At 39.4% G+C, this 70616-nt stretch overlaps 6 protein-coding genes, 1 long non-coding RNA gene and 1 other non-coding gene across 11 annotated transcripts in view; 2 read left to right on the plus strand and 6 right to left on the minus strand.

Moving 5' to 3' along the window:
- Positions 1 to 1536, minus strand: part of LOC140952923 (uncharacterized) — a 6029-nt gene extending 4493 nt beyond the window's left edge. The window contains exon 1 of the mRNA XM_073402377.1: positions 1390 to 1536. Coding sequence (XP_073258478.1) covers positions 1390 to 1536 — 147 coding nt within the window. The remainder of the gene's footprint in view (positions 1 to 1389) is intronic.
- A 3885-nt stretch (positions 1537 to 5421) lies between these two features.
- LOC140951790 (uncharacterized) lies at positions 5422 to 16574 on the minus strand. The gene is made up of 5 exons (XM_073401139.1): positions 16300 to 16574; positions 11184 to 11240; positions 9056 to 9230; positions 7577 to 7710; positions 5422 to 6672 (listed from the first exon to the last, which is right to left on the minus strand). The coding sequence occupies exons 1-5, from the start codon at positions 16447 to 16449 to the stop codon at positions 6457 to 6459; spliced, it is 732 nt and encodes a 243-aa protein (XP_073257240.1). The 5' UTR covers positions 16450 to 16574; the 3' UTR covers positions 5422 to 6456.
- Positions 16575 to 22058: 5484 nt separating this feature from the next.
- LOC140952221 (septin-2-like) lies at positions 22059 to 34841 on the plus strand. 4 transcript variants are annotated; one of them, XM_073401647.1, is made up of 12 exons: positions 22059 to 22191; positions 27007 to 27109; positions 27789 to 27875; positions 28634 to 28757; positions 29098 to 29232; positions 30313 to 30430; positions 30565 to 30666; positions 30845 to 30941; positions 31468 to 31516; positions 32261 to 32383; positions 32919 to 32982; positions 34148 to 34841. In XM_073401647.1, the coding sequence occupies exons 2-12, from the start codon at positions 27019 to 27021 to the stop codon at positions 34205 to 34207; spliced, it is 1050 nt and encodes a 349-aa protein (XP_073257748.1). In that variant the 5' UTR covers positions 22059 to 22191; positions 27007 to 27018; the 3' UTR covers positions 34208 to 34841. The 4 variants fall into 4 exon arrangements, with proteins under 4 accessions (XP_073257748.1, XP_073257746.1, XP_073257747.1 ...); XM_073401645.1 differs by lacking the exon at positions 22059 to 22191 and adding an exon at positions 23323 to 23413; XM_073401646.1 differs by lacking the exon at positions 22059 to 22191 and adding an exon at positions 23358 to 23409.
- Positions 34842 to 35943: 1102 nt separating this feature from the next.
- On the minus strand, positions 35944 to 39637 carry LOC140952222 (uncharacterized). The gene is made up of 3 exons (XR_012167340.1): positions 39324 to 39637; positions 36649 to 38739; positions 35944 to 36083 (listed from the first exon to the last, which is right to left on the minus strand). It is a non-coding gene; the product is annotated as an uncharacterized lncRNA (long non-coding RNA).
- Positions 39638 to 42041: 2404 nt separating this feature from the next.
- On the plus strand, positions 42042 to 45768 carry LOC140952219 (isocitrate lyase-like). Its single transcript, XM_073401642.1, has 3 exons — positions 42042 to 42276; positions 43574 to 43866; positions 44317 to 45768. The coding sequence occupies exons 1-3, from the start codon at positions 42057 to 42059 to the stop codon at positions 45151 to 45153; spliced, it is 1350 nt and encodes a 449-aa protein (XP_073257743.1). The 5' UTR covers positions 42042 to 42056; the 3' UTR covers positions 45154 to 45768.
- Positions 45769 to 48853: 3085 nt separating this feature from the next.
- On the minus strand, positions 48854 to 51934 carry LOC140952220 (isocitrate lyase-like). The gene is made up of 3 exons (XM_073401643.1): positions 51634 to 51934; positions 50497 to 50789; positions 48854 to 49987 (listed from the first exon to the last, which is right to left on the minus strand). The coding sequence occupies exons 1-3, from the start codon at positions 51848 to 51850 to the stop codon at positions 49172 to 49174; spliced, it is 1326 nt and encodes a 441-aa protein (XP_073257744.1). The 5' UTR covers positions 51851 to 51934; the 3' UTR covers positions 48854 to 49171.
- A 10728-nt stretch (positions 51935 to 62662) lies between these two features.
- Positions 62663 to 70616, minus strand: part of LOC140952479 (uncharacterized) — an 11661-nt gene continuing 3707 nt past the window's right edge. Inside the window, exons 2-7 of the mRNA XM_073401905.1 lie at positions 69541 to 69648; positions 68858 to 68948; positions 68155 to 68324; positions 65352 to 65958; positions 63655 to 65009; positions 62663 to 63201 (exon numbers count right to left, since the gene is read on the minus strand). Of these exons, the coding sequence (XP_073258006.1) occupies positions 62818 to 63201; positions 63655 to 65009; positions 65352 to 65958; positions 68155 to 68324; positions 68858 to 68948; positions 69541 to 69648 (2715 nt within the window). The 3' untranslated portion in view covers positions 62663 to 62817. The remainder of the gene's footprint in view (positions 63202 to 63654; positions 65010 to 65351; positions 65959 to 68154; positions 68325 to 68857; positions 68949 to 69540; positions 69649 to 70616) is intronic.
- Trnar-acg (transfer RNA arginine (anticodon ACG)) lies at positions 67561 to 67633 on the minus strand. Its single transcript has one exon. It is a non-coding gene; the product is annotated as a tRNA-Arg (tRNA).

Raw genomic sequence — 70616 nt, forward strand, 5'->3', positions numbered from 1 at the left:
AAGGATTCGTAACAGTCTTGTGCTTTCGACGGGATTCGATCAAACCTAGGTTTCAACCCTCATACCTCTTAATTTGTTTAACGTAATCTGCTTTTTAAGATCTGTATTAAATGAGATGACTTAATATAACGCGAAATTACGATCTTTACTTTCTTTAAATTTCGTTTAACCGATTTCTAAATAAATACAAACTGTTAGTGCGTAATAAACGAAAAAGTGTTTTCTTGCCATCATTTGTCGTTAAGCAATAGGTTTCTCCATTCACAGCTTTGACAAATTTTCCGGAGATGTTGCTTTGAGATCAAAAAGAGAAACTGTCTTTGCGTCAATGCAAAACCCTTCCAAAACAACCAAAGATAGACAAAGACGAGCTGGAAAATTGTTTCTTTTTTATTGAATTAGGATCCGTGACCTATAAAGCTTTAAAATAGCTATATAGCATTCGGACTCCCCGTGCTTACACTGGGGATTCAGCAAATAATTAGCAAAAAATTGAATAAGCGATTTCACCCTTAGTAACAGATTGTTGTGGATTAAGTTATCTTGGGCGGCTAGTTACTGAGGTCCCGTAGCAACTAGCTCTGAAGAAAACTTAACCAAGACCTTCTTTATCGCTAAGTTTTCGCTTTTTTTTGTTATTCGACAGTCGCAAAATTTAATCTTGTCCAATAAACCTCAGTCGCCGATAAAAGTTTCTGTACTCCCAGTCCGAGGATAATAGATGTACTTTGATACCACCCGTGGCTCCCGCACAGTTTGAACTTGATAATCAGACAAAAGTTTCTTCGATTATGTAACATCTTTTTGAAGAATCGGGTATTTTTGGATCTTGATAATATATAAACAAGCAAAAAAATGACCCTAACGAAAGACTATTTGCCCTTGAAGTCCTTAAATGACTATTTTTTCTGTTTGATGAATTATGAAAATGGAAAAAACGATTACAATAGTTTCCATAAGCGGGAAAACCACAATTATATTGTAGATTTTTGGAACATATTCAAATTTAAACAAACGTATTTTACTGGAAAAAATGATAACATGTCCTGATTGGAAGCTAGTTCATGAGACCTAAAAATAGTATGCACCAAACATTTTAAAAATTCGGGACGTTGTATTTACCAGGTACATAGCTTTCGACTTGCTTAATTACGAGCAAAAGGAGTCGATCAGAAAAATCAGTAAAATCGTTCATATATAGCCAATAGAGGAAAGTAATTTAGAAGCCCTTTAGCACACAAACAAATGCGTTAGAAGCGAACCGAAGCAAGCGAACTGGTCTTTGCGGGTGCTACGTATTCGGGTTTGAGTCCTCACTCCCTCGTGTGCCTCTACGCCGTCGAGCTCTGGTACTATAGTACGCTCGACAAAAACATAAAGTGCACTTACCCCAAAACCGGACCAAAGACCAGAACCATCTTTGGCACCCATACCAGCATATATGCAGCCACAGATAATATTGACAAGGGCTGTGATGAGGATTAGAATACCCACGATCCCTGCAGCCTTAGCTTTTCCTGGTTCGACGTTCGACATCTTTATGGCAGTAAAAGTAAGCACAAGTTCTTTCAGGAGCTATTGATGCAGAGTAAGGCGTTCACTTGCAATCGAACGGACAAGGACGTGCGCGAAGACTATTCTTTTACAAGAAGGGCTTGCCTCTTTTATCCCAAGAGAGTATATTATTTTCTTGTGGTCATAGCGACATAAGTAAACACTCTCTTTTATACAAAAGGGCGCGAACCAATGGCAAAACAGCTTTGATCCAAATGTTTTAAAATCCGCATTTGAATGCCCAATGCAATTTAGATAAAATAGCAAATCTATTGTTTGCCAACATCATTAGCACTTGCTGGACAAGTATTGTTTGGCGTTGCGAAGAAACCGGCTTGTGCAAAACACCAAAATCAACTGTTTTTAAAGTTCTCTCCACTTTATTCAATACTTGAATGAAATTCCTAGGTAAGATGCGTAATTTTTAAGCAAACGCAAACAATTAAATTATCTGGCCATTTTTTGAGATTTTGCCTTGTATATAGTTGTATTTAGTTATATATAGTTATAGTTGAATATGTATAGTTCAATTTAAAATTTATCTATTTATTTACTTATTACTACTATAATTTGATTATTGGTCAGGTCCACATCAGCTGTATGTATGTATGTATGTATACCTGGAAATGTTTAGCTAATGCTTTGACCATATTAAGCTCGGTGTCGATCCGGTCGGAATACAGGAATACAATTATCGATTAAGGTCGACGGGCAAAATTGGGATTAATTTAATTTAGTTCATACGAAGGGTGGGCTAAATTTTTGCACAAAAGCGGATGATAACTCTTAGTGTTTTTTAGTTCAATAATAAATGCGCTTAGTTCTTTAATGTATTTAGACGTCAGCAATATCAAAAAAAAAATTACTGTAAGCTTTCTGAACAATGACGTTGGTACAAGTGCATTTAATGCATTATATTACTAAAACGCCAATTATTCCAGAGATTTTTCTCTTCTGATTGATTAGAGTTTTCGTCAACACTTTTGATTCCCGCTTGGCTATACTTTGTTCCTCTTTTTAATCTGTGTCGATTCATCCCTTTTTCGCTCCAGAATGTGAATATCGATTAACACCAGGAACGTATCCGAAAGCGCTTTGTCAAGTTGAGTCTTTCGGGAGTAAACCAAATCAAAGTAATTGTTGATTAATAGGCTCAGTTTGAAAAGATTTGCATAACAAGTTTCCCACTCATGATTTTTTTTTTTCTTCCACGGTTAGATTTCAATTCCAGGACCTAGGGTGCAGTGTTTTTGTTTACCTTCCTCAATGATGGTATCTGTTTACTCAGTTAAAGCTCAGTCAAGAGGGAATAGCGAGGAAAAGTAAATGTTACTAGCCCCGCGGCTGAACAGAGCGCTGTTCTTTTTGCGTTTTTCAGCGGCAGGAGGTGAGCAAAGCCTAGCCTCCCACGCTGGCGTTTTTAGGGGAGCTCGTTTTTCTGTGCAGGGATGAAAAACAAGCTCCCCTAAAAACGCCTGCGTGGGAGGCTAAGCAAAGCCAAGCTTGAGGAGGGAGTGGAGCACGAGATACGCGCGACGGACGCGCTTGCTTTCTCTCTTTTGCAGTTTAAAAGGCGAAAAATATCGTCAGTTGTACAGGCTGCATTGCAGATAAATAAAGCGTTTTTGGAGACCGGGAAAACTGCTTCATACTTTCGGTTAGACTATCATTTGCTTTAGTCATTGCCAACTTGTGATCAGGCGGTCCTTCTTCCCTTTCCCCCTCCACCGACTTTCGCGCCTTCCCCGAAAAAAACCGCCTGATTGCTGATTATAGTCCTTATAAAACAATGATTCAGCCAATGAACTAGTCAGCAAAAATGTCGCGAACAATATCCAGCAGACAGTCACAGAGCCGCAAGCCGAGATCACTCACTGCGCGAATGAATTAAATAACGCAGAATGCATGAAAAACGAAACATAAAACTGGAAAACAGCTTGAAAAGACAAAAAAAAATTCTCATTTTCTCTGCCCACCTGCGACAACTCATAATCAATTTTACTGATTAAATACCTGTTTATTCAGTTTAATCTTAAAGTAAGAAGCAAAGCTATTTAAAGAAAATAAATAACAATTTGCAAGACATTGTGCAACATGCGTCACATTTGCGCTGTATCAGGCTATCACTTGCTTCAAGTTCGTACTCCAGGGAAAAGAAAAGAAAAGGAAATAAGAAAAAAACAGAACAAAACAAAAAACCAAAAAGAACAAGACAGGTTATGAACCTGGCGCATTCTTTAGTTTTTCGAAGATGATGCACGTTTTCCAGCGCGAGTGAACAAATACTTTCCAAGGGCCTTCTCATTAGGAGGAAGTGTACCCCACAAACAGCGAGTGTCACTGACTTCAAAATCTTGTAAAAGAATTTTGATTTGGTGCATTATATTTTTATAAATTTTTTCTAAATCTGCTTTGTTTTCGGCTTTTTAAAAAGACCATTGCGCCGCAAGAGGCCATTTAAGCCTCGCTGGAGGCGGCGGGAGGCGGCGAACCGGCTCGCCGCATGGTCATTAATCCGTTGGCCTTTATTTTGATAGCCTGTGCCAGGCTCTCAGATAGTATAGTGGGAACGTATTAAAACGTGCAAAGCGAAAATAAGACGGGCACGACGTCTCTCCCCAGCCCCCTCGCGTTTTTCGCATTTCTTATTACTGAACGACTTTCCACTTTCCACCACCATCTCAGAGCCTGGAACAGGCTATTATTTTGATGAAGCGAGCTTTTGCGGCGAATATTTATCATCTGCGAGTCGGATCTTTGCAAGAAACCGCGCCCTCAAAGGGTCGGTTCATGATGTCTTGGAGCTATAACTAACAGTGGGTCGGTGTTGTCTCGGGTACTCAAGAAAGAGTTAGCTAACCTGACGTTTTTTTTCTTTTTGCAACAGTTTATCCCTGAACAGCCACAGCCGGACGCGTCAGCCCGAAAAAACCATATTGAAAACTGGGGACCGTGTTCGCCCAACCAATGCTCTGTTGCCTTTGGGGTTATAAGACCAATCTATGTACAATGAAGCTGTATAACATGACCGGTCTGGTAATTTAGGTCGGTCGGACCGAAATGTCCCTTTCCATTTGACAAAATTGTTGTTCCCGGTACCGCTCTTTTGTATCCTGCTTACAAGAACAATAACCAAACACGCGGTGGCTTTGGTCGGGTCTGTACAACGGGAATGTAACGTTCCACTGGGCACGTGGAATTTCCGAAATTTCAAACCGGAATTCTTGTTGAATGGAAAGCGTCCGTGATTTCCACAGGGTCCAGAGGAGATGTGTTTGTCGTTAGAACATCAAAACCCGTCGAAAACCTCTGAAAAAATGGGTTATTTTGATCGCGTTAAGGTTTCGTTACACATTCTATAGACCGCAAACCAAGAGACTGAAGGCTCGCAAGATCGGGCGACGTACCGTGCGCCAGCGAGGATATGGCTTGCGGTTAATGATTTTCAAAAGTCAATCTAGGTCAGATAAGAAGCGAAGAAATCGTTTACAGTAGATTTATAAAGATCCCATTGGGCTAATTAATCGTGCTAAGCGACAGGTACAGACATTTTTCAAGGTAAGTAATTCATTTATTCACACGAAACTCCTCTGGACCCTGTGTGATTTCCAACCACGTTTGGATGGTCAAGCATTTGTTCAGTGATTGGTCAATGGTATCCAAGGCAACCATTAACCAATCAGAAGTTACGCTTGTCCGCCCAAATGATCCTACAAATCGTTGCGCCGAAAGCTTGTACCCATTCCTTTTTGGAGTGGGGACTCTCTTGTATGAAGAAATGTCTTCACCAATTTCTTGCAGATACTATCGCCTGGCCTTTATCGAAACTTCTTAACATATATAATGACACATTAACTCGTCCAAACATTTTCCTCAGTATGATAAGTGGCTTTATTTGGCTTGAAGGTGTCTCAAGAGTTCGATTCGTACTGAGTTATTTATCTAAATATACCGGTTGCAAGATTTAAAAAGGAAGACCAATCTGTCCACACAACATCCTGATCGATTGATCAAGCTTAATAATGGGTACGGTTTCCTTTACGGCCAAAATATAAACGGCCGAAATGTATTACGTTATACCCAATTATTCCAAAGCAAATTTGAAGCATTCTTTTAAAATGAAAGTTTGAAAAAGTCTTAAGCTTACCTTGAACCTATTTCTAAGCTACAGTGACCAACGGAGATCTGCTTTAAGCCAATAACAAACAGATTTAAACATGATTAATTTTGTTCAGGCTGTTCTTGTTGGTGAGACCAACAGAGAACTATTCCATATAGACCTAGCTGAACACGGAGGCCTCTTGAAGTTAACATTGATTTTTCTATGTCCCGCTTTAGTTGAGTGCCAGCTCAGTTCAAATTTTGGAAATAGCTTTTCAGGTAGAAATTTGCAAAAAAATCTGCTCTCATAACGAAACACTAGTCTCCCAAACAAACACACATATAAAAGAAAAAGAAACCAAAAAGTTTGACGAAAGGTAGCGGCTTGCCAGCGCATGGTACAAACTCGTTCCCAGGCGCTTTGCGTCTTCGCTTTTGCTAGGTTTCTACGTGCTTAAATTAAAATGAGATTGACTTTGAAGCTGATTAAGGCGCTGAAAAATTCTTTTAAAGTGGGCACCAGGTCGATGTGTGCACACCGTTTTTGGCCCTTCAGGGCAGTCGCTGCTATGCTCATGTTTCAAATGGCGTCTGACAGGGCGAAATGGAGTATTTATGCACAGAAGTCGGGTACTAAAGGTGTGAACGCACCACCATTTTGTGCCGGGAACCAGTGTGCACCAATCGCGCGTGGACAGATCTGCACGCACACTACCAAGAGAGACGAGACGAGAAAGCTTTTTAAACTAAAATAATCAGATTTCATATTAGATCAAGGTGAGCTGAAACACTACATATTTGCTACTGCGGCTTTTCTGGAAGCCCGTATTCTGGAGGGGGGCCATCTGCAGGTTGCTGATGCTGCATAGGATAAGCTCCCACGGCCTGTGGACCCGGGTATGGCTGCTGGGATGGATAGCCCTGTTGAGGTGGATAGCCCTGCTGCGTAGTCATTATAGTCTGTTGCATTGTCATCGGGTATCCCGTGGGCTGATGTACCACAACAACGTTGGCTGGCTGAGAGGATGAAAAAAAAACGCACATGATCAACGCGCATGTTGGTAAAATGTTTAATTGATGGTAACTTGAGTGAAAATCACTCTTTCTCCATAAAATATCTCCAGTTTCGTTTTATTAAAGCCAAGCTGCATTATCAGCCAGTTTATCTCCCTCTTTTGAAATCCTTATCAAATTCTTAGAAAGTTCTCAGTGAAGAAACGGCTTGCAGAGGAAGCGCAGAGAGCATATTTCCTTTGTTTCTAAACTCATTATCACGTCGCATAATCATACTCAAAATCAACGAGAAATAAAATGCAAAACAAGAATAAAATACGACCAAAACAGCTTATATTATACAATAAACGGCAATTACGATTAAATCTAGGCTAAGATATCTCTGGTTTGAAACTGACTTTTTCGAGGCTCCTTAATATACTTAAAATGCCCTATATACCTTCCTTATGATATAAGCTGTATCAACATACAAGCGTCAAAGGATATAGTTTCATGAGCTCTTTTGTTCCAGTATTGGGTACTGATGTTACCGTTTGGGTGAGAGATAGGGTAATGTTTGTGTTCTCTGGAGCCAAGGTAAAGAATTGGGTACTTTTTGAATCATTCTTCTCTTCAGAGCGATATTAGCCCTGACATAGGGTAGGGAAAATCACGTATTTTGGTCTGAGATAGGGTAAGAGCTTCAAGAAGTTGGCCACTCATCATCCCCACCTAAAAAAGGAGTGCGTTTAACTAACCAGAATTTTCTTACCCCTAACTAAATCCCGAAAATGTGCGACCCCATTCTAGTGACTTCCGTTTAAAATGCAGCCTCATTATAGTCAATCCATTCGAGTAAATACGACCCCATCCAGAGGTACATTCCCATTAGCCTATCACTAGGAAGTACCTCCCCGGGCATGATTACCTGAGTTCTTGCGCAGCATGTTCCCATGCAGCCAATGATGGAACCGGCCAGTGTGAAAATGGCAGCAAAACCTGACACGATTAGAATGGCCAAAAAGCAGGATTCAATCACCCTGATGTCATCACAGTTGTGCACTAAGAGGTGAAAACATATTTTGAGATTGAAAATGTCCTATAATCATTCCAACCGTCAGTATCAAAACCCCAAAGAGAGGGCCTGTTCACAGGCTATATCAAAATCCAAATTCATTGTGCAACAATTTTAATCACACGTCGATCACATTTGACGTCAAAGCTTATCTGATCGTCCGCAGCATGAACGTGTCAGTGATAAGCTCAATTGGAAAGGCAAGCACGTTACCCAGCCACCGTCCCGCGTGAGGCTATTGACTTAGTTATGACGTCATTCGCTACTTTGTGTACTTGTTATCAAATCTGACGCAATAAACTTGATATCCAAACCTCTCGTTGTCTGATCTTAAAGAACACATGATTTTGATTTTTCTTTGCGAGGAAATACACGTATTTCTAGACCTAAGAGAGCAGACAATGGAAAATTGTAGCCGCGTTGATAAATAGTCTATAATTGCTGTTGATGTGCAGAGTGCTTTTGTACGGTGCTTGCGCTTTCATTTGCATTTTACACGAATGAAGCGGGACTACGCAAACGGAACCGCGATAGCAAGTACAGTATGTCTACCCCAATCAATCTCGACCCCAGTGCTTACGCTTCTGACTCCCTGGCCGTTATGCGCATAAGAGCTCTGGGGTCGAGATTGCACCCTGATGGGATGTATGCAGGATGTTCATTACGCATACGTATCTTACTGTGCTGGCGCTTGCGTACGACGTGTAAAAAATTTCTTTTGGGGTTGTGTTTGTGTCACTCGAGTGATCATAACCCTTAGTAAAACAGTGGCAATAGTCACCTGAAATACGCGGATTTTATAGGATTAGGGCTCGAAAGAACAATACGAGAGTTATGTTATAAAAGTCAGTTTGAATACTTTTAGAACCAAGAAGTCTTGACTATCGATAAATAAGTCTACTAGATCTGAATTTTTCCAAGCGCAAACCCGTCACTTACTCACAATGAACACTTCCTTTTTCCCGCGTTTACAACAAAGATTAGTTTAAGAAGTGGTTATTTTGATTAATGAATTTAAATCAGATGTGTTTAAAAATTCCAGTATAGGAACTACGATTTTGAAGAATCAAAGTAGTGCATGTATACTGGATCCCCGATGGTTCCTACTCAGCAGTTCTAACGGGGTGTACCTGTTAGCACACTGCACCCTTTATGGTGCGTTTAGGATCCTGTCGGATCCTGGAGGTCTCTAACCAAGATTCATCTGGTAGCTTAGCACCCTTTGGAACCATTTTTGAAGAGTCCAAATGGTGCACGTAGGATCCTGTAGGATCCACGAGGTCCCTTATTAAGGTTTTCCTGGTAGCACAACATGCGTTGCTCTTATCTCACCTGTTACTGGAGCCCTCTCATCTGTGCCATCACAAACGCAAGTGTCTCCAACTTCATGACATGTATCCACCACCCTTCGGATAATTGTCCAGATGAGCCATGCGATAAGGGCAATGATGACTTGAACAATCATTATAATGAACCAGAGGATGCACATCACCAGGTAAAAGACCATCTAAATTATGCGTGCAAGCGATTAATCTTCTGCATAAGATAATTTACTATACAGTAAAAACTCGCCAGTAACAATCTTGTTTTTAGGAACTTGTCAGGCTAAATTTGCCACTTACACCCCCTCCTTATGAATCAAACATTAAGTTTTGGCAAGTGGCAAATAAACCATAAACATTTTCTTCCCAATTTGAACATTTCTCTAACCACGGGGGCGTAGCTACCTGTACACACGCTACGCACGTGCGTACCCGAAAAAGTTGAGGAGAAAAAATAAAATGAAATAAATATAATTTAAAACGTCGGTTTTTAGAGAAGCGACGACATTAATTGGTGAACCGAATCATGGATGATATATATATATCTATATAGCAAGCTCACGCCTATGAGGTAAAGCGTGAACGCGTTGTTTTCTCCTTGACCTGTCTTCGCAGTAGAAGTGTGGTGCTTTTGTCGGTCAAAAAGCAGTAAAAAACAGTCATTTGTAAACTTAAGTCGGAGGTACTACGAGCCTGATTTTTAATAGCTGAATTAATGATTAAAGGCTGACATCCATCAAACGAATAAACCGACAGAATTAAGGAATTTTAGAGGTTGCGTCATTTCATAAACAGCAAAAATGCTTAGGCTTACAACCGTTAACCCTACTCTAAAGGCACCTTAAAAAGATAGAGATTTGGGTTGGGGGCGGGGGGGGGGGGGGGGGGGGAAGGGGGAAGAGACGATGTAGAAAAAGTTGGGCGTACCCCTGGAAAAATCCTAGCTACTTCCCTGAACCATCTTAGCCAACTTAAAGGAAAAGCTGTGTATCGCTATGCAGGAAACCGGATTTCTTACTTAGACACATTTTCACAGCTCAATCTATCAAACGATCGTCATCACTCATCACTCTTTTTTGTTCAGCATGATGATAATTCGGCAACGACCCTGTCTCCAATCCGTTTAATTTGAAAACTGGGGGCGAAAAAACACACCGCAGGCAACTGTCTACGCCACTGTAAACCACAGTTCGAGTCGTTTAACCCCGCAGAAACTCCAATATAAAAGTGACGGGGATGGCTCGTCGTCTTGCTTTGGGCTGTAAATTGCAGATTTTGGTCTGGTGTTTGGGATGGAAAGTCACTATGTTTGCCCATTCAGGTATCGCTTAGTACTGTGCATAAAGAAATTTACAAAAAAAGCCCTGACACTGACCACACAGAAATCTCCCTTAGGGGTCAAATTAAGCTTGAGTCACACCCACATTGGTCTCCCTTGGGGGTTTAATTTGAATCTTCCGAAGAGCACCCCCGTCACTTTTATATGGGAGTCCCCCCCCCCGAGCATTAACCCTTTAAACCCCAATATTTACATACGCAAAATTAATCTCCTGACTGGTCTTCATAAATTCCTGGAACAGTTTGTTGAGGGAATTTACAAAAAGATCAAAGCATTGGCTCTAATAACCTATTCTCTTCATTTGATTTGGTATTTTTAGGAGAACATTGACGTTGGTCACTCTTGGAACTGAAAGGCCCAGGGGGTACTCCCTCATATAAGCCATATAGGGTATGTGCCGTCCTAAAGGGTAGGTTTTCCGCCGTTTTGGTCTGAAAACGGGTATAGATTTTGGTCATTTCGGTCTGGAATCGGGTATGGTTTTCGAGGGAACTACGGTAGTGTCTGAATGTATTCCAAATGAATAAGAAAGAAAGGGGAATGTGCGAATTCGAAATAGGGTTTAAGAAATTTTTTGTTGGTGTTCCAGTCTCAGCATTCATTGGTATATGTTGCTTTTTGTGAGTTCCTTCAGGTCTGAAAACGGGTGCGGAAAATTACATTTTTGGCCTGAAACAGGGTCAGTATTTAGAGAAACCGGCGGTACACCCTCACCAAGAATTCCCAGGAGTACCCCCGGACTTAAAGGATCAATTATAGTTCTTAATGGGCAACATAAAGTTTTCCGTCTACAACTTACCACAGTTTTGTTTTTCTTCAACCAGACCATGATTCCCAGGACACCTATCACGGCCAGCTGACAGAGAAAGAAGTACACACTGACTAAGATGTTACTCAGAAAATTGACAAAAATAACATTATTTCATTGTTAACACGCGTCGTTTTTGTAGTTCCAAAGTTTAGAGGGCGTGGGGATGCGGAATTAGTGAATATGGTCATAAGTTTCAGCCTTAGGGCAGAGTTATGGTAGAAATATGCTCAAACGAATATTGTATAAGGGCTTGAGGTCAATATGGTCTTTATCAATAAATTGATAAATGTCTGTTTATTTTTAAAAAGTCAGTGATGTTTTTATATACTAATAACGATGCTAAATGGACAATACGGCAAAGGCATGGTAATAAACAACTGGAAAGTCATTGGCGAATCCGGGATGGGGGCCCTGGGAGGGTCCGGGGCCTTCGGACCCCCTAAGTATGACGATCAGACTGAAACGTTAACGGAGCCTTAATAGAGTGTTTTCACTCACGTGGCCAGCATCTATGCAAATTTATTGGAACAAAAGAAAGCGTTTGCATAACATAGGAGTCTACTCCCACAGGACTGGTTTGGGACACCAACATGGCCGCCGTTTCATTGTTTTGAGACACCAATATGGCCGCCGTGACGTCATGTGAAAACACTCTAGCACTGAAATTGAGGGTTGCACGTTTGCTAGCTAGAAAATGGCTTGTAACTGATGGAAATTAGAAGCTTCACCCCAGGGAATCCAAGACAGCGTTGGATTCAGGTTTCCGGGTAATGGATTCCAGATTCCTTAAGCTGAGCAACGGATTCCAAAGCCCAATGCCCGGATTTCACAAGAAAAAATTTCCCAGATTGCGAATCCCATAAGCAAACATTTCCCGGATTCCGGAATCAGGATAACCTTGCTTGGGGCGATAGAGCGGTTTTCACTTGACTGTCGAATTGGGATTGGTTTTGGTTTTGGTTTTGGTTTTACTACGCCCTTTGGTTGGCTAGTGTATTTACTTTGGTTTTGGTTTTACGACAGTCGAGTGAAAACCGCTCTAAGTAGTAAACAGGCTGTAAAAAAGGTTTAAGGGTGTGCAAAAGCTTAAACCCATACAAAAAATTCCTGCAAGGAATCCGTCCATGAAAGTGGATTCAGTATGACAAGGACAAGTCTTGTTTTAATGGGAAAAACAGTCATGGACTACGAAAAAACTTGGATCATATTAGAAGTAGTTTCCTCTTTCTGTGGCATAAAATGGAACCTAGCCGACTTGCAATATGCAATAACTTGTAAAACGTGTTTTACGAAAATATTAGCGAGATGTAGAGTCATTTTTACGGCAAACACTAAACGTCATATTGAGTACAGCTGTGAGTAGTAGACATTTTAAATTCTGCAAGCAGAATACTGCAATGCTGATCGTTCTACGTGAAAATTAACTCTGCAAGACATCATCACGACACCGAAAGAACTCAAAACAGAGCGGGATTGTAGCCATAGAAGGCTGGTGTAACAACCAGAGAAAGCTCTGATGAAAAATATCTGCGCACTCTGATTTAAGCCCTAACCTAGAACTCTCAACACCCACAGAATCACGCCATGCCACGTGTCTTCTGGGGGGAAAGAGTCCAAGTGTCAAGTTGATGTAAAGGGTTGACGAAAAGTAGACATATTAAATTCTGCAAGCAGAATACTGCAATACTGATGGCTACAATCCCGCTCTGTTTTGAGTTCTTTCGGTGTCGTGTTGATGTCTTGCAGAGTTAATTTTCACGTAGTACATCAGCATTGCAGTATTCTGCTTGCAGAATTTGATATGTCTACTTTTCATTTTTGCTGATCAGGTCTTTATAGATCCTACGTTCTTCGGCATATTCGTTTGCAGTCCTTTGTGGCTAATGTTTGCACGTCATATTGAAGTTCGTTTGCATTAACTCAAATTAGAAAATCAACAGATAAAACTCTCCAAAATAAACTACAAATAGTTGGTACTAGTCGTGATGATATAATGATAAGTAAGACAAGTAACAGGGAAAACTTGGTCACTTGGTACAAATTGCCTTGACGTTTTCCGTAAATAAACGTGTCGGCTTCATATTACATGGTCTTTCTCTTCAACTAAGCGGAAGCCGTGAAGCATAAAACCGATAACGACTTCCTGATAATTAAGTCCTTTTGCGCGCACGCCGCGAAGCCCAAACAAGTGAATGAAGTGCCCCCGCGCATGAGGTGACGAATGTGCAATGACTTTCCACCGATTGGATACAGTACATTTTACAATGACAGATGTAGAAACCTGATTGTAGAGTATACAAGTTTATGAAAGCAAAATATTTTAATATTCCTCTTCCGCCAGCCTGGGAGAAAACAGCCCACATTTCGCGCGGCCACCAATTCGCACGGAAACCAGTGGTGGCGTAGCCTCCCCTGCAGACCATTATTCTTAGGCGTGCGTTAACACGCCTAAGAATGTCTGCGCGGGAGTGGTGGCGTCGCGAAATGTTGGCTGTTTTTTCCCGGGCTTACGTTCTGCATGCATAATTCGAAAAGATTTTACTAGAATGAAGTTTTTTGGTTAAATTTGTTACGTTCTACTTGTCCTTCCCAAGGCTGGTTTTGTATATTGTGAGCATCATGATTAAGCTGTTTATACTACTACATGAGAAATTTCTGCAATTTGATTGGCTTCGGGCAGTGTTATTTCAGCTTAATTTGAAATACCTACATGTGAAAATTACAAACCTTTTGCTGGTACTAGTATAAACAAATAATAGCATGATTTTTACGTGATATTTGGCATAAATACCACTCGTGATATTTCAAAATTGTTATTCAAAATTGTTTATAACAATTTTGAAATATCACTAATGGTATTTATGCCAATTATCACTACAAATCGTGCTATTACCTATTCTGATTTTCCGGTTTCTTTAATCTTTTTTTCTTTGTCTGGTTTAATGTATTAATAGAACGGCTAAATCGAACTGTATTCCCACATGAACTATTCGTCGATTTTCAAGTTCTGAAAATCGATAAGAGCTTCAGGGAAATTAAATTGTATTCTATCATATCTCAATTAAAACGTTTTTCTTATGGAGTAATTCAACACTTGGATTTCGAAGGAGCGCGCATTTTCAAGTACTTATATTTGACTTATTTCCTCGTCATAATTTCTTTCTGCCCACCCTACAGTGTTCTTGAAATGTAAACTGAATATAATCACCACACGGGAGGAAAAATAAATGGCAGCGCTTTTTTACTATCTTTTACTACTGCGGGTTTGCCATGGCAACGTTAACTCATTTTGCCAAAATACAACTTTTCCTCAGTAAATGCCGAAAATTTCCCAGATGTTGTTTGAACAAACCAGTCAAGTTAAAAAACATCAACACTATATTCCTTTTTTGAAAGTTACCGTGCCTTGAACACTTTCATTTTCAAGAAGACCACACAGGTCACCGCTTTTCAGTATTTAAGGTATTGACATGCAAATTTTTTCGTATTCGGAAAAACAAATTATGCCTTTACACAAAAGGGTATAAAACTGAATGGACTCGATTAGAGTCTGAAGTCAGAGGAAGGCAAAATAACCCGGGGAAAAATCGTACACTGTATTGACCGACTCAGTTATCCGGTCTTTTAATCCCACAAACGGCCTTTTACACTGTTTAGAGAAAGCAACCAACCTGCTCTAATAGAAACAGCAAGGAATCAAGGAACAATAATTGCTCTAGAATAACATCACTTTTCCACTCTGTTTAAAGTCAAGAATTTTATATAATGATGTCCGCGACGCAACAAATTTTTTTTTTTTGATCAAGAGCGAAAAACTATAACAGAGCCTTATGGAGTCTGATTGTCAGACTTCCATTTCGCTCGTGAGAATTTATGCAGCGGTATACTGATCAGTGAAGCAGTGACTATGACTTAAAGCGCTTTGCGAGACATTCAAAACAGTCATGTTTCAATATTTTGCAAACCAGAGAGAATGAAATTCAGACTCTGAACCAAGTGAATAAATCTAAACGATCTACGTTATGCGTGAAACATCGCTTATCCTTTTAAAGTTCAAAATTTTGAGACGGCTGAACTACCAATAAAATGAATACTGTATTTTGTTTTATTTTTTAAAAGTTATCTTTTCGCCTAGAATTAATTTAACACACTGTACATGTGCTTTAATTCGTTTTCGGAACCAAGATGCTATACCAGTATATTCATCTACCTTTAAACTTAAACTCAGTCTGTGGGCTTGGCCGTGGTGTCATTTGTTTTTCAGTTGAAAGAAAAGTTTTTTTCTTGAATTTTGTCTCTAACCACGAACGTCTTCGAATAAAAAAGTGCACGCCATTTTGAAAAATTGGTACCTGCGTCACAAACCAAATCGAATGCTGTTCAATGCTTCACTAACAGTCATTTACTCAATGCTACCAGAAATTTAATGTGTCTTGAGAATAGATGCGAGTGGCAGCTGTTTCAGTGGATATAATGAATTCGTGTCAAGTTCGCCTCTATTACATGCAGGGTTACCAGTGAGAGAAAGTGTTAAAAAAGAATGGGCATCACTGACATAAATTTTCTACGGAAACTGATAAAGTTGGTGTAAAGATGAGCGATTTTGCATTTGTTCTAGTTTTATTGACTTTGGATTTGATTTTTCGCGAGTCGATTACAATGCATAAAAGGTAATAAACATTAAAACAACGTTGCAAGTTTCTCAGTTGTACTGCTTTCTAAAATTTATTCCTAGTGATATAATCTAAATTACTAATGACGATGTTGTACTCTGGCAAAACGATAACGTTCTTTTTATGGATTTGCCACTATTCACCAGTAGTTTAAAATCTTTCGTCAGGGAAAATTAATACAAATATAGAATAAAATGAAATAATAAGAACACAGGACGTCGAGAAAAAACACTTGTTCAAGACGTATGCGAAAATGATTGCCTGGCTCGAAACTTAGTGGAACACAGATACTGACGACAACAGAAGCTTTTCACACCAACTCTGAACGATTTCCGTTAAAACTTTTATTTAATGAATATTATATCTCTAACTAATGCCGCCATATAAAGTCAGAAATTACAAGAAGTACAGACAATATTTAAGATATTTACCCCAAATCCGGACCATAAGCCAGAACCTTCAGGGCCTCCTTTGCTGAGGTAGATAAATCCACATACCAATTCGATAAACGCGCATACACTGATCAAAACGGAGATCACTCCAGCTGCCTTGGCTTTCCCGTCTTCTACTAGATCCGTCATTACGCTTTAAAATAAGACTGTCAGACCAGAGTTTAATCGAGAAGAACAGTTTTTTTTTGCCAAGCTCTAATCGGCACTTGTCGGCGCTGTGTTCGCGGTATGAATTGCAATTAGGTGAGGCATTTGTTTTCTTTTGTTATGCAGCTAAGGCGACTGGCCGAAACTACCTAAAGCTTTGAATTCTGTGTCCAATGAAAGTAAAGTTTATTTTTGGCATATCCGTACATATGTTTTAACGAGCAAAAACAATAGCGACGAGCTTCGAAAGTTGCGAGGATGTCATGCAAGCTATCCAGGAAATAAAAAAGCCTAATGAGAGCTCATATAGATTTCATGATAAACCTCGAATGTGCCCTGGCTGGAAAACGGTTTTTCTGGGATACTGATGTGTCATGTGCATGCATTTCATCTGTTTGTTGATTTAGTCCGTGGGCGTGCGCGTTCAAACAAAAGGCGTCTAACTGTGAAATAGCAACGATGATAATACTGAATAATAATTATAATAAGAAAAAAAAGATGAAGAGGAACAACATCGCGATAAAGATAATTATTAAAAACTGAATCATTGGATAATGCAATTCTAGAGCTCTGATTGGCTCAGCCATCATGGTATATGAGCCATTAGTAAAATCCAAGCAGAGGTCAAGTATCAATGCTGCGTTCTGATTGGTTGAGCTTCTACTAGGCTATATGTTGTAGCCCACTAGTAGCGAAAAGCGCCGGCTTTGAAAACAAAAACAATGGCGGCTGAATCGCGTTTTTCTAGCTAAAGTTGTTTTGTCTCGAAATTTTTGACCAACTAGTTGGATTTTACTAAAACAATGATTCCTTCAGAACCAGCTGGCGTTGATCAAATTTGGAAGATGCGAGCAATATACCAACTATTCGATGGCATATTTAAGCAATAGACCACACTTTCTATATGGGTTTACCGGCGTGATAACCCACGCGGCTTGTTTCGGCTCGTGATCAGTACAAGCTTCTCGAGTGTTCTCCCAACATCCCAAGTGGGTTCTCACGCCGGTAAACCCATAGAAAGTGTGGTCTGTTGCTGTTTATAAAATAACTTTAAGTTTTCTGTGAGTTTACCGGCACAATAAACCATAGGTTTTTAACCAATCAGAACTTGCGTACTATCTTAGTTATTTTATAATGACTTGGAAACGAGGTTAATCGATGGTGTATTGATTCGGAAACGAGGTTACATGGGCAGTAGACTAACCTCGCGCCAGGCGCGGCGGCCCAGCTGACCAAAACATAAAATGGCGGCTATCCGAACAAGAAGTACCTGAATTTCTGACTAAAACTGAGAGGAAAGCAACATTGCTCGATAGGTGTTATTTACTTTTTGAGGAGTATCTGCAAGAAAAAACCTGTGTTTATATCTAAAACTGTGCCAAAAATAGGCCAAAATTTAGAACTTCAATTGTAGTCTTCGAGGAGGTAAGCTCGGTTAAGAACTTAAAAAAATTGCTGAAATTTTGAATGAATAATAAAACAATTGATAAATTGGTCTTTCGTATGATGAGGCCTTCAGCCAGTGGATAACATCCTCCTCGATCTGCACATCCATCTCAGTCTCTTTCAATAATTGCTAAATATAAAGGATTTGTTAGAAATACTCCATTCAATTTCAATATCTACTTGGTGTGTTCTTGCTCCCTGTGTAGTTATTTTCCCGATCTTCTGCGAAGATCTCGGCTTTCTGTGTTTTCTTTAGAAAAAACTGTAATTTAATTCAAAAGGACATATCCGAAAGTAACGACCCTCGTTACTTTCGAATTTAGCAGCCTTCCGGCCTATCGCTTCTTTCGAAGGGTCGCTACTTTCGGGTAGCTAAAACTTGGACTCCGCACGGGCCGTTTTTACGAGATAAAAAGGTTTACACGTAACGGGTATTCAGAGACGAAAGGAATACTTTTTGAGAGAAAAGTGTAATTTACATCATGTACTTTAAGAGTGGTATGTGTTTTCCTTTGAACAGGAATGTCAAAGATCATCATTATAATCACTAATAACAAACCTCGGACAAGTTTAACGTACCCTCCATTGCTGTAGGAAATGGAAACCTATTGATGCCAGAAAATTTCGTTATGACGTCAGCCTTTACCTGTCCGTACAACTGGCAGGGAGAGGACGGGGAATCTTGGGGCGCTTTCCATTTCTCAGAGCTGACCGGCCAGACCATTCCCGTAGTAAGGAGAATTTCACTTTTAATCAAAACTATCCAATCAGATCCGTCAAATCCTAAATACTATGCACAAAGGAGATCGTTATTCAGCAAAAACTCTTTGGAAAAGCCTATTTCATCGTTAAAATGACTGCTCCAGCCACTGGCAGGGTCTGGCCTGTCAGTTCTGACAAATGAAAAGCACCCTAAGAATGCAGCTTGAGTTTTTTTTGGCGAAACGTTAACGGGTCCACCTAGAGGCAGCCCTAGTGAAGATCTTGAATTTCGTCTATTTGACGTACGGCAAACAAACTTTAAGGATTTGCCTCTTATGCTTGGTCACGCTTTTTGTCACACTCCCGGACCAATCTAGGCAAAAAAACGTTTGCAATACCATCAAGTTCTTGTTTAAACGTTGTGTTTTTGGAAACAGTTCAGACGCACTAATCGCCTTTCTTGAAAGAATTAAACTGACTGAACTGTTGTTCTTGTACATTTTCTATTGAATATTGGCTCTTTTCAATAATTCGCACCCTGAGAATAGCTTGAATGAGATGCGTCTGTTTGCAGTTTCTTTATCATCTGAATATGAAGAGTTCTCGCGGTTTCGTTCCGGACAGACTCGTAGCTTTTCGGGCCAGAGTTAGCCTTTTTGAAAATAGTTTTATTTTGTTGTATTAAATGTTAATTATTTGTATTCTTGACTCTAGAAATAGTAACCTGTAAATTGGCTGCTACCAAAGGGTTGTCGTACATTACATGTAAAAATATTTTTTTGCAGGTTCCTGGCGACAAGAGGAGCCCGCAACCCTAATCTCCAGGTTGTTATTACGCATGCGTCGCACGTATGTAGCCAGCATTCGTTTGGACTTCTCTAAGAATGAATGGAATGCACAGAACGCAATGTGATCACGCACGTTTGGACCTTTAAACACTCGTAATCTGACCACGCGTAGACTGTTCACAGTCCTCTATTTTTCCGTAAGATCGTCGAGATCGAGCGCTTTGCGTTACGGGCTACCATCTTGCATGAGTGTCAAAACTACTTAGGGGGCGGGGGCGGTTTGGGAGGAAGCGAGAAAAATAGAGGGACTGTAATAACATCACTGCAGCTCGCGTTCACGGAGCGCGTTGTACCAGCAACGCAGGCGGTTGATTGGTCATTAAACAATAGATGTTAATTTGCGTTGACAACAGCTTTAGTTTCAGTTGCCGACACTGACCAAGTCGTTGACAAGTCGACGTTTCCATAAAACGTACGCTTTCATACCATAAGGCACATCTTGCGCAAACACACGAAGGATTTTTGGTATTTTGGTTGGGAAAATGTTTTCTAGTGCATGTTTGCCGATTTCATTTCGACGAATAGCCCAGAAACATTATAAAATCACCGTTTGGAAAGGAGATATTCGTAAACACGCGAAATAGATGCTAAATGTGTCTGGCATGTTTTTCATCACCAGCGGAGTTTCTTAATGAATGAATGGTAAAAGGCGTGAAATTCCTGTCACGCTTCCTCCCAAACCGCCCCCGCCCCCTAAGTAGTTTTGACACTCATGCAAGATGGTAGCCCGTAACGCAAAGCGCTCGATCTCGACGATCTTAGGGAAAAATAGAGGACTGTGAACAGTCTATCCCCCCCCCCCCTCACCTACAGTTATAATCCCCGACGCCCGCACCCTCGGTGCTTTTGAAAATCAAGATAGCCGTGGCGGTAAGACGCGGTATATCCAAACGATCTCACGAAAAAATAGGGGACTGTGAACAGTCTAGACCACGCGTGTTTTGACCACTAACGCAAACCACATTAGCACAGTGATAGACCAAAAACGTTTTGACTTTCGATCGTTGTCGCCCGCACCCCGTACCTTTGGTTATTACTAGTATGTAAACATAAGACTTTTAGCTTGATGGGAGGAGTTTTCGTTTCAGGGTGTGTTTGAGGGATATTTTTTCTTAATCACCCAGCCCCGCTCTCAAAAGGAGGATTCTTCTTATGGGCTTCGAGTTTATTATATTTACGTTAATTGCTTTCCTTATTATAAGCATATAAACAGAGGCTTCGCTTTTAGCTCTGGCTAATTTTATATATTATGAGATGGAGGGCAAAACTGGAAATTCAAACAGGGTATCTACAAACTCGGTTGTAAACTTAAACCTACAATTTATTCCAAAATCGTAGTCGAACTTCAGTTGTGCTCGTAATCAAGTTCTAAGATCGCTATTCTCAGCACCGAAAGTCAAGTACAATCAAGACTTCACTGTAAATCATAAGATTAGGTTCAGCCAAAAAACCTGGGCCTTGGAGCCATGAGCGTAACCTACGATAAGGCATTCTTCTCTTTTTCGGGGATGCGCGAACGTTGGCGGACGAGCAAAGGGGACAAGAGCAGAGAAGTGATGACGTCACAAAAACTAAATTAATGCAGGAGCCCATGTTAATGAAATTACTGGATTGGGTAGGATGATCAGAAAGAAAATGAAAAATGCCCACTTGCATGAAAATCAGTAGGTTGTGCCGGCTCTTGGTTGTGCAAATTGGTGCTGAGACTGTGACGTTTATGCTCTGTTGATTCCATACAAATCCTTCTAAAATTGGCTTAGATCTTAATAAGTCAACCGAGTTCCAAAGACTCTCACTTTGAACGAGGCTGAGTGCAAAACCTTTCAGTTCATGTGAAAATGAGTTTTATTTGCATGCGAATAAAAATCATTTCCATACCAATGGCTTCGCACTTCGCCTCGCTTTGAAACAGAGACAAGACGCAACTGAAAAATGGCCAATTACCGCGTCAGGAGCCTCCTGACCGCGTGCGATCCAGGTTTTAATAAATTTAGAAGGATCAGCTAAAGGATTTGTATGGAGTCATCACCAATTTGCACCGGCACGCTGATTTTTGACATGTGAACACTTTTCTTTTCATAGGCTCCTTGAGCATTCCAAGCAATCCCATAATTTCGCAAATTCGAATTTTGCTGACGTCACCCCTCGTTAATCTATTTAAGCACAGCTTGAATCAGATCGCCCCATGTAAGGGAACCCAAACTGGAGGAAAAACTGGATTCCTCCCCGTGGATTACTGGATACTGGATTCCGGATTCTTTGTCAGTGAAACTTGGACTCAGGATTCCAATCGTTAATGGGATTTTGGATTCCTTGAGCTGTTTTCCGGATTCCAAAGCCCAGGATTCCGGTTTCCTGCACTCAAATTTTTCGGATTCACAGATTTTACAAGCAAAAATAGTCCCAGATTCCGGAATCCGAATTCCCTTAATGGCGCGAACCAGAGCAGCCCCCATATCAGAATATCAGTCTAAAACTCATTTCAGCGGGGGGTCTAAATAAGCACCGTAGAAAATTGGACTGTTTAAACGGGCGTTAATAAGATAGCCAAATTAGACCCTTATATATGCTGGCGTACCGTATTTTACTCACCAAAGAGCCCCAAATTCGGGATAAAAAAACCTTTTGAGTTGACAGTGTGGACAATTAGACGCTGATCAATCGAATTCGAAGCACTATCTTCCATACTTCAATCAGAGGGAGTCGAGGAAATATCAAGTAGAAAAACGTATGTATTATAAATTAAGACACGACTGTATTTCGGCCGGCATATCTGACTACCGAACCTGCATATTTAATAGTTCACGAATTGAGTCTTAGGCTTTGCTCAATAATGTCCATATATTCAGTCAGAGGAAATATCAAGTAGAAACTATAAATATACAATATATTTTATGTTATATCTCTGCCGGCATATCAGGTGACTAGTAGCTTGAATCACACGAGTTTAATTTTAGGCGGTGATCAATCCAATTAGGAGCTTGAAGCAATGTCTGCCAGATACCAGTATTAGCGGAAATATCAAGTAGCAATAGTATGTATTTAGATGATATAATATTTTTGTCTTAATCTGACTACTGAAATTGCATGCTGAAATATTTTAGGGTTTGGTCTGAACTTGGGTATGGATTTCAGAAGACACTTCTTTACTTTTATTCATCTTCTTGAGAGGTGTGTTGGCTTCGATCGATTAAGTAGGTTGCTGGGTGGCTGAGAGCATGTATCAAGGAATGTGTGTGCCAGCGACGTAGTGGTCAGAGATAAGGTGTCGAATTTTGGGCGAGAAATAGGATAGGGAAAATGTGAAGTAGGGTAGGGGCTGTAAAAGCATTCCGGACCTTTCCGCCCAAATTTTCGCGGAAAACTAGTTCAATTCAGCATTCTGTTTTGCATTGAATTCATGTTAATTTTGCAACCCGTCTCGCCCGTCTCACAAAAACTGGATATTGCAAATTAAACAGCTGTTTCGAGCCATAAGGGTCAAATGCAAAATGGAAGAGGAAAGATTTTTCTCGAATTTGCGAATAATTTTCCTTTGGCTTGTGATCAGGTGGAAAACGAGGAGACTCTCAACCTCGTCAGTCGAGTCTCCTGTCCGTCCCTAAGACTTCCAAGGGAAAAGCCCTGGGACGAGGTTGACTAGATCGAATAGAATCGAACACTTTCCCAGCAGATGGTAAATACTGTGGGATCAATGAAAATGTTTTCTTCATTGCTGAAGTAGTTGTGGTTGTGATTAGAACCTTCAGTCCCCAACATTTTCTGATCTTGCCCTCCGCGAACTTCTCCCCTTCCACGCGCGGATAACATGAAGCACTTCGCTAGTGGTCATGTGATTTTCTCGTTGACTGGGAACGGAAACCACTTATGAAGTCATCGGTTTGAGACCGCCTCACTCGACACAAAAACGTAGGGTGAAAATCTCCTGTTCTGTCTTGCGGATCTGGTTGGTAAGAAGTAGTTATTCTGTTTTGAGTGTTTTGGAAATATGGGCTTAACTGGAAGTACATGTAGGAGGGTTACGCGGAGGACATTTACGAATGAGTACTCATGCATTGTACGCGCGCGGGAAATCTGAACTCGGAATAGTTTCAAATTAAATTCTGCTGCCGATGCAGGAGTTTGTTTAAGTACTAGCTGGGCCAGGATTTGTAAGTGTTCTCTTCTTGATGAATCCGATTTTTCCACAATTTTGTTATAACTTAATTACGATGCAAATCGTGTTGATACAAAGCTTCGCGCTTCTTTGGACATGTATGAGCTAATGATCGATATGATGCGACGATGTCTTCGAAATACTGTAGTGTTGATCGTTCTGTAATCATGTGTAATTGATACATCCTGGAATGTAGTTGTACTAATTTTCGATCGAGCTGACGATTTGTAACAGTGATTGTCTTCAAGTAATTTTAATGGGTCGTCTTGTCAACAGCTGAATGCTTGAGTTAATTACAAAAGACAAAATCAAACTTCAACACAAACATGAATGTCCCCCTGCAAGGTTTCAGAAACGTCAGTTATATGTATTTTATAAAATCCTCAACTTTGCCTTTACTTGATTTCATAATTACATGGTCACACTGGTGGTTATATGTACTAAAGGCAGACTATCACATTTTAAAATATCACATTCGAAGGCTTCATTTTGGCTACATTATTTGTTAATAATTTATTATGCATGATTGAGGGCTTAGTAATATTAATCGCTAAATGTTCAGATAGTCAATCAGCCTCATAAACAATTCTGTAGAATTTTTGTTTTCACTGTTGAAATAGTCATTTTTAGCTCATACAGGGGATACAATACTGATTATACATACTGAACAATCTATTAATATTATCAAACTTTTTTTTAAAAAAGCTAAATAAATATATATGATGCACTAATAAATTATTCAAGTTATGCTTTGGGCAATGACCACAGATGTGAAATGCCATACCTGATTTGTGGCAGCCAATTTTATTGCTTAAGTCTATAGAGTGGAGGTGCAAGCTCTCTTGAGCAGACACCCTCAGATTGCGAAAAAGGTGTCTGTTACTGGAGCTGGCCACGTACGGGAATGTAAAAGTATAGAGTTTTTATGGGAGTTGAGAAAGATGGGGTTTTGTGAAGGTGGCCGTAAGTAGAGCTGTCCGCTTACGAGAGTCTCCGTTAGGAGAGCTTCCACTGCATTTACAAGGAAAAAATATAAAAATTCATCCTAAAGAAGTTGTGAAGTTCCGTGAGATGGCTTTGCCTTTTCGATGGAGCAGTTTGTTATGGTTTTTCAAACAGTCAATGGCAAATAATCTCTGTTAGTAGCTGAAGTTCTACATGGTACTACTTGAATGTACATGTATGCTGTATTTACAGTGAAACAGAGCTGCTGTTTATCATGCATTCTCCTCAAAGAGTCCTATTCAACTCTGATTGTAGCAATATTATTCCTGAAAGCTCTGCAATGTTGTTGTTTGTGGGAAGGGGTGGGGGGTGGGCGGGGAGCTCACCGAGGCCTTCAAACCCTGTTTGGGACAAAATCCATACATCTTGCTACCCTATTTGAGACAGGAGTCTAACCTGTTTTCATGAGCCTGTCAAGAGTACAGCCCATGAAGGTTGTTTGTTCTTGTGCCTTTTGTCTGCTTTGTTTTTTACTTCACATACCTTTTTTTATAGCCAACAAAATAAATTAGATTTTTTTACAAAAAAATGTTGGTACCACATGACAATCATAGACCATGCAGCACTAACAAAATGATAGTTTTTTACCCTGAAAGACACCTTTTTCACGACACAGTTAATGGTCTCGAGACCTTGAAAAACGTACCCTGCTCAGCAGCACATACCTGTTTAGACCAAATAAGGAAGTGCCCCCTCCCCCCCTGGAAGATGTTTCCTATAAAACTTTCATGTAATGATTTTGATTTTACTGCTAGGCTTTATCCTGATTTTTTTTCCTGACTGACATGTGTTACCACTGACTATTTCTGAGGGCTCTATTTAAATTCAGAATATTTGATTTGCAAGTTTACAACACTGATAAACAGATAGCCTGTGTTCAGATGCCCTCTCCCTGAAAGAAAAATTTTTAGGATAGGGGGACCAGAAGAAGAAGAATTAGAATTCTGTTTTTTTTTTTCAAACATGCTATTTATTCAAGCCAATTTATTGATTAACTTTTTTCATTCTATTTTTTTCATATATAATTTTTTTATTTTATCCCTAAATTTCCTTTACTATAATATTGTACTATATTTTTCAAACTAAGTGCTGAGTTCTCAAACATAAGGGTTACAGACCAGTGTAATTTAAAGTATTTCAAAACTTTAACTTAATGTTTGTGGTAAGAGTGTGTAATTTGATCAGTTGAACTTGACTTTAATCATTATTTTATTTTATTTATTTTTTTTAAGTATGGTCTTTGACTTCTTATATTAATCCTGATTTAAGTCAGTTGAATAGCTGAAATTAATTAAATTATAGTTGTGTTTAATTGTCTTTCAGTAATCACAAATATAAACACAAAATCTATTAATAACATTTTCTACATGTAGACCTTGAATGTCTTGTTACCATCAAAGTGCTGTACTGTAAACCCTTTAAATATAAAAGTTATGATGTGAGACCGCCATGTTGTAACTCTGTTTACATTTATTATTATCAAGAATGAAATACATGATCCTTCTTACAAGTGCATGTATAAAAATGATACTGGCCTTCCGGCTTTAAGACTAAGAGCAAGGTCATTAATATTTCGAATTGCTCCCTGGGAAAAGAGGTCATATTAAGATGTTTTAAAGGTGTCATGTATCATACCTGTCTGTCAACAGTAGCTGTATACAGTTGTGTTATGATAAAGAAGGGGTTTCACAGTCCACATAAAGTGAATCATTATGGTATGTGCAGCTGTAGTTTGATTCCAAGAAAGAAGGGGTTAAGATAAGAATTTAAAGGAATCCAGAATCCAATGTTTCATTTTCCATAATAATGTGAGAATTTAAATAAGGGGGTATGTTTACAATATGTTCTAACTTGAGATTCTGTGAATAGATCAAATTCATGGGGAAGCTAGTACATGTATTTTACAGAAGTAACTGCATTGTACTCAAATTTGTTTTCTGTGTGTTAGATCAAGATGTGGTTTTTCTTAATTCATGTGACAGTAATAGTAACTACAATATTTTCATGTACTGAAGATTAGCCTCCATCCAATTTAAGACTTTGTCATAGCTGATTCCTTGATTTATTTGTTGTGTTTGAAGTACAGTGTATGCATGAGTTCATATAAAATGATTAATGCATGAATACTGTTATATCAAGTAGATATATTATCACATACATGTTGTTAACTTAATGACAGTATTGATTAAGAAGTGTCCTTTCTAACAGGATGTATTTTGATAGAGCAGATGAATTATAATATCCTCTAATTGAATTAACTAATCCATTCATGCATTTCATGTTAGAATATTGCATTAATTTAAGTGATTTAATTTCAGCTGTTCAGATTGTTTTCCCAGAGAAACTATAATTAGAAGACATTCTGATTTCCATTTCTTTAAGGATCAGAAAACCATGGCCAGTTATGTAGGCTTTGCAAATCTGCCTAATCAAGTTCACCGCAAGTCAGTGAAGAAGGGATTTGAGTTCACTTTAATGGTTGTTGGTGAGTTCTCTGGGTTATTCCTTTCAACAAATGGCTTTATATTTAATTAGCATAGCTGTAATGATGACATGTATGAATTATTGGAACATGTTAACAGTTATATAATATTACCAGCTTTAAATGTATAGTTTTGTGATTACGTGCAGTGAATGCTCTCAACTAGATGCTGCAAATTATTGGCTGAAAAATTGTTGAGTGTAACGCAATTCCATCTGTCTACATATGGTTTAATGCGGAGATGTCTGACTGGAGATGTAAAATTATGATGATAATGATCCCCTTGCAACTCAGTATCTGCATTACTGAGGAGTTATTTGCTAAATATCTGTATTGTTATCCTGACACTCATGGCAATCAAATAACTTGTCAACTCTCACAGTCGAAGATGTACTGCAAGTGATACGTAGATTGGGACATGCATTCATATGATATTTGTTGACAATGTAGTGGTCTATCTACTTCCTTGCCTTGAAATTTTGATCAATATTATTATTTGTCTATTTTTGTTCATTTCCCTTGTTGATTTGGTATTTGTTGTATTTGGTAGAATTAATGGACTGTTTTGTTAAAGTTCTCTTTTAAATTACTGACACCTACAACACTAGTGGTTTGTGTGACAGGTTATTTTTGTAAACGAGAAGCTGTAACTGTTTCTTCCTTTTTTATTTCCCCACTACAGGTGAATCAGGACTTGGAAAGTCTACTCTTATCAACAGTTTGTTTCTGACTGATCTTTATACCGACAGGAAAATACCTCGGGCTGCTGGTGAGATCCTCATGCAGATCTAACATCAAAATTAGTGCTACAGTTAATGTTCATGTACAATTTAACTTCTCAATAATTTTTCACATTTACTAATATTATATAATCAGAAAACATTTCGTCATCTTGTAAACTTTAGTATTGATGTGGCGATGTTTAAAAATTCATCTCCATGAAAATGTAAATCCCAAGATAAGGAAATTAATGCAAAAAATTATGGGCCCACCATGCATGGACTCACACCAGTATCCACCATTTTATGGAAAATCGTCAGATTTTTCATAATAAATATTTACTATATTTTTAATAGTAGTAAAAAAAAAACTTTCCAGGTTGAAATCTGGGAAATGGTTTGGACAAATGCTTCATCCAAAGAGAATGGAACTGGTCAATATCCTGTCTGAATGACTCAGAAACCCAGGAAATGGGACTTTAGGGAGTTAAAATCCCACAAATTTCTCGAGGGAGCAATGCCACTGGACCTCCCTAGAAGCTTGCACCTCGTTTAGGAAACCAGTCAGTATTTATTCAAATTTTTCCTAGATCTGTGTCTGCACACTAACCTTTTCACCCTATATGAATAACAAATATTAAAAAAATTCACCTCTGTCGACAAATGTCTGAAACAGGGGATGAATCAAATGTAGAGAACTCCATGCCAATTTCTTGATCATTATACAAGGAGTTCAGATCTATTAAATTTAATAAAAAATGCAAAAGCTTTTCACCTGAGAGTTTAAAAGGTTTATGGTGTTTTGTAGATGGCGTGAAAAGGACAGTCAAGATTGAAACTTCAACAGTTGAAATAGAAGAACGAGGAGTAAAGCTACGCCTGACTGTTGTTGATACCCCAGGATATGGTGATGGTATGGACAATAAGGACAGGTTAGAATTTTTTCTTTAAATATTAACACTAACTATATTCCTTTTATTATTATTTTCTTCCTATTATCAGAGAAAATGCCTTTCAAAAGAAAAAGATGCTTAGATTAAAACTTAACCTCGGATTAGTGCTAATCAGCCTTCAAACAACCGGGTCCATGAGGTCAAATCCATGGCAACTCTGCTCTGGTCAGTAGACCAATACTCAAGTACCCACTGAACAATTTGGCCAGTGTCACAGTTAATATGAAATTAAACTTTGACTGTCAGTTACTAAATAAGAAGACATCTATTTGCCTTGTAAAATATCATAACTAAATGTCAACATTATTTTTGTTTGTAGTTTTCAACCAATTTTGGATTATGTGAATGAGCAGTTTGAGAGCTACCTCAGAGATGAGTCAGGCCTCAATCGGCGACACATCATTGACACCAGAGTACACTGCTGTTTTTACTTTGTAGCTCCAACTGGACATGGGTAAAGTTTGTTTGGATATATTATTTTCCCACTTTCCCAGAGACTGAGAGGGTTTTAGTTTAACAAAAATTTTTCGTGCCAGCATGTTTTCCTTTACCAAATTGTATATCCAAATCAAACTGGAATTTAGAAATGTTGAATTAAGGTTTTTAGGACAAGGGAAAGTATAAAAATTATGTATAGCCATAAATTTTCTATTTATTGTGGTTGGTAGCACAGTTGGTGCTTGCTTCTAATGTGCTCATGAGAGGTTAGGTACATGTGTATGTTTATTAATCCAAGGGGAGAGTGCGGCATACATTGTATTCATTGAATTTAAGGTGCTTAATTTGCCTAATCTGAAAACAAGGGGGAGCCTTTTCCTTTTTTAAAGAAGATACTAGCATGAGAGAAGGCATACATGTACAATTGAAGAGGGGGTGTTGCATTTTTCATTTGGTGTACAAAAGGGCACTTATTTATTGCTTATCAGGGTGGAAAGAAAGTCAGTTTTACAGCTTGCCCAAATGGGCAAGCTTTAGTTAGCCCAAAGGTCATTTAAACAGTCCAGGAAAATTTTTTAATGAGCAGGATTGATTACAGTAACTTCTTTAATTTGAATTCCCCAAATAACTTCACCCTCCTGTGGGGCAAGTTAACCCTTTAAGCCCCAATATCCACATACAAATTCTCCAAACTGATCTCTATACATTTCCTTTAAGAATTAGTTAGAAGAATTTGATAAAAGATCAAAGTATTTTCTTTTAGGTGATCATTTTATTAATTCTCATAACCTCATCTCTTGAGAAAGTATAGATATTGTTTGAGAAAATTGCTGTTGGTCACTATTGGGACTTAAACAGTTAAAAACAGAATCCTCTAGCCCAATAGCAGAGTACAATGTACACTGTGCTAGCCCTGGTCTATCAGACACACCTTTCTGTGCATGTTGATTATATGTAACAAAATTATGTATGATTTTAGATCTGCTTTTTTTAATGGAGATTTTGTTTCTAACCTAATACTAGGGGCGATTAAAATAATGAAGGGAAAGTGCTCAATTACAGGCATTTAACTTGATATTGCTGTTGCTGTTTGCAGACTAAAGCCTCTTGATATTGAGTTTATGAAGCAGCTTCATGATAAAGTAAACATTGTTCCTGTGATTGGCAAGGCCGACACCCTCACGCCAGCTGAACTTCAACATATGAAAAGAAGGGTAATAATATATGTACCTTTGTTGTTAGTAATATTAACTTGATGATCTTGTATTTATATTTGTTTTGATTTACAAGTTGCTGTGCTGTTTATTTATGTATATATTTTTAAAAGCCTTCTTTCTTTGTTGTTTAGATCATGGATGAAATTGATGAACAAGGAATCAAGATTTATGAACTCCCTGACTGTGAAAGCGACGAGGATGAAGATTATGTGGAACAAACAAAACAGTTAAAGGTGAAATATTCAGTGTGGTGGTAATAAATATGTTGCATCATGCTCCTTGTATCATGGGTAACACCTAGTATCAGCCTAAAGTGAAAGATTATGTATGATTGCCAAACGTCGAGTGGTAATTTTACTTTGATTAATGCGAGTTTATTTCATGTTTATTGTATTTACATGATATTTTCAGGCGGGTATGCCATTTGCTGTTGTAGGAAGTAACACCCTCATAGAAATATGTGGGAAGAAAGTCAGAGGTCGACTGTATCCCTGGGGAGTGGTAGAAGGTAAGATATTTTAAATGAAGGAAATAAAGTCAACCCTCTCTACAACTGCTACCGTGGGGGATAGGGGTTAGTGGAAGTTGTAAGGAGATGGCTGTTATGGTATGGTTGAAATTAGATGACCACATTTTTTTTTGGAAAGGGAAGAACACTTCTATTTTGTAAAATGCTTATTGTAGCATGTTAAAACGGAAAACTCAACTGGCCAAATGTTCAAAACAATTTAAGCAAGCATACAGGTACACTGAGTATAAAAAAGTTGCATTTTAGAATGTGGCTAATGTTAGATGATGTAATGGAAAGAAAATAACATTATCGTTCGGAACGTAAAGATTTTAAAATCGGAACCATAAGAAAGCTGATCACCTTGTGGTACATATTGTGGGTATGGGTTTGCGGTGTCGCAAATTAGTGCATAACAGTGCAGAAAAGCAAAGAACTGTATTGGGAATGGTATGAAGTAAATTGTGCTGTGTGAATTCTACTGTATATTTGACTTAACACACCTATCCTTACTATGTCTTTTCAGTTGAAAACCCAAAGCACTGTGACTTTGTGAAGCTGCGCACTATGCTTATGTAAGTTTCTGTTCGTCAAATCAGTCAGTTATGACTGAGGCACTTTATAAGTACCGTAAGTGACCTAATAAATGCCTCTTATCCAGTAAACGCCCCCTCTACGCTTTTAAAATAGACGCCCCTGCCTTGTAAACGCCCCCTGTCTAATAGACGCCCCCTCTGAAAAAAAAACTCCAAAATCATTCAATTCTTTCAGTTTCTTGCTTGATTAACAAGGCTTTTCGTACTTCATCTTGCTCAATGTCAAGTTCAAATTAAGTATAGACTAACGATGTCAACACAATAACCTTGCTTGTGACTTAGCGATTAAATTAATAAAGGATTTTCAGCTCTTATCCATGGTTACTAGGTTTAAGTCAGCACATCATTTTTGGATATTGAACTCGTAAGAAAATACCGACTAGAGAGATTAAGTTTCACGTTTACGGCAAACGGCATACGTCAGATTTAAGTTGAGAATTTCTTAGAATAGAAAATAAGCAGTGGCCACTCGTTTTCCCCGCATACGATTAAACTCGTCCACCATCTGAACTCCGCGCTCTACTCTCTGAACGCCGGGGCCGGGAACAGGCTATTCGCTGGGTGCCCCTGATGCTTTCCTGAGAAGTGAGAAAAGTTACAAACAAAAGTTATAATGCCGAAAGAGAAAAACTGCACACATTTCTATATACCGTACTTGCGACTTCGGTATGGTAGTGTCCATACAAAATTGCTTCTGCTTCTTCTTCTTCTGATTCACTGCAGCACTCATATGCAGGATCTGAAAGAAGTGACCCAGGAGGTACATTATGAAAACTTCCGGGCGGCCCAGCTGTCAAATGAAAATTCTGAGGATTTGATTGACGCTTCTCCGGTGAATGAAACGAGGTACGTACCAGAGAAAACACACGAATTCTATGTCAGGTATCCGGTCACCTCGGCACCAAACCATTTCGCCAGCTAATGAAATTGCCTCCAAGAATAGAACTTAGTTTTATTATCTTAAAAAGTCTTATTAGTATACGAAACAAATGAAAAGGACTTTGGTCAAAGTTTCAGACGCTGCACCTATTACTGATGTATTTCAGAGTTATTTGTTGGTGCTGAGTCAACTTCCTGGTGGCGAGATGACCGTACATGTAAACCCGGCTATGTCATGGAAGATATTATTCATCGTGGTATATTTATGTGTATAAAGAATTTCGTTTATCGTTGGTCTTACGAAAGTCGCTTAGATATTGATCGTGGCGTTTCAACAGCGCACTGCAGGTCTTCATTAGGTGATAATGTCGAATTACTGAGTGGGACTATTAGTACAACCGTGGTTGTTAGTGACTGGTGTATCACGAACCTGGCTTGCATACGAATCTTATCAACACCTGGATTGTGGTTCTTTACTGATGTGTATCTTTGTTTTTCTAAGAACTCGCCCAGTCCAGAAGGTGATGACGGATAAAGATCGCGCATTAATGGAAAAGGAGGAAGAGGTTAGTATGATGCGTAAATAACAGCACCCTGATTGTGTACATGTGCTACCAAATTAAATTAAATTCTCCGCTCCAAAAATCTGGGAGACTGTACCGGCTGGTCTCAAGTGTCTGCCATATCATAAGTTTAAGAAAGAATGGAAGTCCTGTCTTCTAACCAACCAAATCTGAACTAGCTTATATGTTCTATCACTGATATTATTTGAGATTTTATTCCTCTCTTTACTGCTGCCAATTATTTCAACATGACGGTGTCCAACAAGAAAGCTCTTGCTACTTTGGACACCGTACACAAATGAACTTAATGTCTTTTAGTTAATTATTATTTGTCAGCTACTTTATTTTCCTACTACGTACACTTATGTAAATATCCTATACAGTGTGAATAAGGAATTGAATTGAATTGAATTGTAGTAATACATGTGCAGCAATCTTGTTCCCAGAGGCTGTGTTCTTGTTGGTCAGCCTCAAGGAACTTCGCTTAAATAATGAACCAACTGAGGAGTAAGTGCCGCCTTGTAGTCTTCTCAAATAAGAACCATAAGTCCTGTGTCACAATCCTTGCTCACACACTGTACAGAAATAAACAAGAGTATGGGACGCCTTAGTCTCCGTTGTCGTGGTCTATCTCTGTTAGCATTTGGTCGCCTCGGCTGGGTTAAGCTTGAAGGGCTTCTGAGTGAATGCCACAGCAACATACATACAGCCAAACAGAGGTCAGGCTATTTGCTGGGTGCTGGAACCCTTCCTCAGAATGCAGAAATTAGGTGGAAAATGGGAAACTTGCGAGCAGGATCCCTTTAATCGGTCACCCCTTCTGAGGGGTTTTTAAAAGCTGGTACTAGCCCACGAAAGAGTGCATAGTGTTTGAAACGGCCTTATTAAGAGCACTGTTATCGAACTAGCCGGGAAAAGTCAAATTAAAATACGTTGAATTAAGTTTTAAAGAAGGATTTTTATTTTAAATAAACGGATTATGAAATTTAAAACGGAATTGTTTGTTTTCCTGGAGATCGCTACAAGTACATTGAATTTAGTTATCTTTGGTCGTTAGTCGCATTAATCTCTGTCAACGCGGGCAGCAATTGCGTGGGAGATACAATTGAAAATAACTGGCAGTGGAATCCGAAACTGCAGCTATTTAAATATTTTGTTTTATCTACAGCTTCGTCGTATGCAAGAAATGATTGCTCAGATGCAAGCACAGATGAAGAGTCAAAGCTAGAAGCTGGGTCGAATGAGGTTTGGGTACAATTCCACCACACCCCCACCCCTGATATAAGCAAGATTAGCGAAAAAAAGTGAAGTAATTGAATATGGAATATACAGCTGTATCTTACGAAGCTCTAGTATCAACGTCTGTGATATCCACACTGGCTTCGCTCCCTGTTTTTTAATGCCTGTAGAAATATAACCATCAGAGACAGAAACAGCAAATTGGGCAGCGTTATTAATGGCCAGCAATTATTTAATACAGTAAAAATTATGGACATTTTTAGGAATTTTATAATAGAGGTAAAGCTTTAAATGCCTTGTAGGAGTGTAATTTTAAGAATTTTTTGACTTTTAATTTTTATGCATTTGTTTGTAAGTTCTTATGTTTCAGCTGTCATTGCAATCAATTTTGTACGTTTGCCGGATTTAAGTAAGAGGTTTCTAGTCACATGTAAGGTGATACATTTTTTGACAGTTATTAAGCAAATTTTTTACTGACTAGAATGTAAATTGAATAGTCCATAATCAGCGATTTTAGATTTGAGCGAGAGACGGGATTGGTGTCTTCTCGATTTGCATTATGGGACTGCCTTAGGGATGCTAGGTTGCGCAGGGAGCTGGGTCGAATTAAGCCCCCTCCCTCCCCCTCCAAAAAATATTTCCCATAGTGCAATTCAACATTACAACGAAACAGTCTCAAACGGAACCTCACTTTATAACAGATTGCTAAGGATAAATACTTGTTACAGAATGATTATATAAATACAAACCCATAGGCAATAGGTGAGATCATTTAACATCGTTAGGAATGAGTAGTAAAAGTTTTCGTCTTTAGTGAAGGACTGATTATTGCTAGCAGTTTAACAAGACAGTAACAACAACAAATAAAAAAACAAAAACTAACTAAGCCCTTGGATTCTTAAGGGTAAGAGTGAAGGAATATACCCACATTATGAACATTGTTTTGGAATTAGCAGAATAATATATCGATGATGAAACGTCAGTGCTTAAATATCGCTCAAAGAACTTCTTTCTCATTTCTTTCTCATTGGTCCTCTCCTGAAAGTGTGGGTTTACTTAAGAGGAACAAAAAATGGGAGAATTAGTTGGCAGGTAAACATCTGTGTTACCAAACAGTTTTAAGCAATTTGAGTCAAGAGAAAATGGCCTCGTAGAGATTTTTACCATTTTCTAGAGATGCCAAAAGTTTGGGCCCTCTGAGCAATTGAGAAAGATTGTCTTTGTAAGGTTTTGAAAAGATGATGCGAATGGAGCGAGATTCGAGTTTCCAATGAACACCCAGAAAATTTATGAAGTAATTCTTGAAGTAGATTTGTTAAGTGATACTCTTACTTTATCACTCGAAGGGTGAACAAAAAAAAGTGAATCACGTAGATGCATGAAAATAACTGTTCCTTTTTGGACTCAATTTAGGAATATTTAGCTGTCGTGCTAAACCTTTTGGAGTCGGAAAAGTTGGCGTGTGGGCTAAATGTGTGTAGATTGTTTTGCGATATTACACGCTTTAGTTTTTTTTCTAGTTTTAAGGACAAATAAAATGCCAAGGTGATTTTCGTTGACCTAATGTAAATTTAAGGTTTGTTCGTAATATTTCTACTTCAAAAATAGATCTAAGTAAGGATAGATCATCAAGCAAAATAAATACGAATTAAAAATGACTGCACTGAGCATCTTTTGTTCCCGAGTTCCTTGATGGAGACCTTTTCCCGTTATAGCGGTTATATTTGTAAAACCTGGCTGTTGGCATTTGTTTTCATCTCTTTTGTAGTGCTGGGCAGATTCATCTCTGTAACTGTTCGAAGAAGCAACCAAGAAATCCAGTTTCTGCTTGCTGGTCATAGTTTCTAGTTTTCCCGGAACTTTGTCTGTAAAACAAACGACAATCTCATTAAGAGCAGTACTACTTGGATGCGAGTCGTCGCTTCTTTTACTGAAGAACTGAGAATTTTTAAGCTTAAAACACCTTCCTCTCAAAGAGGTCGAGTAAAATTCTCTGAGTGAAATGGTTGGGCAATCACCCACTTTCAGGAAAAATTGAAATAATGAATTAATGAAGAAACATATATTAGAGAAAAAGGTGTTGAACACTTCCGAGTTTTATCTGCTTTGGAGATGGAAAATGAAGAAAAATTTCTACTGCGATTTTGTAGCTGGCACGCCTGTTGGTTTCCTAAATACAAACCCTGATTTAAAAGAGACACATCTTTCATGGTGGTCTTTGTCTGATTTTTTCAGATGTTCTTTTAACTGCACAAACTGAAAAAAATACCTTATATCCATTTTGAGCAAAATTGGATCTGAGAACAGGGTAGCGCTCGTTTATTTCTATACGATGGTGAATTTCCATCATCACTTTAGTTGAAAAGGAAAATCAGATTTCCAATGCCGCTTTTGCTGATATGGCTTCACAGTTGATCGTTCAATACTAACCTAAAGATGCTTTATTCTGATAAAACTTTACTTGGTGATCAGGGAACTCCATTGTGCCTTCACTGTTTGCGTTATTGAAAAGTGTTGCCTTTGGTCGATGAATGTTCTTTGTAGTTGTTAACGTAAAAACCAGATTACGTGGCAATTTAGTTGGTTTTAAGCTTTTCCGGGACATCCTTAACATCGGCGCCAGTGTTCTCCAGTTCTGCATGTTGAGGTCTGTGGTCGAGATTCAAAGATCTTCAGTGGGAATCCTGGTGAAGTCGATGCGATATTAGCACTTCTTGGGTTCCTATAATGTGTCAGTGTCTTTCGAACGTTTCATTCAACTTATAAAGCCTTCGAATTTTAATTTAGTGAATGAATGAATGAACCGTAACTTTGACCTTGCATCGTAATACTGAACGTTCATAGGTAATAACAACGGATGTACAAAGTTAAAGAGGCTTCAGCGTCCTAGGTGTGTCCTTCAGTATTCAAACTTCCACTTTAAAAGTTCCGCCAATGTCATTGTTTTGTTCGCAGACAAGGCTGTCTAAGGTTACCACAAATATCAAACTACATGACTTTTGTTTGACCAGGAGGAAAGTTACTTGTTTTATCCTCAGCACTCAACGACAACTTTATAGATTACCGTATCAAGTCATTTCAATTTTTTTCTTAATTAGTTCTTTCCTAGGTTAAATTCAGCCCCATATTTCATATATATGATTCACGTCTGTATAACCAACTTTATACCGTTGACCGGCTTCGTATAAGTAAACCAGGAAATATGCTTATAAATGATGAAAAATTCCTTCTAATATTTCACAAGATGAGGAGCAAACCGACCCCGATTTTGTCGTCAAACTCACTTTCTCGTTTTATTCTTTTTATGAAATTTATTACCGCTTCATGTCCTTAGCATTCTTATCGACCTTTTGATCCAGTGGGCGTATTCAAATTGGCATTCAATTTTGCTCTTGTTTTCTTACATTCCTACACGCTCGTCCGATTCTAACGCGGTGAGGCGTATAGTTGAAATAAAATTTCAAAAATTGAATAGGTATTAATTAAGGTAATGGGCTTTAATTTAGGTTTGCTCAAAAACCTCCCTTTTTCTTATCAGTCTTACCTTAACCCTCGGACGTACAAGTGGGTTGGGGGGGGGGGGGGGGTCTGAGTTTCCTCCTAGAGGATAAAACGTTAGCACCTGATGTTTTCAGTAGCCGTTCGTTCATTCCGCGCGCGCATTTGAGTTAAGTTCAGTGATGGTCAGTTTCTATGGTTAGGAGTTATGAGGTGGTTAAGCCATTTTTAGTGAAATTACATGTTTTTTGAACAATGAAAGTAAATCTTGTGGCTAAAATCATGCAAAGTGCTTATTTATCTCAAGCACAAAAAATCACCATTTCTCGCCGTTTTAACCTGCATTCTAATTCTTGGTAAAATCTAAGATGGCGACCATTGTTGGTGACATCACTGTTCCCCAGCAGCGCCACTACCCATAAAATATACCTCATCTTGTAGAGAAAACCAAAGGTACAATCGTTTCGAAATCCTGCAACATATCGAAAACTCTAGGGGGGTCCATCCACCCCCCCTCCCCCCCCCCCCCCTCATTGTATCACGGTGGGGGTATGAATTTGCATGTACGTCAGAGGGTGACAAGTATGGCGTCAGGCCTGGATGTGTTAAGATTGTTTTGGGTAAATTATACTCTTGATAATTGTCAAAAAAACTTAAATGGAAAGGTAATTTTCGTTGACCTCTGGTATACAATTCTACGCTTGAGCGCTGTATTTTACTGTAACATAAGATCTAAGTAAGGACAGATAAACAAGCAAAATAAATACGAATTAAACAGGAATCCCGTGAACAGTCTTTGTGCCCTAGTTCCTTCCGTTTCATGGAGACCCTTTTCGTTCGTGGCGATTATGTTCACCGAACCTGGCTGTTGACCGCTTTTGTTTTTATCCCTTTGGTAGTACTGAGCAGATTCACGCTTCTTTGCAGTCATAACATCTCTGTAACTGTGCGAACAACCAGCCAAGGAATCCAATTCCTGCTCGGCACTAGTCGGCATAGTTTCTAGGTAGCCCGGAACTTTGTCTATAAAACAAACCGGACAATTTTATTTAGAGCGGTGCTGATTAGGATGCAATCTTTGTTTTTCAAAAAAAATCATTTGGTGGGCTCAAAACATAGAAAACTGAGGTTTTTAATACTTAAGGTACTTGTATCTACCTCTGAAAGAGGCCGAGAAACATTGAATTAACTGAGTGAAATGATTCGGACCCATCACCTACATTCAGAAAAAAAGGTTTTTGAATTTAAGTACGCTTCTTGCATCTGCTCTGGAAATGGGAAATTAGCGAGAATAAAATTCTTATTACCTCAGTTCAGTTATAGCTGGTGTACTGTCCGCCTCTCAAAGACTAAAAATTAGGTTTTGTCTTTTGTACTGGCTCTTGTCCAAGTTCGAATCTTTGTCGAGCCTGCTTTTTTCCAGTTGTTTTTCAGCAACTGCATAACTTCATTCCACATCATTTAGAGCTAATCTGGATCTGAGGCGGAAGGGCTAGAGCTCAAAAAGTCATTTTTTTTAAAAATTTCCATTCGATGAAAAAATCAAATTTTTCTTATCACCCTCGCTGCCGACGAAGCGTCACCACAGTTTATCGTTCACTACTAACCTAAAGATGCTTCATTCTGGTAAAACTCCGGTGAGCCGTCACGTTCTGCGTTGTTAAGAAGTGTTGCCTTTTGTCGATGGATTTTCCTTACAATTGTTAACGGGAGAGGTTGACGTGGTAATCTCGTCGTGGGTTTAAAGTTTTGCTGGGCCACTCTAAATAACGGTTTCAATGTTCTCCTGGTCTGCATGTTAAAGTCGCCTGTGATTAGGAGTCAAAGATCTTCAGTTGGAAAGGTGGTGAACAGAGGTTGATGCGATATTGGCACTTCTCAGGCTTCTAGGGTGTATTGTCAGTTTCTGACTTACAAAGCCTTCGAATTTTAATTGAATGAATAAGTAACCCTTTCTCGTGATACAGAAGGTTCAGTATAATAATCGAATTAATATTAATTGAGAAATATATTTCATGAAAACAAAACAATGTCTAAAAATAAGAAGGCTTTATTTTCTGACTCAGTGACCTTTCGGTATTCAAATTTTCCCATTATGTCCTCTACCATTGTTTTGTTCACAGACAAAGCTTTTTGAGGTTACCATCGATTATCAAACTTCCAATTTTCAAAAAAGAGGCTTTTGTTAGACCAAACGGGTGTTCATAATTGTGTCCTCACGATGCTCAACGACAACGTCATAGACCAACAAACTAAGCACGCTACTTCAGTGTCTTTCATTCTCTACAAGATCTTGATTGAGTTAAATTCAATATAAGGTTCATTTTTAATGTATAGTTCATTTCTGCCTTGGGGCTTGTACAGTACTTAGACAGGCTTCGCTTACGCGAGCTTACGTTCACCAGGAAATAAAAATTCCTTTTATCTTATTCAGGATAAAGAGCAATTACAAGCTTACTATGACTTTGTTGTCAAATGCACTTCTTAGTTATTTTTATTTTTTTTCTCGAAATTTTCTAGAGCTTCGTGTCCTTGGCATTCAAATTTGCCTGTTGATCCGTGAAGCGCCTTTACTTGGCATTCAATTTTGCACTCTTTTTGTTCTTGCATTTCTGCACGTAACTCGGACTTGGTTATATCACAAATTAAAATTAAAATTATTATTATTATTATTATATTAGCACAGTCTGTAGAGATGCAGTAAGCTATGCTTGCATGGTTATGCATCAATAGCTTAATCTGGACAGGTATTGCAGTACTGATAAAAATATAATATGATGATTTCCGGGGACATTCGAATGTTTTCCGTTGATCCGATCTGACTGAAAATGTATTTTTATTTTATGATTCATATTCAGCTCTTAGTGTGTAAGATAACTGTAGGGTTATATCGATGACAAAGTTAAGAGTGGGACTTGGATTCTGGATTCCACGAACAAAATTTTCCCCGATTCCGGATTCCATAAGTAAAAATTTCCCCGATTCCGGAATCCGATTTCCCTTACATTTGGCAGATCAAAGTGCACTTGTATAACTCGAGTTAAAGATAAAAAGGCGACCTATGACAATTCATTGACATTGTACAAGTAAAAATATGTTTTTTGTTTGATTTAATTCAAAAGTGATTCAACTTTGGTGAAGAAGATACAGTCCTGGTCTGAGCTTCAGGTTAAATTTTGGAAGCCATGGGCTGAGTTCAGTGTTCTGTATACAGACACCCATATAAAGGACTGTCTTGTAATGGAAAGGACGAGAAAACTGTGGGCAGTTTTAGGTATTTTTAGAGTCGGGGGTATTTATTTTTGGTATCATTTTAACGCCATTTGTGCTCGATTAAACAACATTATAACTTTGGATTTTTGGCTATTATTAGTAAAATTGTTTGGATCGGAAATGCATACAGGTCATCGTAAGCTAAGGTAATTGGCTAAGTTTTTGGGATCGGTGTATTACAGACACTCTACTCCTTCTGTTTAATTATTTATTGACCTAAATATTTATCCTTTTCAATTTAAACTGAAATTAACGACACGTATTTTGCGTTTAAATGCAGTGGCACAAAGCAGCTAAGGCTTCTAAATGTCAATATACCGTGAACTATTTGGATGTTATTTTACCATTCCTGTCAATTAAGTGATCGTAAAGGAGGTATGTTACGAAATTTAACAAAATTCAGCAGCGGCAACAGCCACCAATCTAAGTGAATAAAAAAAAAAGAAGCGCTCAAAATATGAAAAAGAACGTATAAGTAACAGAGCAAACACTAAAGAAAGTACGGATGGTCAAATTTGTAGAACATTAAAACGGAGTGAAATTATGGTTTTTGAAAAATTTTTAACCTAACACTTTTTTTAAAGTTCATTTTTTGTTGTTTGTAAGGTTTGATAGAATGGTTGGGAGACATATCTGTTTAACAGGAAGCTGTGATTTTGTCATTCACAAGTAATTTTTAGAGTTCCGTAGTGAATATGATTACGTAATCGGCATTGTTAACAAAAAGAACCAGACAATAGCCCCTTAAGACGTCGCGTCGCTATCTTTTTGTTCAGTGCTTTTTGACTACAACTGCTTCAGGCAAGAAGCATGTGGTTTTAAAATTGGGCATATACCAGCCGCGGAATCTCTTGGGAAGTTCAAATTAATAAACCCTGAGGAAAAGGTTAGTTTATACGTGATACATGATGACGCAGTTAATTCCAAGTTAGAGACGTGTCACTCTCACGCCCAAAATAACGGGGCTTGCGGGCCTAAGTGTATAAATTGCGTGGCTCATTCATCATCAGAAATAGAGCTTATAGACCAAGCTCCCAGTCTTCAGCTCCCAGAATCCTCGATACAAAATGAGCAGTCTAAGTAATATAAAAACATTATTGAGAATCTCCACGCGAAATTACGGATTCACGGCGATTCGGAGAGATTATGGCCCTGAAGCTGTGGAAAAACTTCGTGGCTCTCTGAAGATCGAGCATACTTTGGCTAGACGCGGTGCAAAAAGACTTAAGCAGCTGATATGCAGCGGAGAAGGGGAATCTTACGTTAACGCACTGGGTGCCATGACAGGTTTGTCAAGTCAACGTCGTAAAGAAAAAAAAATTTTAAAAAGATTGCAGCTTTTAATATTTTAAAATAACATTTTCATATTTTAAAATGAACTTAAGGTAACTTAACTTGGTTGAAAGCATTGTTTTTCGTTGATTTCCGCCCTTTTCTTAAATTTCTGGCCAAGATTTCATTTAATCAAACATTTACTCATTAAGATGGAGTCCTTGGTTCAGTAATATTTTAAGAATTTTTGGATGATTTTTGGAATGTTTTAGTGTACAAAAATTAGGGGAAGGGATGTTTAAAATTTGGAAAAATTGGAGAATATAGAATTTGGAGGTCGTAGACAAATACCAGATAGTCCACCACCACAAAAAGGTGCCTCTGATCCAGGGGCGGATCCAGGATTTTTTTTAGGAGGGGGTGCACTCGTCTCTTGCTCTACTTCAACACCAATAAACCACATGGTTTTTTTTTGCAGAATACCAGTTGTATTAGAAAACTGCAGGTCATCTCAGGGGAGGGGGGGGGGGGGTGCGCTCCCCCTGCATCCTCCACCTAGATCCGCCCCTGTGATCCCATTAACGGACACACTGTTTTATTAACTTTTCTACCCTAAATTATTTCCTTCCCAAATCAAAATCATTTCCCCCAAAACAACCAGAATGCCTCCTTAACTGTTAAAGCATAAACAAGCACGAACGATAACAAGTCCAGTTTTTTGATATGCTAAACCAAGAAGAGTCAGATGAAAACTGTTATGTCAGCACCCTGGGTGCTATGACAGGTTAATACTACACTTTGTTATATAGCTGGAATTTTTTTCCCAACGACGGACGCTCTCATGGGTTACTTCGAGGTCACATGATATGAAACTGTTTCCCGCCAAAATCTCCTGAGCGGCGAACGTCGCAAAATATATGACTTCAGAGGGTAACAGTGCACCTTTACCCAGGAATAGGGAGTTTAAGTAGTCACGTTTTTGAGCGACGCGCGTCAGCCGGAAGTGGACTTTTTGCACTCTTGAGCCGTGATTTTGAACAGTTGTTTGGCCAAAAGCGTCTCTATAAGAGTAAGGACACTTAACAAAACAGATTTAGTAGCGCCAAGGCATATTAAAAGAAAAAAGGCTCTAAACGTCGCTGCTTAAACTCCCTAATGTTGACCGACAACCGCCATTACAACGAGTTTTAATGACATTCCAGCTTCAAAATTTCCAAATCACTTATTTTCAAAGACTGGTCCCTCGGGAAACAGTTAATTTTGTTTCCCGAGAATCTCTAGGCTAGTTGAACTTTCCATTTTCTGTCCGCAGGTGGTCAGGCAGTTCAGATGGCCAAAGCAGGTTTACAGTCCATTTATCTGAGTGGCTGGCAGGTGGCAGCTGATAGTAACATAGCGGGACAGACATACCCTGATCAGAGTTTGTATCCTGCTAACTCAGCTGCAAAGCTCGTTGAGCGAATCAACAACGCCTTTATCAGAGCAGATCAGATCGCACACATGGAAGGATCCGATAAACATGTTGATTTTTTTTTGCCAATTGTTGCTGACTGTGAGGCTGGATTTGGTGGCCCGCTTAACGCCTTTGAAATCACCAAAGCTATGGTACGTTTGTATTTTTCTTCGCGTTATTTTGTCAATTTCCAAGCCCTATGAAATCAATTCCCACGTACTATTCGTTTGTCCAAAAAAGTACGTATAGACTATACAGATTGGCATTCCTCCCTCGATTCTCCGCTCGAAGTTTCTCTTCCACGTCTTAAACAAGAAGCACACAAGCTCTCCTTGTTTACGAACTGAGACATATAACGTTTTGTATTTGGCCGTCACAATTAAGGTTTCAACTTAATCATTTACAAAACCATAGCAACGTTATTCCAGTTTCTATGGAAACTATAACACCAAAAAAATTCTATAGAGTACGGTGTATTAATAGAAAAATTTATACCTTATCCCTTTGACTGAGTTCCTGTGTTTTCAAGACAAGGGTGACCTCGGCTATTTCTGATATCCTTTTTTCTTATCACGGTATAACCTTTAAATTCTCTCCATCAGATTTCAGCTGGTGCCGCTGGAGTCCACTTTGAAGACCAACTCGCATCAGAAAAGAAATGTGGTCACATGGGAGGAAAAGTTCTTCTACCAACACAGCAGTTTATTAAAGTCCTCAATGCTGCTCGTCTGGCTGCTGACGTCATGGATGTTCCCACTGTTATAATTGGACGAACAGATGCTGAGTCAGCTTCTTTAGTGACGTCAGATATTGACCCACGTGACCAGCCTTTCCTGACCGGTGAAAGAACAGCAGAGGGATTCTATCGTTCGACCGCTGGCTTGGAACAAGCCATTGCACGTGGACGCAGTTACGCCCCGTATTGTGACGTAATCTGGTGCGAGACAGGCAAACCTAATTTGGAAGAAGCACACATGTTTGCTGACGGAATCCATTCTATGTTTCCAGGTAAACCACTCGCTTACAACTGCTCACCCTCTTTCAACTGGAAAGCCAATCTCAGTGACAAAGAGATAGCTGTGTTTCAAAAAGAACTTGGTAAAATGGGCTACAAATATCAGTTTATCACCTTGGCTGGTTTCCACTCCCTGAATCACGCCATGTTCAAGCTTGCACGCGACTACAAGGAGCACGGCATGTCCGCCTACACCAAAATACAAGAAGATGAGTTCGCGCAAGCGCAGTATGGCTTTACTGCACACAAACACCAGAGGGAGGTAGGAACGGGATATTTTGACCAAGTAAATATGGCGATAAGTGGAGGATCAAGTTCAACAACAGCACTGGATGGATCAACAGAGGAAGAACAGTTCACTGATAATTATAAAAAGTTAAAAGGATGGGGTCGAAGAGGTTTGACCGACACATATGCACATTAAAGAGTTTTTAAAATTGGTTTTAGATAACAAATTGAAATCTGCAATAATATAAGGCAATTTTTTTGTACGTCGTTTAAGTATTACATATTGCACGCTATGGCAAACGCGTCAGCAGATGTGTAGGACTTTTCTTATGGTCTAGACTAAGTATAAAGATTAAGGAGATTCTTCAGCTCTAAGTTAAACTAGTATCAGACAATGTTGCCAATAACAATTATTGAACATTGTAAATATTTGTTCCTTTTTTAAGTATTAGAATTGTAAATATTGAAACTACTTACTAATTTATAATTGTAAATATTCTTTATATTGTGGGTTCATTTTTGTTTTATTGTCCCGAGCTTAGTACCCTTATACGTTCTAATGGAGACTGGGTCTTTCTTACTTTCTCGCTGTACTGCCGCACTTAGCTGAAAGTAAATTTCAGTAATCACTCTATAGCTTATTCATTTTTTTCCTAATTTGTGCTTAAACCTAAACCTCGGCCTGTGAACAATGCATATAGTTTAGATATTGTATTTTTCTTCTATTTTGACTGATTTTTATCGTATAACATCATCACCTGTTCGTTTTGTTTTGATTGATTAAATAAATAAATTACCCTTAAGATACAAAGCGTTGTACTTTGTCTGTGGAGCGCGCGCCATATATTAGTGAACAAAATTGTCTTCCATCGAGCACATTAAACCAGGTTAATCTTGTTACGTTTTGTGTATTGAGGACTTTATATACCGTGTAACCTTCCCTTACGAACACTATAAGGTTTTCAAAATTACAACTACGTCCTTACGACCACATTAGATACTTTAAAGGTGATGTTACACGGGACGATTCGCAACGACTATTTTGAGCGCTACACAGCGTAGCAATGTTGGAACAATGTTGCAACTATTCGAAACAATATCGCAACAATGCTGCTTCCGCTAAACATCGTCGTTGCGAATTCGTCCCGTGTAACGTCACCTTATCCACACGCGTCCGGACATTTTTAGAATATGGCGCATTCGTATGGACAGAGCCATGAACCACTCAGGGGAGCAGACTGGGATTCCACACTGGTTTCGTGTGGACGGAAGGCCGACTCGTGTTAACATATTTGCGGTTTCAAAAATAGAGACCTTATTAAGATTCAAGGACGAGGACGACTACGAGACGAGATTTGACTTAAAGTTCTTTCGCGTCTTCTCAAAATATGGACTTCCAGGAAAGCTTCATTTTACCATTTTTCACTAAAAAAGTTAGCACTGTTACCTTTAGTGAAGGAGGTTACACCCTCTCCCGATCGCAAAATCATGATAAAACTTCTTTAAACATTTGATCAGTTGATATCTTGTTTCCGCCACTTCGACATTCTCGCCAAAACTCCTAGTAGAGTAACGACGGGACGCGCGCGTACTACGTAGTATTGAGAAAATCTCGTACTCGTAGTCGTACTCGTCATCTAAAGGTATCTATTATCCGGATTCGTGTGAACGTGACCTAAGATACCACGACTGTTGTGTGCGGGCGCCAAAAACGTCAATTTAAAACTGAATTCGCGTTCTTTCAAACTTCATCGCCACAACTCTGACACGCTCACTTTGTCAGATGTATTCGAACTGACCTCTTCTGTAGTTTAATTCTCAAGAACCATATCCAGCTTCAGAAAGAGAAAGAAAAATTCGCCATCGTTCGCGAAAGGCCTAAAATTAGGCAGTTTCTGTGAAATTGTAGTCGTGTAGTGACGGCAAAGAAATGAACCAAAAAGTGTTTTACATGTGTTGGCGCCGGCTTCAGCAGTGTGTTCAAATTGTACTCCGCTTGTAATTCCAGTCTTCTCCTGTTCTCACTCTGAACTTCTTTTCCTGAAAGCCTCATGTTTACCCTCCACGATTTCATGATATGAAGGCGGTCCGTGTATTGAGTGGGTTCCTTTCTAGTTAACAGTTAAATCGGATTCACTAAAAAACACAAGCGCGCACAACGCGCAGTGCCGGTACTGACATGAACAAGTTGAAAAGTTGGTGCAAGAGGCGGCTGAAAGGCAAACTGAGCGCAAAGAAAACGAGCTGGTCTGAAAAGAACACGATTTTCACGGTTGATGCGAAAGCTGATCCGAGGAGGCTTTTAATTTCGAGTCTTCTGCCACATTTTTTTTATCTCGATAAAAACGGTTGCTTCTTGAAATCTATTGTAATCAGAATATGCTTTTCGGTATCAGGCCAAAATTTTGGCAATTTCATTTAAACTCCACGCAATTTAAAGTTTGTTCAAAAACCAAAAAAATTAGTAGGCCTATTTTCCAGTTGAAAGCATGGATTTCAATCCGGGGTGTTCCCGAGGGGGGTGGTGTTCTAGGGCTCCGGGCCTGGGTTACAGACATTCATCAGTTGCCCAAAGCATGGTTAGCGTTAACCAGCGTTTAATACCTTGACAACGTATTGGTTTTGATACTGCTTAACCAATGGTTAAAGCTAACCATGCTTTGAGCAACTCAGCCCAGAGGGATTGGAGTTTTGTCTCAGGGGAAATGCGTGAAACAAAATACTAACAAACACAAAATTTTGTACAAAAAATTCAACACAACATGAACAGAAGCTAAAGAAAGATATTCAGTAGTAAAACAAACTAAAAACCGTTAGCCGGATAAAATGTCTTCTAAAACGAAATAAGACGATATCTAATTTACAGAATGTTTACCAAGCATAGAATATGTTACAAGTAATTCTTACCGTTTCATGTGCAATTCCGTAAAAATTTCCAGTGCCTGTCCGGTCGCGTTCCTGTTAGATTTAGTGACGTTCTCCTTGAGCAATTTCTTTCCTCTTGTACGGTTTTTAGCTGTAGAAATTTCTTTTGGTTAGAGGCATAGTGAAAGCATGAACACGCTAAATCTTTGTCAGTAAAAACTTTGAGGGTGGATTCATTTGCAGCACATGCGTATAGCCGGTCACATTTGCCCGTCGGAATTTTTTTTCTTGTTTTCAATTTTCAAACTGAATAAACAATTATAACGCCAGGGGGAGGGGGGTACTGAACAACGTCTTATACGGGAAGGGCTTCACTCCGAGTCCAAACCCTTACCCTTTTATAAACCATTTTTGACAGCAAAGGTGCCCCTTTCTCAACTGTCTTTTAAATATGAATAAATCACTAAACCAGAACGTCTTCTTGTCTTTTTCACAGCCATAAAATGAAGCTGTTAGCCCTTTTAGATCCCCCCACATACCGCAATGACAGATCTCCCCACCCTCGTGAGTCTCTTGCCCTTTAGGGCGGAGCCTTCCAGTATAGGCCGTTATATGAAGTACCTCCTCCCCCCCCGGAGGGGGTCTAACGGGCAAATGCGACTTTTTTATCAGCTTGTTCATGGGAAAACTTTAATTAGGAATACTAAAGAAATGTAACACTCCGCGGACAGTTTTTAAATCTGCTCAAAAGAGTTACAACACGTGTTTTCTCAAGTCAAAATTTCGGCAAATTGATAAACTTTGCTACGCTGTGGCTCTGGTCATCTGTTCGAGAAAAAGAAAATGTCGATCTAAACAAATTGCTTCGAAATTCTGAAGGGAAGAGAAATAAAAATCATACGACAGCAAAGTTCCCCAGGACTCAAAATGACTCGAGGGCGGAGGGATTAACAAGATAATATTCAATTGTGTTTTTTTCACAGATTAAAGCTAAAGCTTAAGATACATTCATGGATAACAACAACAATTAGTTGACAGCAAGAAAGAGGTAAGCATTTACAGAATTTATTTAATACACATTTAAGTCAATAACTTTTAAATTGCACCATCACTCTTTGCACATTTTGATCAAATTCAAAAGTCTTATGAATAAATAGCTTATAAAAATGTTATCATGAATTTACTGTTATGAGCAAATAAATAAACTTTAAAACTCTTAATAGATGCAAACTCTCTTATATACATTAGCCAATAAAAACATATATTAGAACGTCTTTTTAATTTATTTAAGAAGTCCACGTCATTCGTGAATGAAACCTGTTAATTGTAAAACGTTTCTTTTGTTTCTTTCATTGGCTCGCTACACTCTTTCCCGAATGCCCGTGGTTCTCAGTGAACTGTTCTTCCTCTGTTGATCCATCCAGTGCTGTTGTTGAACTTGATCCTCCACTTATCGCCATATTTACTTGGTCAAAATATCCCGTTCCTACCTCCCTCTGGTGTTTGTGTGCAGTAAAGCCATACTGCGCTTGCGCGAACTCATCTTCCTGTATTTTGGTGTAGGCGGACATGCCGTGCTCCTTGTAGTCGCGTGCAAGCTTGAACATTGCGTGATTCAGGGAGTGGAAACCAGCCAAGGTGATAAATTGATATTTGTAGCCCATTTTACCAAGTTCTTTTTGAAACACAGCTATCTCTTTGTCGCTGAGATTGGCTTTCCAGTTGAAAGAGGGTGAGCAGTTGTAAGCCAGTGGTTTTCCTGGAAACATAGAATGGATTCCGTCAGCAAACATGTGTGCTTCTTCCAAATTAGGTTTGCCTGTCTCGCACCAGATTACGTCGCAATACGGAGCGTAACTGCGTCCGCGTGCAATGGCTTGCTCCAAGCCAGCGGTCGAACGATAGAATCCCTCAGCTGTTCTTTCACCGGTCAGGAAAGGCTGGTCACGTGGGTCAATATCTGACGTCACTAAAGAAGCTGACTCAGCATCTGTTCGTCCAATAATAACAGTGGGAACATCCATGACGTCAGCAGCCAGACGAGCAGCATTGAGGACTTTAATAAACTGCTGTGTTGGTAGAAGAACTTTTCCTCCCATGTGACCACATTTCTTTTCTGATGCGAGTTGGTCTTCAAAATGGACGCCAGCGGCACCAGCTGAAATCTAGTGAAGAGAATTCGAAGGTTATACCGTGATAAGAGAAAAGGGGGATATCAGAAATGGCCGGGGTCACTCTTGTCTTAAAAACACAGGAACTCAGTCAAAGGATTAAAGCAGAGATTTTTCTATTGACACACTGTACTCTAGCAATTTTTTGGTATTATAGTTTCCATAGAAACTGGAATAACGTTGCTATGGTTTTATAACTAAGTAAGTGAGTAAAACCGTAATTCTGAAGGACAAATGCAAAACGGACAGTGGAACCTCGATATACCGAGTCGTTCGTAATACCAAGGACTTCGTTATATAGATGTTCGTTATATCGAGGTTCCACTGTAAGTTTCAGTTCGTAAACAAGGGTAGCTTTGGAAAAGAAACGTCCTGCAGCGAATCAAGGGGGGTTGCCAATCTGTATAATCTATACGTGCTTTTTTTGGACAAACTAATCGTAAGAATTTATCTCATTCGGCTTGGAATTTTGGAAAATAACGTGGAGAACAATACAAACTTACCATAGCCTTGGTGATTTCAAAGGCGTTAAGCGGGCCACCAAATCCAGCCTCACAGTCAGCAACAATTGGCAAAAAGAAATCAATATGTTTGTCAGATCCCTCCATATGCGCGATCTGATCTGCTCTGATAAGGGCGTTGTTGATTCGCTCAACGAGCTTTGCAGCTGAGTTAGCAGGATACAAACTCTGATCAGGGTATGTCTGCCCCGCCATGTTACTATCAGCTGCCACCTGCCAGCCACTCAGATAAATGGACTGTAAACCTGCTTTGGCCATCTGAACTGCCTGACCACCTGGGGCGGGACAGCAGAAGAATATGTTATTGAAATGCTAAAAAACAACTCATCGCGATTTTAACATTTCTTTTACCGTTAACTTCCGCATATATTTTCCCTTTGCTTATATATCTTGGTAAGATGTTTTAGGGGGCTTATAAAGCGAGGGGCTTATATCCGAGGCGGCTTGAAATTGGAAAAGGAAAAGAGAAAAGCGCTTCGAAACAAGTTATAGCAGTGCTAAACAAAACACGTTTTGCATTTAAATAAAGTTTCAAACCGTCATAATAGATCGAATTTATTTCAAGATAAACATAAAAATAAAAGCTAGAGGGTGCCCGGGCTTATAATCAGATGTATTTTTTTACAGGTAGATGAGCCTATAACTGGAGAGGGGCGGGCTTATAAATGGGGGAGCTTGTAAGCGGTACTGAGTTACAGTATTTAACTTTCTGAGTCCTTTGTGCAACAAAGATAGATTTGTCCTCTATGGGGTACCCAAAAGGATATCAGTTCCAGTTTAAAATTAGCTTTCAAAAGTTTTTTTTTTTGTTCTTGTTTCGTTTTTTTTTCGTAACACCTAGAGTTGCCGAACTTGATTTTCCGCAAAAAATAAACCTTCTAGTTTCCTTGGCAACTTCTTGCATAAATCTCTTGTTGCAATTTACATTTTGTATATAATTTACCTTAATAATGCCGAACACTTGGACTTAATATCGTTCGTACTTGTCTATGTTTTTAAGAAACCGTTAAGCTATGTTAAGTTACGTTAGGTTTAGTTTAGTTTAGTTAAGTATTTATTAAAAGACGCAATCTTTTCAAATATATAGTTGTCTTTTGTTACGACTTTAACTTATCTAACCTGTCATGGCGCCCAGTGCGTTAACATACGAGTCTCCTTGTCCGCTGCATATCAGCTGCTTAAGTCTTTCTGCTCCTCTTCTGGCTAACGTTTGCTCAATCGTCAGAGAGCCACGGAGTTTTTCCACAGCTTCAGGTCCATAGTCTCGTCGAATCGCCGTGAAACCGTAGTTTCGTATGCAAATTCTTAACACTGAGTTAAACTTGCTGAGACTCATGTTAGTTTAGTTTGCCGGTTCTATACTCTGAAGATTTCTCTCTTCGTACGTAGCCTTCACTCAGAATGATGGCTAGTTGAACGATGAAACCCACGTTTTATACGGTTAGATTTTTTTTGATACGTGAAACTTTTTGCATATTTGGAAATATGTGCGTCAGCTCTGACGTAATGTGTCACTCAATACAGGGTGAATAATTTTTAGTGCCAATCAAATTGCACTCGTTAAATCTGATGGCTGGATTTGAAAATCTTCCAAGGGATACAAATAGACTTTTAAACATTGACAAATATTTATTAATCGACTTTTTCCAAGCCTAGAGTAGCAGAGATTTTTGACCTTAGGGAGAAAAGATATTGCCCCGTGTTTAGTAACGCCGGCCGTGACTAAAGCGAAGCAGAGTCATTTCCGAGAGAACGTTCCGCATCATAAGCCGGTATTATCCTTGTTCACGAAAATAATTTTGGTATCCGGTCACAATGACACTGTAATTTTGAAGGATGTCCGACACATGAACTTAATCAATAATTTGCTTAGCAAAAAGATTATCTAACTCATCAAAGCATTTATATTCATAATTTTGCCATCGACCTGGCCACTATTTTTGTTTTTTCCCTTATGTACTTGTATTAACGTTAAGCGATAACGATATTGTTACTGATTTATTCACGGGATTGAATATGGTGGGGCGCTTCTTTTAATTATTTGGTCCAACAGCCGGGCAAAGTTAAAAAGTCAAGTATTGAATAAAGCCAATTAACACTCGGACCCTTCAGGCCACGGACTTTAACAGAAACTGTATGGTAGATCAGTCTTGAACTTAAAAATAATAATAATAATAATTAAACAATTTTATGCATCACACTAAACGAAAAGAGATGCTTTAAATAGTTTTAATATTCTGTGATAGCGGCTAGGAAATTCTTCTTTCATACTGACTTTAATGGACACAAGTTAATCTGTTATGACCCTTTACATTAACAAATCACCGCTTGAATTTAGACAAACCTTTCTTTTAGTGAAAGGACCTTGATTTCGAACATTTATCCTACCGTCTGTTCAGGAATGCCCGAATAAAAAAAGTGTGATATTGATTCCTTTAATAAAACTCGGAAAAAAAGGAACCCAATATTCTTTTTAACGGCACAAGGACACTACGAGATAAAGATGATTGACACCTTTTTATCGTTTGTGATGTGACATTTCTGTTTTAAGATTTTTCTTTAGTGTCCTCAACGCAGTTCGTCTTTTGTTATACAGTAACAAGATTATGATGGTATTTTCACTCTTTGAGTTCATTCTTGGCATAAAAAGGTATTCATTTCTGGGCTTTTCTTATAATCATTGGTATGATAAATAAATAAAGTCTTGGTCGTCCAGACTTTCTCAAAATTCTTTTTTTTTTTTTTTTTTTTTACTCGTTGGGTTGGGCCATGCGACATCGTCGCTCGCTTAGCCGCTTCGCTTGCTTTGGAGATACCCTCCTTGAGATTTCTTCCTTCGCCCTGAAAAAACGGAGCCCGCCACGCAGGCTCCTTTGGAGACTTTTCAGCTCTATCGAGAACTTTTGAGGGGTCGACTTGGAGCAAGTCTATTATTTCGCAAACTTTGCATTGGTCATACTCGGGTTCTGGGCTCCACTCGCGTTTCTTGACTGCTGAGGAATCCAATTTTCAGACGGTATTATTATTATTCTTTCCATAAACGTGAAAGAACTTTTGCCATCAGTTGTTGAAGATGGGTGGATGATTGACTCAAATCCGCTATGTTACGCAAGGAGGGGGGCCCTCAACAGATTAAGGTTTTGCACCCATAGTCACATCGCCATTCTAAATTATAATTGACTATTGTTAAAGGAGCTTAAAGGCTGTCGAGTAACGTTTAAAATAGCGTTCTATTGCTTTTGGTGTAGGTAACGTTAGGTTACATCAAAGAGTTGAAGACAAGAAGTTAGCAGTGAGTGCGTGAGAGTTCATATTATCTTTCTAAGAAGAATGGGTGTTTCCGCTTTGTATCACAAATCACGTACATGATTGAGTTTCCTTGAAAGAAAAAGGATGTCAATTTGTCGAGTTATTCTTATAAAGAGCACACACGTTCCAGTTTGTGTTCTTGTGGGAATCAAATATTGTTATCTTACCAAATTGTTGTCAATTTTAGAATTATTCAAAGTCAGCATTTGCTTTTAGATGGGTGTTATTTAACACAGTAGGTTCACGTCAAGCCTCTAAGTATAATAAAAAAACATCAACGAGAAATCGCAACGAACGAAGAAAGACTCACGATCTCTTCTCAGACCGTACAACCCTGGGGCAGACAGTAGACACTACAACAGAAATAATTGGTACAATGAAAATGAAATTGGTTTTTAACTCATGCACGAACAATATAACCGGATCACTAAGTCACCCTGACGGAAGGCGGCAGGGAAATTTTCGAATGGTTTGGTGTAATAACTTCCTCATGCCAAAGCCGTTACATAGTATTGCTTACCTGAGTGATGTGTGTTTGAATTGTTTGTCAGTTCAAGAAATGACTCGGGGATTCTATTAAGAGGAAATTTACACGGAACTAAACATCGCCTTCCGCAGTCTTGTTTAACACTTACAATATTCTTTTACTTCCATGTATACAGCTGCTAAACTGCATTGCGGGGGAATTTTGACCTCCCCGATAAATCCCATTGAATTCTCCGCACAAATATAAGATTACCTATGGCTGAATTATATCTAACGAGGTTCATTTAATTTATCGATCAGTGATGTCATCTTCATGTTAGGTTTCACTTTGGTAAATCTTTTTTATAGCATTGCTAAGTTATAAAATTCCACTACAACATCTGAATTATTTCCTCGCCTGCCAGCAGGAAGGACAAGATTGCTGTACATGAGTTGCACAAGGCAGGGAATTAATTCTTCTTTATTCCAACGCGTACGGGCCACCAGTTCAGGCCTGATACCACACACTATTCGGGTCACATAAAAAGTGATATAAGTCGTGACACTTAAAGTCAGGATGTCATCCACAAGTTCGAAAGTTAGAGTGACAAATACCTAGTCACTTGGAAAAGGGCTTGGTCTAGGAGTAAATGGGTTAAAAAGCCAATGAAAAGCAAAAAAAAAAAAAAGAATTATATAGAGAAAAAAAAGGAAAAGATTCTTTTGCGTTTGGGCGGACTCATATGCGTGTTTCATAAATCTGACGTCACGAAACCCACGAACACGTGGCGATGAATGTTGAACTACTTTGAGCAAAATCATTTTTTCTTTGTTTCAGATGAATAGGTTTGCGCATGCGTAAGGTACCGGCGATACGGCGGAGTTTCGGCGGAGTTGGTAGTGTGTGTTTCAGTTCATAACTGTGGTCTTGTTAAAGGGAAAGCCAAGTTTTTCTGAAACTGCATGTCATGTTAACCAACCATTTTACAAGATCACGCTATACCAGTGGACAAACATATTAATGACGTATTTCCTGAGTCGAGTCACGCAAACCTTACCAGGGCACGAAGTAAGCGTTACAATAGGAACTTTTACCTTAGACACGTACGCTTGAGGAGTTGTATTGTTGTACTTAGCTAATCTCATTAGCTATGGCTTTTGGAGACTCAATATCGACTCAATGAGCCAATATTCTTTTTAACTCACTGCACTACGAGATAAAGATGATTGACACCTTTTCTCGTTTGTGATGTGACATTTCTATTTTAAGATTTTTCTTTAGTGTCCTCTTTTGTTATACAGTAACAAGATGATGATGGTATTTTCACTCTTTGAGTTCATTCTTGGCATAAAAAGGTATTCATTTCTGGGCTTTTCTTATAATCATGGGTATGATAAATGAATAAAGTCTTGGTTTCTCCAGACTTTCTCAAAGTCCTTTTTTTTTTTACTCGTTGGGTTGGGCCATGCGACATCGTCGCTGGCTTGGCCGCTGCGCCACTTTCGCTTGCTTTGGAGATACCCTCCTTGAAATTTCTTCTTTCGCCCTGAAAAAAACGGAGCCCGCTACGCAGGCTGCTTTGGAGACTGTTCAGCTCAATCGAGAACTTTTGAGGGGTCGACTTCGGAGCAAGTCTATGGTTTCGCAAACTTCGCATTGGTCATGCTCGGGTTCTGGGCTCCACTCGCTTTTCATAACTGCTGAGGAATCCAATTTTCAGACAGTATTATTATTATTCTTTCCATAAACGTGAAAGAACTTTTGCCATCAGTTGTTCGTGATGGGTGGATGATTGACCCAAATATCCGCTATGTTACACAAGGAGGGGCCCTCAACAGATTAAGGTTTTGCACCCATAGTCACATCGCCATTCTAAATTATAATTGACTATTGTTAAAGGAGCTTAAAGGCTGTAGAGGAACGTTTAAAATAGTGTTCTACTGCTTTTGGTGTAGGTAACGTTAGGTTACATCAAAGAGTTGAAGACAAGAAGTTAGCAGTGAGTGCGTTAGAGTTCATATTATCTTTCTAAGGAGATGGGTGTTTCCGCACTGTATCACAAATCACGTACATGATTGAGTTTCCTAGAAAGAAAAATTATGTCAATTCATCATAAGTTATTCTTATAAAGAGCACACACGTTCCAGTTTGTGTTCTTGAGGGAATGAAATATTGTTATCTTACCAAATTGTTGTCAATTTTAGAATTATTCAAAGTCAGCGTTTGCTTTTAGATTCGTGTTATTTAACACAGTAGGTTCGCGTCAAGCCCCTAAGTATAACTGATCAAAAAAACATCAACGAGAAATCGCAACGAACGAAGAAGGACTCACGATCTTTTCTCAGACCGTACAACCCTCAGTAGACACTACAACAGAAATAATTGGTATAATTAAAATGACTCAGGGATTCTATTGAGAGGAAATTTACACTGAACTAAACAGTCCTGTTTAACGCTTACAATGCAATATTCTTTTACTTCCATGTATACAGCTGCTGAAAAGTATTGGGGCGGATTTTGACCTCCCCGATGAATCCCATTGAATTCTCCGCACAAATATAAGATTACCTAAGGCTGAATTATATCTAACGAGGTTCTTTTAATTTATCGATCAGTGATGTCATCTTCATGTTAGGTTTCACTTTGGTAAATCTTTTTGATAGCATTGTTAAGTTATAACTTTCCACTACAACATCTGAATTATTTCCTCGCCCTGCCAGCAGGAAGGACAAGATGTAGACGGGTTGCACAAGGCAAGAAATTAATTCTTCTTTATTCCAACACGTACGGGTCACCAGTTCAGACCTGATACCCGGCCACACACTATCCGGGTCACATAAGTGATATAAGTCGTGACACTTAAAGTCAGGATGTCATCCACAAGTTCGAAAGTTAGAATGACAAATACCTAGTCACTTTGAAAGGGCTTGGTCTAAGAGTAAATGGGTTAAAAAGCCAATGAAAAACAAAAGAAAACAATTATATAGAGAAAAAAGACGGAAAAGATTCTTTTGCGTTTGGGCGGACTCATACGCGTGTTTCATAAATCTGACGTCTCGAAACCCACGAATACGTGGCGATGAATGTTGAACTACTTTGAGCAAAATCATTTTTCTTTGTTTCAGATGAATAGGTTTGCGCATGCGTAAGGTACCGGCCATACGGCAGAGTTTGGCGAAGTTGGTAGTGTGTGCTTCAGTTAATAAATGTGGTCTTGTTTAAGTGAAAGCCATGTTTTTCTGAAGCTGTATGTCATGTTAACCAACCATTTTACAAGATCACGCTATACCAGTGGACAAACATCGATGACGTAGTTCCTGAATCGATTCACCCAAACCATCTCGTTTCACAATAGGAACTTTTACCTTAGACACGTACGCTTGAGGAGTTGTACTGTTTATTACTTCGCTATCCTCATTAGTTATGGTTTTTGGAGACTCAATATCGACTCACTGAGCCATCGTGTTGTCTCACTGTGACAATAAACTTGGGATGCACCATGTTAGCACGTAACGCGTTCTAGAATTCTGATTCCTCGCTACCTGTATCCTGACGTGTCACGAATTTTACTGCAAGCACTGTATCACTGTGGTATCCGGAAAATGCGCGTCCACACATATCGTCAATGTCGTCATTTAATCGTTTTCTCGCTCTCGTCCACACGTACAAACCTGTGTTTCTGGTGCCAGAAACGCAGACCGTTTGCGCCTAAAACATCTACGGCTAGTAACGGTTATTGCAACATAATCATTGCATGAGTAGTTGAGCTCATATTTAGTCAACCAAAACCAGGTTTCAATGAAAAACTTTTATTCGCACTAAATGCGCCGCTGGGAGCCGAGCACGAGAGGACACATGGTCACTATGATGATTCTATACACCTTTACTTAGTGCCCAGTGAACTGGAACGAACTTGCAACGCAGGAGTTCACGGAGAATATGAACATACTATAGCCCAGTCAGTTCGTATCAAGGGGAGGCATGAAATTTAATCTGTTTACGGCTTCCGGGAGCCTCAACCTCGTTTCCAGGTTTTCTCTCTTACCCTTGGACGGGTAGGACAGGACCCTGGGAATGAGGTTGGAGGTGTCTTTCTCAGGTTTCAAGTATATGAACGGGTAGGAATTTCACCAGTTGAAGTATATGAAAGGATGGGCAAATCTGTCATTTCGGTCTGCAAAAAGGCCCAAAGGGGCTAACAGATGCATTTTATGGTTGTGAAAAAGTCGAAAAAACGTTCTGGTTTTGTGGTTTATTGATATTTTGAAGGTGCGCTTACAGCAGTTTAAAAAGATGCAAAGTTCTTGCAGTTAATTTTTTATTTCAGTCAATTTTTATATTCCTTTTGTTTCAAATTCATTAGCATTCATTACCATACCCAAAAACAATCGAAAAACAAAAATTAACTAAGATAAAAAATTAACTACAACAAAGTTCTACAATAAGTATGTGAAAGGGGTACCATTTTTCAAATAGAAGATATACGAAAAAGGTACCTTTTTAGTTAAAAATGGTATATAAAAGGGTACTGGGTTGGACCTCAAGGCGGATCCTTCTTGTATAAAACGGTTTCATTTCTAAAGGACACGCATGAAAAATACAACAAAAAAACTCACAAGAGACTACTCAAATGCAAACAATAATGCTGTTTTTAATGATAAATAAATATCCCTGGAAAGCCTTTGTAAATGAACAATAATACGAGTTAAAAATAAGCAGATTGAAAAGAACCTGCAGTCTAAATAAAATATAAAACATGGCTGAATACAAATATACCAAGGCGGAGAATAAGTGAATGAAACTAGGTCCACTCGAGAAGTAAGTTTAAGGTTATGTTCCCACTAAGCTATCAGGCATACTGTGAACACCTTTCCGATATGTGACTCTACACTTCAGAGATCTGGGCCCGGTTACATAAAACCTACACTTTAGTGCCCACTTAAGTAGGTCACTTACGAATCTTTTATGGGCCGGGTACACTTACGGGTGTTGCAGGAAACGCACTTAGCACTCTCGTAAGTTATTCTTTTACGTGGTAACTTAAGGGCTCACTTAAAGGCACACGTAACTTTGATATAGTACTTTATTAATGACTCACTCTTTTTTTTAAGCTAACCATCGGTGAGTGTAAAGAAAATTTTAATTCGTTTCGAACACTTTTAAGCCTCTCAAAGAAATGAAATTTGCATGCAATCGTTATTTTTCTTTAATGTCTACTGAAAATGATAATTCTTCTTCTTTTTTCACAACGTCGGCTTTAAAGTGTACATCAGAGGTTAACAAAGCGTATTAGAACGAATAATAGGGAAGAAAAATTACTTTTCACTTCTCAGTAAAAGATCTCGTTAACTTTAGTAAAAACAGTAACGATACGGGACCTACATAGGTCCCGTAAATTTACGTGCTATTTTTCCCGTAAAAAAAGTTTTATGCAACACCCGCAATTTCTGTTGCATAACCGACACTTAAGTGAACACTTACGAAAATCGTAAGTGCAACCACTTAAGTGAATTCCCTAAGTGGACTACTTAAGTGATTTAATGCAACTCACTTAAGTTACGAGTGCACGTACGTATACCCGTAGTTGGTACGGGCGTTTTATGCAACCGGGCCCTGCGCCGCACAGCTTCGTTCTGTTGCAGAAATCGCGCCGAAATCACCTTTCATATGTGTGAAGAGACGTCTTATTCGGTCAGTCTGATTTTCGTACCGGAGACGGCAACAAGAAAGTAAAAAACACAGAAAGCTTTACTTAAAATAACAAAAGCTCTACTGCATGCGCGTATCAAATTTTTGGCACATTTCTTTGACGTCCATAGCACGCCTATAACGCGAAAATTCCAAATGGGATGTTTTCTGGAAAACTTGAACACAAAGACGAATTTTTCTTTTACCTATGTGAAATGAGATGTAGTCCTTAAAAAATCGGACAAATTCGCTCAAAAATGGACAAATCGAGCAAGGGTTATTGGCTATAAAAGAACACTAATTCATTTTTTCCTGGACGCTTTCACTGTTGTCGTTGTCATGGTTGTTCTGTTGCTCTGTGCTGGTGTGAACAGCCCGGCGCAAACGAATAACAGTTTGGTATACTTTTGCAACTTTAAACAAACTCCGGCGTGGACACAGCAAATTCGTTTGGCTCCGTTCCAGTCTTGTCTTAGGTAAGCACAGAACTAACACCAAAAAAGGGAAGACATTTAGCTGGCGGCGAGATCATCCCTAGCAAAAAGTACATCGCGTGATCTTAAGGAAGCTCAAAGGTATTTTGGATGCACACACCACCACTTGAAGTTGCTATCCAAGTACAATTTACGCATCATATATGGCGCACGATATTCAACGGAAATGAAAATACTATGCAGCTTTGTTCAAAGTGAAGAAGCCTGTAACAATACTCTTATTCATTTTGAAGCTAATGTCGAAAGCAAAACGTTGGCAAAATCTGAGGCACCCCTTTAACTACTTCATAGAGAAACCCTTCCGAACCTACCATATAAATAATCTCCGTAAATCTATAGCTTTTGAGCAGTTATCTGGGCAGTTATGATTACTCCAAAATTACGAAAGACTAGGCTGGCATTTTCACCAAAACGGAGCATCTAAATTCGACAGTTAATTTTATCAAACGAGAAAAGTTCTTTCAACTTATTATTATGTCGACACTAATATTAACATTAAAAAAGGGAAACCTGCTGTCTTCGTTTCCAGCGATTGACAGGAAAATAAACATGCTTCTTAATTTATTATAGTAAGTACCGTGACTAAGTTAACTAAATTTTAATAACTTAAGTTAAATTCTGGTCCAAACAAATTGTATTTTACGCATTATATTTTAAAACTCAAAATATTCAATATAATATTCTAACAATTTACACAATGCCCTAAATTGTTTATGCATATAAAACCTTAAATAGTATCCCTGATGGCAATGAAATCCTTTTAGCATATAAGCCTGCTCTCTTCGATAGCACTTATACTGGACAAGGAAAAGATGAAACTTACACCACTTGATTCGACCACGAGATTTTACAGAAGTTACACAAGGAATTGAATGAGAAATTAACGGTGGCCCTTACAGTCAGATATTTTTTTGTTTTAAAATTTTAAAGGCAACCGTCTTTTTCTCCCTTTTTGGTGGATAAATAAAACAGAGAATTGCATAACAGAAATTCTTCAAATATTATATTACAAAATTATACTCTTTAAGCAGTTATTTCACGGAAAATTAAGCGATGGCGGAAGAGTTTGCAATGTGGTATCTACTCTCTATATTTTATGAAAATAATCACTAAACCTCACACTTCAAGAAAACTTTTTTTAAATTCTGTTAAAGGATAATCCAAAAAATATTTAACAATTTCTTGCCTCTCTCTTGTCTAATTTCTCTTACAAATTCCACACGTTATACAACATACGCAAAATCGACATTCTGACATGTTGGTTGTTTACTCCTTTGCTTCAGGGGAAACTCAGGCCCGGTTCAGACGCCGCTCCACTCATTTGCCTAACCTAAGTGATGAATTAAGTACGGCAAAAGAGCGGCGTTTGAATTAATTTGGTACGGCAGTTTTAGTTAGGTGCCGCAGAAACGCCAAGCTCGACAGCGTCTGTCGCATTATTCGACATTGGAGCGGCATGTGATTCATACGGCACTCCTCATAAGTGCCGAACCTAATGCATACATTATGCATACATTAAATTTAAAATTTTTTCCACCATACCGCTCGATTTTACGTAGTTACCATGCGCAGAACACTAAATTGAGGAAAATGGCGGGTAAAGAAGAACAATCTTTCTCCTGTTGCGTAAAGAATACAAAATATACTTGTTTACGGTGCTAGGAGTACTTCTGTATGCCTTGTTCTGTCTTCGAGAATGATGAAACTGTCAACGGCTAGAAAGCAGGCACTGCAGACGCATATTGTGAGCAATGTTTCCGAAAAGTTATGGAAGAGCACGAGAAGGTCGAATGTAATGATTCAAATGAATCCGGCAAAAATAGAGGTCCACAGAAGCAAGAAGAACGGTCTTTGACAAAGAGGAAATAAATTATGGCGCTAAAATATGGTATCGGACCCAGGCAGGAGATAAAGGTTAGGATCGACACACGGTACGGCGTCTGAATCAGTTGCCACGCCAATGTCGCTCCAAAGTTGGACCTAATACAATTGGGTTCAGCACATAAGTGAAGCGGCGTCTGAACCGGGCCTCAGCGACAGTTTTTCGGTGCTAGGTTTTCTGGAATCGATTAGCGGGTAACTAACATTACTTGTGATAGGTAGACAAGGCAACCATCGACTTTTATAGCTTCTATTTGTTACTAGCACGTTTCCAGGATTATTGATGAAAAAGCCAAGTTAAAAGCTGGGACATCTATATCTTTCGCGTTAGCTTTGACATATCCAAGAATTTCAAATTCTGGTGAATTGATCTTAATCTCTCGCTGCTTTTTACGGTTGAATTTCGACGGATATCGCACATTTTTGGACCCAAAAAAGTAATAATATATTTTTAAATATACATCGTCATAGCCAAGCTTGAAAACGAGGTTCAGGCGACAAAGTTCGCTGGTCTTCAGTCTCCTTAGACTCACCATTTGTGGGCATCATATCTTGTATCATTTCCTCCAGTGTAAACTGACGTTGAGGTCGTGGAAAAATGTCCAGTTCTTTTTCCTTTCGTCTGGTTTTCTCGCGGGACATTTTTCTTGTTTTGCTCTCGTAACCCTCGGGTGGTTTCTCTCCGGGAATCTGCTGGAGTTTCGGGCTCTCTCGGAGGCTTGGAACTGAGTTCATGAGGTTTTTGTTGACGTCGTATCCTATGTGGTGTTCACGTGACACTGTGCCCTCCTCCGAGGTGCAGAAACGCTGTTCAGTTCCGTTCTCTATGCTCTCTGTAGTAGGACTCTCCTGTAAATTTCAATTTAAACATGTGGTTTGGTATTTGCCTTCATTTGGTGAAGACAACCTTAAGATGACGACATATTTAAAACTACAGTAGTCGTTGATCTCATTTGTTAAAACACGTGTTACGTTACGCCATCTGCAATGTTCATTCACGTATTTTCCATTTGCAAAAAAAGTCGCAAGACATCAACATGAGGGGAAAAGAGAGGAGTACACACAGAGAAAGCTGAGATAGATAAGTCGTTGGAGAAATGGTCTGCTTTCGTCTAGTATCTCAACAAAATTTGAGTAGTATTGCAGACCTTTTCTCGAAGAAGGGAATGCATTTTTATCATTGCTATTTGGCTGTGGCTTTCTTGGGTACATTCCTAAACTTACATCAAAACCCCTTTTTTACGTCAAGGGGATATTGTAATTCCTTTATAACTTTTAAAAAATCAACAAAATAGAATTTACCTTTGGGTCTCTGGCGCATGGTGTCTCGTGATTGCTTACTAAGGCCCTTAGAGTGACGGCTGATTCATCTATACTATGCTTACTGGTGGCTCCAGAAGTAGGTCTGGTACCAACTGCAGCATTTTTGTAAGGTGTAGTATGCGCATGACTGCTACTTCCGCTCCGTCTCTCGATGGAGTTGATAAGAGACTGGACAAGAGACAATTTACGGGGCGAGCCAACGATAACTTCCTCTTCATCCGGGCTTCTGTCGTTATACTTTTCGACATCAAAGAACATAGCTTTATTCGCTGGATCTGATACAGTCTGTTTTGACAAATCTGGGGACTCTTCTTTCGGGTCAATTTGATGAGCGGCCTCAAATATACGCCTTTTCATTGTGGGAGTTACAGACCCTTGCAGATTCAAATTCACCAGGCAGTCCTTGACCGTTGGAGAGGTCCCTAGTTCCAGGACATCTGGTTCACCACTCGACTCTAGTGGATTATTGCGAACATTTTCAACCGAGTGAAATAGCCTCCAGGCAGGACTTGTGCCGAATGAAAAATCACTAGACGTTTCTGAGAGACCAGAATACCGCTGATTTCTAAAATCGTTGTCAGTGTCTGTAAAGTCACTCAGACGATCACTAGTGAAGTCACTGTCTGTTTCTAACGAACATTCCGACGTTTTAGCCCCACCGTTCAATGCGAACGTTTGAGAGTATGTTTCGTTCGGTGAAAATACGTCCTCGTTATAATCACCGCCTACTTCGTCTAACTGGTCACTTGAATCAATGGACTGGTCAACCGACTGTACATTAAGGGTAACCTCCGGGTTATCCTCAAGTGCTGTGGGCAAACTCACCATGCCATGCGTACTTTTTTCTGAGTCGTTTATACCTTCTTCCCCATGGTTGGTCTGAGAACTTTTCTTGGTTCTTTTTTCACCCGCGGTGTTTTTGCCATTCATCATCTTACTCCCTGGCTCCTTATTCTGATTTACAAGCTTATTATCGCGGCGTGATGATGGAGGTGTTTTACACCTTCTCGCCTTGCTTTCAACTGCAATGGCTTTAGCTGGGTGTTTTGGTTGGTCATTTTGCTGTGAGGCCGAAGATTTTCGTTCTCTTGGTGTCGAAGGTAGCGATCTACGTCCGCGGGCGGATTCTGTTGAAATTTTCCTATTAGCTACCGGCTGTGTTGTTTTCGGTTGAGGACTAGGGCTTTTGGACACGCTGGGCTTTCTACTTCTCTCCTGCTTGACTTCCGTTGAGTTTTGCGCGGGTTTCCTTGAACCAGGAACCCGTGATTTCCCGTCGGGGGTAGCGGAGGATGACCTTCGTTTGGCAATTGGCCCCCCGCGTCGTGCATCTTCTGTGGATGAAGGCAATTCACAGATCTTAAAAGTCTATATAAAGCCCTAAAAAAGGAGAATAGCTTTGGAGTCGAGCACGGCTCAATTGCAAATCCATCGCAAACACGAGGTTGGCAAACGGTATCTATTGAAAACTATTTCCTTTCTTTTCTTTTCTTTTCTTTTTTTTTTTTCAAGTAATATTGTGAGATTCACAATTTGTAAATACGCTCGCGTTGAACTGGGCTTTAGTTTTGTATTCTTGTAGCATCAACGATCCAAGGTCTTGTGAATGTCACACTAAAGATGCGTTTAGATCTAATCACCCACTTAAATTGATGATACCTCAAAAAATTACTTACCTGAAGAGTCAACTCTCCCAGCCATGGCTGAGGACGCCCTCCTCTGCATGTCCCTTGTGGGTCGCGAAGACATCGTTGATTTTGCGCGAGGTTCCATTACGGGCGTCATCGGACGGGGCCGGGCCCCAAAGGATGCGCTTCTTGTAACCTGCACGGGTCCCGACCTTGGAGAACCTACGGGTCCACTTAAACTCAAACGATTCCTACCAGCTGGAGAATCGCCTTGTGGTCCCAGATTACCTGACAACTTTCTGGGGCTGGTTACTGAACTTTTCCTTCGGGCTTGTCCAGGGTTACCGTTGCTCGTGGATGTTCCCTCCCTTTGAGAGTTCTCACCGGTCACACTTTGTTTCCGCATAGATGAAGTAGTGGGATTGGAATAGGACGGTCTGCGACCATCTACAACGACGCTGCTCAATTCCTGCATGCTTTTGCTCTTACGTGACAGCCTACCGCGGGCCTGTGTGTCAATAGTTCTGGGTGGGGTGTCACGTGTCAAGGTACCCCTTCTTTGCCGCTGCTGTAAGCGCGGAGAGGAGGGTGAAGAGCTCCTTGAAGGGGAAACACTTGTCATCCGTCTTCTCACAGGGTCTCGTGGACTCTTAAGCTGAGGGTAAATGAAACGTCTTTACAAAAAATTACAAAGTAGGCCCTTGTGCTTTTTTCCATGCCAAATTTACAACTGTTTTAGACTTAAATTCAGGAAAAAGTAGAGGTTAAAGCCGTGGTCGACGTCCATTTGGCACTGCTTATCGTAAATGGTCTATTAAGCCACGTCTCTCAAATAAGTCCCCCTCTCTAATAAGCCTCCCTTTTTAGAAGAAGAAAGTTAATAAGCCCCCTCTCTATTTTAAGCCCCTCCTCCCCTCAACCTTATTAATCTTCACTAATAAATGATAGACTATATAAATCAATAATTACTGTAAAACTGTATTTGGACAGATCCACGATGGTTTATCCACGTATTGGAAGTTCGGATTTGTTTTTAATCGTCGGCTGCATGACCTCCAACTTTTTGTACTTGAGCTTTTTCAATTTGCATTCTAGCTTATTGTGGAGAGCTGATACTACCATCTTCTCTAAATTAAATAAGTCCCCCCCCCCCCCTTCTCTAATAACCCCTCCTCAAACATGTTTGAAATAAATAAGCCCCCTCCCCCCCCACCGGAGGGGCTAATAGTGCAACTACAATATTGGGAAGCGTTCCAAGATTGTAACGGGAAGCTTCACACTATAAATTGCCACTGTCTAACAAAAAAATTTATATTACATTCTACGAGGAAGGACAGAATAACCACACAAAATATTCAGAAAGCTGTCAGGTCGCGATTTTCTTCATTTTTTGATGTTGTAATTGTGTATATTGATCAATTTTTCACTGTTGAGTTTAATTCATGAATGTTCGGCTGTTTCATTCATTTATCTATGGCAGAGACTACGGTAAGGCCACCAGCTTTCCTCAAGGTGAAGGTAACACGCGCGCACTATGTTCCTCGCAGTTAGTGATTTTCACGCGCGCACGCATTCGCTCTACTCCCTGGAAAATGATGAAGGGACTACTCCTAGTCTATTGAGTCCCTATTTACGGGATGGATTTAGCGATTTTTGCCTTTTTTCTAGAAAACATGATTGCCTTGTCCCAAGGGTTAGGATTAGGTAGGGTCGTGGGATTTTTGTATGAATCTGCTGGCCTATGCTGGCGCCATAAATTGTGCATGTTACTTATAATCTGCGAATCCCGTACCTAGTAACTAAATGTTAAAAAATCAGATCTTTATCACTGGGTGGCAACTGCCTCGTATTAACACGTCTGTCTGTCTCTCTCGATGAAAAATTGTGCGCATCTCATTTTTCTCCTTCCCATGGTCCCTTGCGTCGGCAGTCGCTCGCGTGTCACTCGCGTTTCGAGCTAGTCTGCCGAAAACGACGCGCCTGAGGAGGAAGCAGGGTTGGCAGGGTAACCATTTCGATGTAGACTAGAGTAATTTTGCATTTTTTCTCAGAGAGAGGACTGATTTTGCGCATTTCCCAATACTCACTGCACTGTCACTGCAAATACTTAAAATGCTAAAAAGGAGAAAGAACATTCCTTTTTTTTTAAATTGGTTTACTTATTTTTATTGAACACTGACGACAGAAAACTAAATACATAAAAAGAAAGAAGAAAAGAAAAAAGAAAAGAAAACAATTAACTAGCGGTGAGAAAAAACGACCCTGCCAGGACTCGAACCTGGAATCCCCTGATTCGTAGTCAGATGCCTTATCCATTGGGCCACAGGGCCTTTGACAAGTTGATATGGCGTTACATTAATATTTAACCGAAATGGAATAAATTATGTACTAAACAATGCTAACCAGTCACCTGAAACAAACAAGTCTTGATTTCCGCTCATTTTATGCTGTTCTAGCAACAAATCCAGTCGTGGCTAAATGTTTTAAAGTCTCCTAGTTTAGTTTTGTATCCAGTTTCTTCCATAATTTTCTTTCAGTTTCTTTAGTAGCGTATTTTGCTAACTTTATTTCCCTTCATTTATAAGTTTTTTTTTTTTTCAGTGTTATTCACCAAACCAAATATCGACCAAGAATCGTTGCCGAAGGTATTGCTGGTCCCTGTACTGTGATCGAAAGACTTTTCGACTTCACAAAAACGTTCAACTATTAAAATAGAGAGTGTTCTAAATTTTGGTCTAAGCAGATAATGCCTTCTCCCGATTTGCATTCCTATCCTCTACAAACTAGCCTGAGTATCGGGCCTTCCGGGTAAGAAAGAGGAGATTTGAAGGAGAGGAGAGCTCCTACAAACCTGCGAAGACTGGGGCGAAGACCAGGATGCAGTGCGTCCGTGTGCCACAGGAGTACCACATGAGTCATGACTGTCTGTACTGGAAATGCTCATAGAACTGGGAGATCGACCAATCACATCGCTTCCACTACGTGATCTGGGAGATCGGACTGAGTTTCTCCGTTGCCTCTCTTCATCATAAGCGATAGGAAAAATTGCATAAGTAAACCTAGCATTATTGCAGTATTACATTTAGCCAGACATTGGGTAGCAGAGTCGCTCAGTCGCGCGTCGCAGTCGGTATTTAACCTCGTTTAGTAACCAGAGTTTAGTTTCGTCTAATGACATTAGTAGGCCTCGTTGTAACAAAAAAAAAACTGGTTTCTAAAACTGAACATCAATCCAAAAACAACTGACAGGATTTACAAATAGTGCCTGCGTTCAAGTTTTCCTTACTCAATCATTTTTGTCGTTCACAGACTCTTTAAGCTCCCTACTCTCTCGCAAAACATCCCCAGTGATGGCTGTATTCGCAGGCTAAAAAAAACTACCGAGCTTAATGGTATTTAATCGGCGGGGACGAGTACTTTTCCGCGCCAGCCAACAAAGGAAAACCTTCATTAAACTTGATTTTGGGAACAAAGTTGGCCAGTTGCTTTCAGTTAATGGACTCCTGGCGGAGGAGTGGTGAGAAAGCTAGGCGTTGTTCTATAGAATCTCATACCTGACATCTTACAGGGATCGTGTTTTTCGAAGTATCTTTCTAGTGTGTCCCATCCTCCACCAACTCTAACCATTACGTGCTTACGCATGACCTAGAGAGGACATTTGAGGACATTTGATTACTACATGACAACAAAGCGTCAATGTGAACAAGAGAAAGATCAATCTGAGGCTTCGTTTATTTGGAGTAAACTTGTCACGAATAGAAGGTTCACATGGCTACTCGAGCTACCCCGGGCGGGCCATCTTTTTGTACATTTCCTTACCAAAACTTGGCAAACCGCTGACAGGTTATGAGGAACAAAAAGGTTGGCTGGACGTGAAAGGTGACCCTTGGCTAGGCCGTTCGTTCACCCTTTTTCGATGGTAGATTCACCCTCCTTTTTCTCCATAATAAATAGACACTTTGGGTCGCCCAGCCGGGTCAACTCGGTCAAGGCAAAACAATCAGAGCATGTGCGAGCGCTGTTGTCAGCTCTTGGTTCGGGCGAAGGGGTCAACTTTTCTTCTCACGCTGGCTAAAGTTGACTCTGCTGGGAGGGCGAACCTCTTTAACGGAAAAACTTTTCTCAATATAAACGCGGCCTGAGAAACAAAAAACTGCAACACGCACAAAAATAGTAAAGATCAACAATATAACAATGCGTTTTAACAAACTAAAAGAGGTCAATATTACTCTCTTACCCTGACGAATATCAGCGACTTGTTTTCTCCCATTCGATATTTTCCCTCCGCAACGCGGAGGACTGGGAACTTTACTGGGCAAGTGCATTGCTCCAACACTTGATAAACCTGTAAACATAGATGCGATTAAAAATCTTATCATACTAAAATAACATTAGAAATGGTTTGGTCAGATGTTAGCCGTGCTAAGTAGTCATCATTGAAATTGTCTCTTTAGTAACAATGACCCGTTTGCAGTTTGTCATCCGCGTGGTACAGAACAGCCATGCTAGAGAGGACGAGACGCACTGGGACTAGACAAAACAAAAGACTCACGTCATTTAGGGTGCGTCGATTGATCTTATTCTGGAATAAAAGTACGCAAAACCTGCTTTACAAATCTGAAAACTGGGATATTGAACAACCAGTTAGTGTAGGCGTAAACCTAAAAAAATGCTTGAGCGATCGCTGATTTCACGGAATCAAGGTCGCTTTGAGTAACTGTCAAATGAAAAAGAACACCGTTGGTATTGAATGTAAGTTGAAACATTTTCCACGGTCTCTTACATGACTTTTTTTCTGATGCAGAATTCGTTTTGACGTTTGGCTCGTAATGCACACGTTTAGGGACGTTTCGTGACAAACCAAATTAAGAAAGTCTGTGTCTGTAGGAGGCTGAAGCTAGTGCAAGTGCGACACAAGAAATACAGTAGGAAGTCGCTTTACGGACAAGCGCTTAATGCGGACACCTCGTTATTACGGACAGTTTTCCTTGTCCCTGTGGGGAACGTAAGACCTCACATTTTCTTTAAATTCAACCCGCTTAATACGGACACTTTCTATCGCTCCCCGTTAGTGTCAGTATTAACGGTGTTTGACTGTACAGTATTGGACAGAACTGACGGACCACGCAGAGCCCTCTATCCGCCAAATCAAGGATAGAAAAATGGAGCGTCTTGGGAGTTTGCAGTTCCATTTTTTCATGTAGTTGATTGCACCCCCTTTGAACATTTGCAAGTTTTTGGCAATCCTACTGACAGAAGAAAAAGCTTTGCGGTAGGAAAAAAAACCACTACAATAACTAATTTGATTTATTG

This window comes from Porites lutea, chromosome 11 (genome assembly GCF_958299795.1).
Source record: "Porites lutea chromosome 11, jaPorLute2.1, whole genome shotgun sequence".
NCBI classification, from domain to species: Eukaryota; Metazoa; Cnidaria; class Anthozoa; order Scleractinia; family Poritidae; genus Porites; species Porites lutea.

Bases quoted from the DNA above. Each gene is read 5' to 3' on its own strand.
- LOC140952220 (XM_073401643.1), bottom strand. From the start codon at position 51,850: ATGAGTCTCAGCAAGTTTAACTCAGTGTTAAGAATTTGCATACGAAAC. The intron at 50,790-51,633 runs GTTAGATAAGTT...GTCCCGCCCCAG, and splicing joins CGCACTGGGCGCCATGACAG to GTGGTCAGGCAGTTCAGATG. The intron at 49,988-50,496 runs GTAAGTTTGTAT...TCTCTTCACTAG, and splicing joins TTGAAATCACCAAGGCTATG to ATTTCAGCTGGTGCCGCTGG.
- LOC140951790 (XM_073401139.1), bottom strand. From the start codon at position 16,449: ATGACGGATCTAGTAGAAGACGGGAAAGCCAAGGCAGCTGGAGTGATC. The intron at 11,241-16,299 runs GTAAATATCTTA...TTTCTCTGTCAG, and splicing joins GCTTATGGTCCGGATTTGGG to CTGGCCGTGATAGGTGTCCT. The intron at 6,673-7,576 runs GTAATCATGCCC...TCATCCTCTCAG, and splicing joins CATGCTGCGCAAGAACTCAG to CCAGCCAACGTTGTTGTGGT.
- LOC140952221 (XM_073401644.1), top strand. The intron at 27,110-27,788 runs GTGAGTTCTCTG...TCCCCACTACAG, and splicing joins GTTCACTTTAATGGTTGTTG to GTGAATCAGGACTTGGAAAG. The intron at 27,876-28,633 runs GTGAGATCCTCA...GGTGTTTTGTAG, and splicing joins GAAAATACCTCGGGCTGCTG to ATGGCGTGAAAAGGACAGTC.
- LOC140952219 (XM_073401642.1), top strand. From the start codon at position 42,057: ATGAGCAGTCTAAGTAATATAAAAACATTATTGAGAATCTCCACGCGA. The intron at 42,277-43,573 runs GTTTGTCAAGTC...TTCTGTCCGCAG, and splicing joins CGCACTGGGTGCCATGACAG to GTGGTCAGGCAGTTCAGATG. The intron at 43,867-44,316 runs GTACGTTTGTAT...TCTCTCCATCAG, and splicing joins TTGAAATCACCAAAGCTATG to ATTTCAGCTGGTGCCGCTGG.